The 72,089-nt window shown below is 39.3% G+C and overlaps 1 protein-coding gene across 1 annotated transcript; it reads left to right on the forward strand.

Moving 5' to 3' along the window:
• Positions 1-18,017: 18,017 nt before the first annotated feature.
• Positions 18,018-26,730, forward strand: LOC118658485 (germinal-center associated nuclear protein-like). Its single transcript, XM_036314018.1, is given in 6 exon segments — positions 18,018-18,043; positions 23,743-23,832; positions 23,834-23,873; positions 23,876-26,409; positions 26,411-26,489; positions 26,491-26,730. Coding segments are annotated over 6 exon segments (3,009 nt in total).
• The last annotated feature ends 45,359 nt before the right edge of the window (positions 26,731-72,089 follow it).

Below are 72,089 nucleotides of genomic sequence, written 5' to 3' on the forward strand. Positions count from 1 at the left end.
AGTTGTTAATATTTATTAGCACCTAAGAAAGTGAGTGTCTGGCATAGTTACTTCACAGAAAACTCTTTGGACTGGTTGTGGAAAGCTTAAAGAAATAATTAATTAAAGCCCTAAGTTCCTGTACCATAACAGCAGAATGCTGACAAGGTGTTTTATTGCAATATAAGCAAACAAAAATTTAGTAGCAAAGCACGCTCATATTTTACTACCTTCCCTATGTCTCAGTCACCTCCAATGATTTGGAACAGAAAGCCACAACTAGAGAGGAGGGAAAGCCAGGAAAGAAAAGCCAAACTTACAGATTCTTCCTCCACAGGCATACATGCATTCCCAACATTTAGGGAAGCAGAATCAAGCATGCCAGCTGTCCTTTTCCAAAGCCATTGCGAAGTTTCAGGTGGGTTTGTATCTCTCAAAGATTGGCTCCACGTAAAGGGTGTAAGAAAAATCCCAGAAGGGTCAGATAAGTAAGGAGTGAGAAGATGGAAATAAGGAAACATAAGATGACAGGAAAACGAATCCATATTCTATTTGTAAGTGGCACAATCTTGGAATTTCCGAGTAAAGTTACTTTGCAGATATCAGGACCTTAGAACGATGAGAAAATAACAGGAACGTTAACAAAGATCCATTTACAAACCTTGAATATAGGGTTTTAAAAAGTCAATCACATAAGAAGAGGAAAGAAAAGAGGTTTACAGCAGGCACCTTCGTCACCTCAGGCTACCTGACTTGAGCCACAAGTGTGATAACAAGTTCCAGGGAACTCAAACATTTTGTGTGCAGGTACAGTCAGCCCGCACTCAAGCCCAGTCAGCACGTGTGGGGAGTTAATTTCTCAGAGGTCACAGGAAAACAGAGTCCCTGCGAACTAGAGCAAGAACTCCATAGGGGTTTCCCTCCTTTCCTGTCTTTCTGCCCCAGCATCCCTGCTGCCTGAACCTCATTCCAAATAAACTACCTGTGCCCAAGTCCTGTGCCTTGCTGAGCTTCCAGAGGACTCACACTAACTACTGACCAAGTGAAAAACACCTTCAGCTATCAGTTAGGTGTTTGTAGGTCAGATTAGGACACCCACACCCTCTAAAAAAGACAAAGACCAGTTTACTCTAACATAGACACAGAAATCCGAATGAGGCAGGAAGGATAATTCCTGTCTGCAGTTTTTATGTGACAAAGAAACTGAAAAGGTGGAGAAGTTTAGGAAGAGAGACAAAGCCACCCTCAAGCTTTGTTTTTTAAATGCTGCTTTAAGATGTGTTCTACTCACAGCTGAAATGCATTTGGGCAATTTGGACAGCAAATAAACACGAAGCACTATCCTTTTTGTCCACGAATGCTTTCTTGTAATGATGATGTACTTGAGGAGCAAAACAGTGAGCAAAATATGGTTCACTTTTCAGAAATGGCAGCTCAATGTCAGTATTCTGCAATTGTTATTGTCATTTTATCAGAATTTTCAGCTGAATCCTCTCTAAACTACTTTATACTATAGGTTGATGTGTAGCCAGTTTATTTTAGTGTAACCATTAACCTATCACCAGCATAATTCTTCTCAAAAAACGTTTTTTTAAAAAATAATTTCAGATCATTGGAAACCACTGTCTTTAATACATCTAAATCAAGGAAATCTTCCAGTATTTCATTGCGATGGAAGAAAAACCTGTGGCTTCAGTCAATTTTTTTCTCGGAGTTTTTGTGTTTTTTTGTGTGTGTGTGTGGTTTTTTTATCACACCCACATTTTCTTCCTACTACTGCAGTGGTTCTCTGCAAACAGATCCTCTCAAAGAATGACGTTACAATCCAGTGTATTTAATTTTTACATTTATGTCAAGGATACCTCCAGCTGGCGGGTATCAGAAGGCACTTTTCAATGAACTCTTTCAGTTAATTCCAGGATACTTAGAATTCGGGCATTAAACAGTAACTTTAGACTCAAATTACCCGGTTCCTGCAAACTCACCTAAAGTAGTGGTTTCTGATAGAACTGATCTTGGGTCAAGGCTAAATCCTCTTCTCTTCCTTCCTTATTCCCCACAGTAAGCGCTATACAACATTATCACGTCAAGTTCCCAGAAAGCCCAAAGCCAGTCTGCATTAACTTAGCTTCCTAAAAAATATACTCAAGCGTTCCAAGTTCTGCCTATAAAAAAGCTTGGAGGTCGCCATCCCCGTCCATCAACAGGTAAGAAGCTGAACAGACGGAACAAAACAAATCTTTTTAGATCCATAAAACGGACGCACACAGGTCAGAAAGCTGCCCCGGAGACTGGAGACCAACATTGGGAGCAGTGGTTTGGCAGGTCAGAGCTGGGAGTGGGAGGCTGCGAGGGAGCCAGGGCCAGGAAGAAGCCCTGAGAAAACAAGGCCCAGTTCAAAATCTCAGCAGGATCGGTGGAGAGGGGAGGAAGGAGATAATGTAAGACTTACCTCCAGGAGCTCCCCAACATTGCCTCAGGATAATCCGCCCCTGCTTCCATCGGGGGAAGAGAAGCCATTTGGAAATCCTGTGGCGCTTTCCCTTCTCCTTAAAAAGGCCTGACTCCGGGGAAACTAATTAACCAGAACCGAATCAGCTGGGGGATTATCAGAGCAGAGCTGACCAGGGGAAGAGAAGTAATCAACTCCAGTCAGCTCTAGCCTTCCTCCTGGGAAAAGAAAAAACACTCAACTCCAGTCCTTTCTAGGCGTCCTGTCCCATTAGGGGTGGAGAATCAGGGCTGGAAACACCTGTGAAGTTTATCCAGTCCAGGGCACGGGCTCACTAAAAGACCGAGACCCAATCCTAGGACTAGAGAATGCTTCTCCTCCCCCACCTCACCACCATATTACTAAAGACCTATTTACAGCAGTTCCTTTGGTACAGTGCATGATGTCCAGCTATCAAGAAAACCTTACAAGGCATACCCAAAGGCCAACACACAATTTGAGGAGACAGAGCAAGATCAGAAACAGACATAGCAGAGAGATTGAAATGAGCCGAGTGGGACTTTGTTTGAAATATGCTAAGGGGCACTCATGGATAGAGGATACGCAAGAGCAGCTGGGCAATGTAAGAGGAGAGGTGGAAATCCTAAGAAAGAACCAAAAAGAAGGAATGCTAGAGATCACACACACACACACACACACACACACACACACAGAAAAACTGTAACATAAATGAAGAATGCCTTTAATGGGCTCATCAGAAGACTGGACACAGCTGAGAAAAGAATCTCTGGCCTAGAAAATAAAAATCAATAGAATCCTCAAAAAATAAAGAGCAAAGAGAATACAGATTGAAAAAAAAATCAGAGAATATCCAAGGTCTGAGGGACAACTACAAAAGGTATAGTATAGGCATAGCTGGAATACCAGAAGGAGAAAACGGAACAGAATTAATATTTGAAATAATAATGACTGAGAATGTTCCGAAATTAATGATAGACATCAAACCGAGATCCAGGAAGCTCAGAGTACCTCAAGCAAGAAAACTGCCAAAGAAAACTATATCTAGGCGTATCGTCTTCAAAATCAAGGACATCAAAGAGAAAGTAAGAACTCCTGAGGGAAGCCAGAGGGGAAAATACCTTACCTGTAAAGGAACAAAGACAAGAATTACTACATTGACAAGCTAAACTTCATTAATATTAATAACTCAGCTCTGCAAGAGACAATATCAAGAAATGAGAAGACAAGCCACAGACTGGGAGGAAATATTTGCAAAAGACACCTCTGATAAATGACTGTTAGCCAAAATATAGACTCTTAAAATTCAACAATAAGAAAAACAACCAATTAAAAGATGGGCCAAATACCTAATGACACCTAACCAAAGAAGATACGCAGATGGAAAATAATCATATAAAGAGATATTCCATATCATGTGTCATCAAGGAAATGCCAATTAAGAAACTGTGATACCACTACACACATACTATTAAAATTACCAGAATCCAGGTAATTGACAACATCAAATGCTACCAAGGATATGGAGGAACAGGAATTCTCATACATTGCTAGTGATAATGCAAAATTGTACAGCCACTTTGGAAGTCAGTTTGATAGTTTCTTACAAAACTAAGTATATTCTTACCGTATGACCCAATAATCATATATCTTAGTATTGCCCCAAAGGAGTTAAAACTTGTGTCAACAGAAAAAACCTGCACAAGGATTTTTATAACAGCTTTATTCATAATTGCCCAAACTTGGAAACAACCAAAATATCCTTCAGTAGGTGAATGGATAAACAAACTGCGGTACATTCCAATAATGGAATGTTATTCAGCGCTAAAAAGAAATAAGCTATCAAGCCATGAAAAGACATGGAGAAACCTTAAATGCCTATTACTAAGTAAACAAAGCCAGTCTTAAATACACTCTTTGATTTCAGCTTCATGACCTTCTGGAAAAGGCAAAACTGTGGAGACAGTAAAAAGATCAGTGGGTGTTAGGAGATGAACAGGCAGAGCACAGAAGAGTTTTAGGGCAGTGAAAACACTCTGTATGATATTTTAATGATAGACGTATTATAAATTTGTCCAAATTCCTAGAATGTACAACACCAAGAGTGAACCCTGAGGCAAACCATGGACTTTGGGTGATTATGATGTTTCAATATAGGTTCATCAATTATAATAAATTTAGCAATCTAGTGGGGGATGTTGATAAAGGGGTGACGCTATGAATGTGGGGGGGCAGGGAGTATATGCGAAATCTCTATTTTTCAATTTTTTTGAAAACTTTAAATGCTAAAAAAAATAAAGTCTTTTAAAAAAGAAAGAAAAGTGTATTCAGAAAAGTACAACTTAGTCCTCTTCTTTTGATTTAAATTAAGGATTTAGTGCCCTATGAAGATATTTTCCCAACTTCGGTGGCACAGTTGTTGTTTTTTTTAACATTGTATTTTTCAGGCTCTGTAAATACTCTTCTACAAAAAGGCACAGTCTAAATTTAGACTCTTAAAATTCAAGTAATAAATTTTAGTAATAAAAGATATATAAAAAATGAATAAAAACTCCATTAATTAGAGGCAAGATCTATCGGTGACCACAAATATCTCCCTAATGCCTTGCGCAATACTTGGCTCATAGTGTGTTATCAATAAATATCTGTTAAATATCCTTGTTAGTTCCCCCCCCCACACACACAAAGACTCTCAGTCACTAATGGTTGCTCCCATTTAAATCCCCTTTAATCTTTTCGTACCCAGCTAATCTCAATGTTAACAAAGAAATTTCAGAAGGCCCAGCTGCTGGGGATAACAGTGAAAAGCTCTCATCAGTTCTACTGAGAACCGGCACTGGCTGCCCTGTGCTCCACCACGGAGGGATGAGCTCCTTGTCATCAAGATGGACAGAAGGCAAGCAGAGATGATGATGATGATGATGATGATGATGATGATGTCATTCTATAATCTTCATTTGCTAAGTGAGATGAATCAATTGAGCATCAGCTTACAATATGCCAATAAGCAATGTATATAAAATGAAGTGTTAGAAAAATAAATTTATAAAACTGCAAATAGTGTTTAAAAAGGAAAGAGAAAATAAACTTTCTATAAGAAAAAGAATCTTAATCTTAAATAGGAGATACAGCAGACAACTCTTTAGAATTTTTTAAAAGCTAGTAACTTAAATCCTAGCTAAGTGTCAAGTTCATCTACACCTAAAGTATACAGAATATGGAAAGATAAATATAAATTAAGTACTGTAAAAATCAAAGTAAAAAGGATTATGAGAAGAATCAGATTATTAAATTGGGATAAACTCATAAAGCATAAACCATAAAATGAGTTACAACTTGTAGGATATATCTGATATAAACAAAAAAAAACAATTTAACATGGAAATGGTAAACAATACAGTGTTCTAAAGAGTAGAGAAATTGATGACAGGTTATGGTTAAAGGCAGAAGCTTTTATTCTTTTTAGCTTTCTTATCAAATTCAAGAGTAATCAATTAGCCAGAACAAGTGTTTCCACAGACAAGAGAAAAGAAAACTCAATATAAAAGAGGCCCAAAGGAATGGCACAAAATTCTTTAAGGAAGTGATGAATTCCTTCATGGAGCCCTTCTCCACAAAAGAAGATTTCGGTTACATACAGAATATGAAAGTAACTGAATTATTGGCATTAAGAAAAATATAGTGAGTAACTCTTCATTAAATAACCACCACATCAAAACCTTGATGGAAAGAAACAAAATCTCTGTCATTTTTATAGTTCATAATACTGCTGTCCAAGGAAAATAAATGACTCTCCCAAGATCATATTTTATTCCTGTCAATTTAACTTTGATAAGAAAAGATCCCTGTTTTCTGATCCATAAGAGAAAAGTTGGATTCAATTTTACTTGTGATAAATATAGACCTGGACTATCTGTGCATATGAGCAATAAAACACAAGGTCAACTGGAGAATTAGGGAATTGGAAGGGTTTGGCTCATATCCTAGTGCTCTACCCCGTCACACACAGAGCAGGGCCCGTGGGGGGCGGTTGGGGCGCCGCCCTCTATCACTCACAGAGCAGGGCTGACCAGGGGGTTGGGGCGCCGCCACTGTCACATTCAGGGCAGGGCCGATGGGGAGTTATGGCTCTACCCCATCACACACAGAGCAGGGCCTGTGGGGCGAGGGGTTGGGGCGCCGCACCTGTCACACACAGAGCAGGGCTGATCAGGGGTTGGGCACCGCAGCCTGTCACACACAGAGCCGCAGTTCAATCAGGGGGTTGGGGAGCTCCCCCCTATCAGGCACAGAGCAGGGCTGATCAGGAGGTTGGGGCGCCTTCCCCTGTCACAAACAGAGCAGGGCAGATAGGGAGGTTGTGGCCCCGCCCCCTGTCACACACAGAGCCGCAGGGCAATCAGGGGGTTTGGGTGCTGCCCCCTGTCACGCTGATCCCGGTGCCGGGAGGCCTCACGGCTCTGCTGATCCTGGTGCTGGGAGGCATATTACCCTTTTACTATATAGGACAGAGGCCTGGTGCACAGGTAGGGGCCGGCTGGTTTGACCTGAAGGGTGTCCCGGATCAGAGTGGGGGTCCCCACTGGGTTCCTGGCCAGCCTGGGTGAGGGGATAATGGCTGTTTGCAGCTGGTCACACCCCCTTCAGGGTGGGGGTCCCACTGGGGTGCCTGGCCAGTCTGTGTGAGGGGCTGAGGGCTGTTTTCAGGCTGGAGGGTGACTGAAGCTCCCAATCTCTCCTTTTTTTTTTTTTTTTTTTAATTCTAGGCCAGCTTTAGCTCTGAGTCTTGGCTCAAGCTCTTAGGCCTCCGCTGCTGAAAGCAGGTTTCTGGCCTTTGTTTACCTTCTGTATTTGAAACAATGTTGCGATCCTGCTGGCTGAGGCCCAGCTGACTAAAGCAGGTTTCTGGGGTTTTGTTTAGCTTCTATATTTGTAACATAGTTGCTTAGAGTTGCAGCTCAGAGGCCAGTAGCGGCAGGCGAGGAACGTTGGAGTCCTCCGTCACTGAAGCAAGCAAGCCTCATGTTCGCTTTAAGCTGCCTGGTGGCAGCTGGCCACCATCTTGGCTGGCAGTTAATTTGCATATCGCCCTGATTAGCCAATGGAAAGGGTAGCGGTCGTACGCTAATTACCATGTTTTCTTTTATTAGATAGGATTGTTTGTACTTAGGATGACAAGGATTAAATTAAGGTTTACAAAAAAATCATATATTTGTAACACATTATTGGTCTTTATGTATAACTAGAAACCCAGTGCATGAATTCATGCACCAGTGGGTCCCTGGGTGTAGTCTACCAGATCAGGCCAAAACCGACTCTCCAACATCTCCCGAGGGGTCCCAGAATGCGAGAGGGTGTAGGCCAGGCAGAGAGACCCCACTGGTGCATGATTGGGGCCTAGGAGGGACATGGGAGGCTGGCCAGCCCACAGGACATCTCCAGGGCATGTCCAAACTGTCTTGCTCAGTCCCGATCAGCCGAACCCTGGCAGCAAGCTTACCTACCAGTCAGAATGTCTGCCCCCTGGTGATCAGTGCACATCATAGTAACTGGTCAACAGGTCAACTGTCTGCCCCCTGGTGGTCAATGCACATTATAGTGAGCCATTGAGCGGCCTTAGCATAACATTAGCATATTATGTGTTGATTGGTTGAATGGCCGATTTGTCGACAGGATACTTAGCATATTAGGCTTTTATTATATAGGATGTCCTCCAGCAAAAAATGGAAGAATTAAGTGCTCACTGGGATTCTGTATATGATTCTATTTCGTTATTTTTTAAAAATGCATTCAAGATATCCTGCATTTACAGAGACACCATAAGAAGATGTATTCATTAACACTTCTCATTCTTGAGGACTGAATTCATATCCATATCATGCGGGGTGTCTTCTCTAACAAGACCCACAATTCCATGTTGAAACATCACTTATATTAACTATAGTTCTACTTCTCTTGCTGCATATCTGTATTTTTACCATGTTGCTTAAGTGCATGACTAGACTATTCTCTTCTTTAGGTCAGTATTTCTGCATTACGTAAAACTGAATGAAATGACATTTGTGATGCTTACTAAGTTCACAGAAAATTTTTAAAAATAAGGCATAGATTTATTTTTATATTTTGCCTCAGACTTTTACTTCAACTTTAGTCTAACTTCTAAATTTACTTTTGATTGTAAATATGATATAGTGTCTTTTTGGTTACTTCTGCTGTCAACCATAACTTATTTTATGGAACCAATATTTTGGCATTATCATAAATCAAAATTCTGTCAAATACTAACTTACCTATAGTTTTTGCTCCTTAGTTTTATTGGAATTCTTATCAAAATGTAAACTTATCAATTAACTTAATTTATCTGTCCAATAATTCCTCTTATAAATCTCTAAAAAGAGATAAAATTGACTACTCTGAACAGTTGCTGCTATGTAAGAACACAGTGGCAGGCCTAAATCATCAGATGAGGAATAGTACATGGATATATACTTTGATTTTTTGGGGATCTCTAGAAGTACAATTGCTTGGTTGTACTGTAAATGTATACTTGCTTTTATAAGAAATGTCCAGATTTTCAAAAACATTGTATTACAGGGGTGGGCAAAAGTAGGTTCATAGTTGCATTGTGACATTTTTTGAATTAATAAAGCTATCATCTACACTAATAAAAGAGAAAGATGCAAATTGGCTGTACCTTCATGACACTCACCAGCCAATCAAGAGTGAGTATGCAAATCAACCAACAAAGATGGTGGGTTAATTTGCATACACAGGCACTGAGCGGCCGGTAGCCGGGTGGGATGAGATGCTTGCATCATCACCATGGCAATGACGCAGGCATTCCACATCGCCCCAGCTGCTCTGCGCCTCTGGGCAGTGTGGGAAGGTGGAACGGCAGCTCCTGGATGAAGCGAAGGCAGTGCTGGCAGCCAGGGGACGGAAGGCCCATTCTTGCACGAATCTTCGTGCATCGGGCCTCTAGTAGTAATAATAACCTGCCTGTATTTTTCCATACAAACAACTGTAAACCTACTTTGGCCATCCATGTATTTTTAATTCTTCTCTTTTGCTCTGCATCTTTGCAAATAATTAGCATTATCAGTCTTTTTATCAGAGTGCTTCTGGTAGTATTCTGTGTTATCTTTTTATTTTTCTTTATATTTCTTTGAAGAATAAAAATGTCAACCATTTTAGAGAAAAAGAAAAAATAAATTTAAAAAATGTCAAGCATCTTAATTTGTGTTCATTGAATCATCATAGAGAATCTATCACATGTGGGAATAAATCACATATTTTCCTTTCCAATGTGTACTCCATTTTTTTTTCTTCCTTGCTTTATTATTCTAGCCAGAGCCTCTAAAAAAATCAAACTGCAGCCCTGGCTGGTTTTATTCAGTGGTTAAAACATCGGCCTGCAGACCAAAGGGTCTCAGGTTCAATTCTCAGTCAGAGGCACATGCCTCTGTTGCAGATTAGATCTCTGACTGCAGTCAGGGTGTGTGTAGGAGGCAACCAATTTATCTTCCTCTCTCTCCCTCTCCTCCCTCTCTTCTATTCTCTCTAGGATTCAATGGAAAGAATATTCTTGGGTGAGGATTGAAAAAAAAAAATCAAAATGCAGTGAAGAAAGAAGATACCACTGCTGGTTTCTAACTTTAGGAAAGACATTTTAGTCTTTCACCATTAAATGAAAGAACACTGGGTTTTTATTAAATGCCTTTTATCAGGTTGAAGAAGTAGCATTCAATTCCTTAATTGAGAGTGAGTACTGAACTTAATTGTGATTTCTACAACTATTAGGATGGTCATGTGGTTTTTGTCATTTGTTAATGTGCTGTTCAATTTTTTAATGTTGCAGCCCAACATTTCTGGAATAAAATCAAATTTTTCATAATGTATTATCTTTTAACTATATTGTTGGATTCAATTTGCCAACATTTTATTGAGCATTTCTCTTCATCTATGTTCATGAGGGCATTAGTCTGCAGTATTCTTTTCTTGTAATATATTGTGTAACTTTATATTCAGTGAAATCTAGACCTTACATGTGAATTGTGAGTTGTTCCCTTTCTTCTGTTTTTATAAATGACATTGTAGTAGTATTAGTGTTAATTTTTCTGTATATTTCTTTGAATTTTCCATTGAAGATATCTGAACCTAGATTCCTTTGTTGGGTAATTTTTAATTATAAATCTATTCTTTAACTTACATAAAACTACTCAAACTGCCTGCCAGAAAATTTTTCTCTAAAACTTTTTATGATGCAGGCCTGCTGTAGTAAAAGTTTTCAGTAATGTTTCTGACGGATATGTAATTTTAACTTCATAGTTTTTGTTGTGTCTTGTGTGTGTTTTCCCTGCCAGCATTATATACTATCAGACATTTGTCTTCTTGCTTGCATTGTTTCCATTTAGAAATGTTTGGTTATTGTTTTCTTGTTGTCCCATCATGTAATGTGTCTTTTTCTATGGCTACCTTTAAGATTTTTCTCTTTACTATGGACTTTCATCAATATAATTACAATGTGCTTTGGGGTAGTTCTCTTTTTGTTGGTCCTGCTTAGATTCTATTAAGCTTCTTCCTGCTTTGGTTTTATAGTTTTCATCAAATTAAGAAAACACACCATTCTTCCTTCAAAATTTTCCTGCAGCCCTCTCTTTTCCCTCTGTGTTTGAAACAATAATTATCTATAATAATAAAAGGGTAATATGCTAATTAGACCAGATGTCCTTCTGGACAAAGCCGGGGTCTGAGCAAAGCTAAGGTCCCGGGGTCTGAGCAAAGCTAAGGTCCCAGGTTCCTGCTGGCAGCCAGAGGGAAGCTGATGTGGAAGCCAGGGGAAGGAAGGCCTACTTTTGCATGAATTTTCATGCATGGGGCCTCTAGCGCATATATAAGATTGCTTGATATTGTTATTTATTGTTGGCTTTAATTTTTTTTTTCTCCACATGATTCAATTGGGGTAATTTCTATTTCCTTTTCAAGTTCATTTATTGATAACTAATCCATTATTAAACCAACTTAGTAAATTGCATGTCAGTAGTATATTTTCAGCTATTAAAATTTCATTTGCTCCTTTTTTTTTCCATAATGTTCATGTTTTTATTATACCTATGAATACATTTAGAGAGCTAATTCCTTGTCAGCTAATCCCATCATCTTGGTCAGTGCTGAATTTATTTCTATTGCCTAATTTTGTTATTATTTTTTAATTTATTGATTTCAGAGAGGAAGAGAAGAGGGAGAGACAGATAGAAACATCAGTGATGAGAGAGAATCATTGATCAGCTGCCTCCTGCCTTGAGCCCTCAACCTGGTCATGTGCTCTTGGCCAGAATGGAACCTGGGACCCTTTAGTCTACAGGCCAATGCTCTATCCACTGAGCCAAACCAGCTAGGGCTCTATTGCACAATTTTAATATTAACCTGATATGGTCACTTTTCTTGCTCTGATTGCCTAGAAATAATTGATTAGATATTGAACATTTGGGGTATTATAATCTTGAGCAATTTGATGTTCTGCCTACATTAGTGATGAAATTTGTTCTCACAGACAGGTTACTTGGAAATTAGCTTCCAATTTGAGTCTCCTTTTAAGATTTGTTAGAATGGATAAAGAGAAGAATCTAGTCTACTGGTATCCTAGCCCTCCTAACAAGGGAAAACCATATGAAGTCTCTATCATATGCATTCTCATTTCTCAGATCTCAAAAGTATTCCCCACATTGAGTGAATTCTATGAATTATCCAATTGACAGCCCCATATTTGGTCTTTACTCAACCTTGTGAATTTTCACTCTAAATTTGCAAAGATTAGTATCCTTTCCTGTGGAGATTTTTTGTTCTCTTTCACTGAGTAGCTTCTTTCTTCTCTGGTACAATATCTGGTTAACTCCATAGTCTCAGCTTTCTTACACTCTCATCCATGCCTTTTCAACTCAGGAAAACTACAGACAAATATCTCTGATGAATACAGATCAAAAATCCTAAACAAAATACTAGCAAATTGAATACAATGATACATTAATAAAATAATACATAACGGTTAAATGGGGTTCATTCCAGGGGCTTGAGGATGGTCCAGCATAAAAAATCGATCAATGTAATATACCACATAAATAAAAGAAATGATAAAAATAATATGATCTTATCCATAGATGCAGAAAAAGCATTTATGATTCAGATACTCAATAAAATAAGTAAAAAGAAAAATACCTTAATGTAATAAAGGCCATCTATGACAAACCCTCAGCCACCATCAGACTCAGTGGTGAAAAACTGAAAGCTTTTCCTCTATGATCAAGAACAAGACAAGTATGCCCACTCTCACACCACTCTTATTCAACATAGTTCTGGAGGTCCTAGACAGAGCAATAAGACAAGATAAAGAAATAAAAGGCATTCAAATTGGGAAGGAAGAAGTAAAAGTGTCACTTTTTGCAGATGACATTATTTTGTACATAGAAAACCCTAAAGACTCCACCAAACACTATTAGAAACAATAAACAAATACAGCCAAGTTTCAGGATACAAAATCAATGTGCAAAAATCCATTTCCTTCCCATATACTAATAAAAAAAAACTTCAGAAAAATAAATGAAAAAAAAAATATTTTTGCAATTTCAACCAAAAGAATAAAATACCTAGGAATAAACTTAACAAAGAACATGAAAGACCTATATACTGAAAATTACAAAGAATTACTAAAAGAGATTGAAAAAGACACAGCAAATTGGAAAAAATATCCTGTGTTCATGGATTGGAAGGATCAACATAGTTAAAATGGCCATATTACCCAAAGCAATATACAGATTTAATGCAATCCCCATCAAAATCCCAATGCCATTTTTTAAAAAGGAATAGAACAAGAAATCATCAGATTTGTATGGAACCACAAAAGACCTTGAGAAAAAAGAACAAAGCTGGAGGTATCCCACTACTTGGCTCCAAATTAAACTACAGAGCTATGATAATCAAAACAGCATGGTATTGGCAGAGAGACACACAGATCAATGGAACAGAATAGAGAGCCCAGCTATAAAACCAGATGTATATGGACAGGTAATTTTTGACAAAGGAGCTAGAAACACACTGTGGAGTAAAGATAGTCTCTTCAATAAATGGTGCTGGGAAAACTGGAAAGCCACATACAAATGAATGAAACTGGCTTATGGTTTTTCCCTATGTACAAAAGTTAATTCAAAATGGATCAAAGACCCAAATTATAAGACTTAAAACAATAAGAAGAAAATATAGGTGCCAAGCTTATGGACTTGTTCTTAGAGAACATTTTATGAATTAACCCCAAAGACAAGGGAAGTAAAGACAAAAATAAATGATGGGATTATATCAAACTAAAAAACTTAAAATTTTTAGCAAAAGAAACTGACAACAAAACAAGAGGCAGCCAACCAGATGAGAGATGAGATTGGTAAACAGTAGCTCCAAAAAAGGTTTAATTTCCAAAATATATAAAGAACTCATAAAACTCAATACCAAACAAGCAAAAAAACCAATCAAAATGTAGGCAGAGGAACTGAAAAAACACCTCTCCCAAGAAGGCATATAAACAGCCAATAGATATATGAAAAGATATTCAACCTCACTGGCAATTAGGGAAATTAAAACTACAATGAGATACTACCTCACATTGTTTGAGTGGCCATTGTCAACAAGACAAGCAATAACAAGTGTTGAAGAGGTTGTGAAAAAAAAAAAAAAGAAACCCTCATACACTGCTGGTGGGACTGTAGACTGGTACAGCCACTATAGAAAACCATCTGCACAGTTCCTCAGAATATTAAGAATCAAGTTATCATATGACCCAGGAATCCCTTTCCTGGGTATATACCCAAAAAAACTTGAAAACATGTATTCGCAAAGATATATGCACCCCTATGCTCATTGTAGCATTATTAATGGTGGTCAAGACATGGAGACAATCAAAAAGTGTCCTTTGATAGATGATTGGATAAAGAAAATGTGGTACATATATACAATGGGACACTATTTAGCCATAAAAAAGGATGAAATAATGCCATCTTCGACAACATAGACAGACCTTGAGAATAGTATGCTAAGTGAAATAAGCCAGTCAGAAAAAGCTAAGAACCATATGATTTCACTCATATGTGGAATATAAAACTGAAACTCATGGACAGACAGCAGTGTGGTGGTTACGAGGGAAGGGAGTGAGATAATGGGAGGGGGCGATTATGGAGAGGGCCTAATATAGAGTGATTGAAGATGGTTTGACTTTGGGTGATGAGCCCACAGTGCAATATGCAGATCCTGTATCATGGAAACCCACACCTGAAACCTATATGATCCTATTAACCAATGTCACCCAAATACCTTTAGTAAGAAAATAAACAAAAATTCTTCCTAACTAATTTTGAGTGGGTTGTTTGCTTGTTTTAACACTATAAAGATTTTTTATAGTGTTAAAAATACTAGGCATTATTTGCACAGCATAAAAAGTACTGATATTTTATATGCAATAAAATTTTATTTGTAATTTACTACAATATTTCAGGTTATATAAGAGTAAATATTATCCTATATTTGGCTGCATCTTCATTTACAATTAAAATATGATTGACTCTGCTTTTATAACAGACATTTAAAACTTTTACATTAAAAATTGGTGTTTTGCCCTAACCGGTTTGGCTCAGTGGATAGAGCGCTGGCCTGCGGACTGAAGGGTCCCAGGTTTGATTCCGGTCAAGGGCATGTACCTTGGCTGTGGGCACATCCCCCGTGGGGGGTGTGCAGGAGGCAGCTGATTGATGTTTCTCTCTCATCGATGTTTCTAAGTCTCTATCCCTCTCCCTTCCTCTCCGTAAAAAATCAGTAAAATATATTTAAAAAAATTGGTGTTTTATTAAATAAAACAAATCTTGTTTAAACAAGTAAGTTTTTTAAAAAAAATGTATTATGAAGAAACAAGCTATGAATGCACAGTTCCTTAAACAAAAGAGTAGTTTGAATACAACCAAGTGGATTTTCATTTTTTTAAACCACATGAAAGTATATTGAATTTTGGTGTGCTGAAATAAGTATCTTTTGTTTCCTCAATTAGTGACATCTTTAAATTTATTTTCAATGTTTCTAAAATAATTAGGCTACTCTAATCGGCACAGCTTTGCTGTTAGACAAGCAAAAATTTCACTAACAGTGTGACTCAAATTCTTACTTGTTTCCAAATATTTTTTTCTGTTACAGATAGTTTAAATATAGACTGCTTCACATTTGGAGGCTTAGTTCTTCCTTACAAAGATCTGTGTCACTTCTAGAAAAGCACAGTAGTGTTTCAAAAGAGATGATATTTGCCATAATTCGTTAATAATTATATAACACTAACCCAGTGGAAATAGTGTTAATTATTTTCATGGTTCAATTTAGTTTGTAGTTGATAATCAGGAATCATTGCAATTCAGTGGTAATTGGGAAAAAAAATTTTAATAAACTTTAAAACAAAAAAAATCATTGTCTTTTGAGTTTTAGGTACTTCAAACATAAACATTAGATTGGGCATTTTTGTCATGAAGTTAATTCTGTGCAACAAACAAACATCATGAAATAAAAGAAGATGTGCTTAGAGAGCACATTTTCAAAACAGAAAATGCTGATACCACACTCTGAGGTGTCATTTTTCCATGAATGTAAATTCTAATTTGTTAGAAATGACAAAAGAATTAAAGGGAACTGTTTCTGATAAATGAATAAGTTAAATGCTAAATTAATGAAAATGCTACATTGGTTAAATGTCAACATCTGTTGCTTTGTATTTCACTCTAATAGAACTGTGTTTGCTAGGATAATCTTCAGATTGGTGGAAAGCCTCAAAAATCAAATTATCCTTTAATACATTCAAACTCAAATTCCCAGAATACTGTCCTGCCAATGCAAATGTTTCAGAGCTAAGCATGAAAGTTTCTCGTATCGACTAGAAGCTCAATTCATAGATACTACTTTTTAATTTACTGAGATTTTTATTTATATAACTAAGAAATAATATATGGGAGTCAATATTTGTCTCATAGTTCCAAAGCTCGCTTACTTATATCAGTGTTACTAACAATTGGCCTAGAACCTTCTCCAGAACAGAGTGTCTTGGGAACTCACCTGGCTGGGGAGACTTCTGGAAGAGACTGCCACCACACATAAAGGCTTGGTCCCTGAGCTGTCGTCTTCCTATTTTTCCTGCTACAGAAAGCCCTGGATCTGCTCCTTAGAAAAATGGACTCAGACCTCCCACAAAACGTCCCTAAAGAGCTCACCTGTGCCATCTGCCTGAATTACTGTATAGACCCAGTCACCATGGGCTGTGGGCACAGCTGCTGTTGTTCGTGTCTCTAGGTATCCTGGGAGAAAGCAGAAAGCCCTACTTGCTATCCTGTGTGCAGGAAACCATCAGAGCAGAAAATCTTATGTAAAAGGACAATAAGGAGAGGAACCTGGCTAAGAGAAAATATTATCCTGAGAAATCTGGTGTCCATGGCCAGAAAAGCCAGTCTTCGGCAATTCCTGAGCCCTGAGGACAATGGGTGTGGGCCGCACGAGGAGACAAAGCAGATCTTCTGTGAAGACGACAGGAGCCTGCTGTTTGCACTGCCCTAGCTCTCAGACAGGACTCCGTGGAAGAGGCTGTTGAGGAACACGGGAAGTGGTGCCCTCAGAGCACTTAGAATGCTGGAGGAGAGCACAGCAAAGGGATGAGGGTTCCATCTTCTCCTTCCTGACTGTACTGATACCCACTTCAGACTCAGTAATGAAGCTGTGAGGAAATGCACTGGTTTACCTGTCTTCTTGCACATTGCAATTAAATCTGGAACTGCCATTTGACCCAGTGATCTGACTTCAAGGAATATATCCCAAGAAACCAGAAACCAGAAAATATCTATTCACCCCTATGTTCAGAGCAGCACAATTTACAATAGCTAAAATCTGGAAACAGCCCAAGTGCCCATCAGTAGATGAGTGGATAAGAAAGATGTGGTACAATTAAACCATGGAATGCTAGGCAGCATTAAAAAAAAAAAGAAGGATCTCTTACCCTTTGAGACAGCATGGAGGGTACTGGAGAATATTACACTAAGGAAAATAAGCCATTCGGGAAAGATAAGTATCACATAATCTCACTCATATATGGAATCTAATTTATCAAAATAAAGTGATGAATAGAGTGGATCCAGAGACATAGACGCATGAAAAAGTGTGTGGAATCTTGGAGGGAAGACAGAGGAGGGTCGTGAGTGGGTGATGATCATTCAAAGAACTAGTAGGCATATATGCATAACCCATTGACACAGACAACAGGGTGATGAAGGCCTGGGACAGGAGGTGGGGGCAGGCTGGAGGGGTGCAATGGGGAATAAAAAGGGGCATACTTAATACTTTCAATTATATATTGTATAAAGATTACAAAAGAAAACCATCGTGGCAGTGACAGGCACACGTATCCTGGGCTTGCCTTACCCCTTTGTGACCTCTCTCCAGGGCTTGTTGGGGTCCAGCCCCAACAGGTCCAGGGGTTCCCCATAGGTGTGGACGGAGTTGACGAAGAATGAAGGACACGGAGGTCGAGTTCAGGTGATCATGGCGAGGTCCCGCTTAGCCAGGTTCCTCTCCTTATTGTCCTTTTACATCTATATTTATACTATTTGATCTTAATCCTATCCATTCTATTCCAAAGGTTAGGGCGTTTCCTATCTCCATTCCAAGGTTACTCTATTGTTCTATTAAGCTACAAGGAAGTAACTGAACGAGATTATTTTAAGTAAAGATTGTGTAGTTTAAGCGTGATTGTTCATAGTTAAAGTGATTAACTACCCGCCTGGCACTTAGTTAAGGGGTTTTACTGATAAAAATCCTCACCTGGGGAAACAACCTTTCTCGGGGAGGTGGTCCTGTTTAAAACACATAGCGTTAAGAGGGGGAGCAAACATATTAAGAACAGTATGCCATACACGCCAGGTCCCTTGAAACATAAGCTGTGCAGATGTTTCTTCCCTGCAGCGACTGTGTCAAGCAGCAAGGGTGGATCGGCTTCCAGCAAGGGCTCTGCTTGCTGGGAGTAGGGCTTTCCTGAGCTCTCCTGTTTCTGAGGAGTGCTTTCCTCATTTGTGACTGGCATGCTCCAAGAAGAGTGCCTGGGGAGGAGAGAACTCTCCAGGCACCCGCTGTTTCCTGCTCTTCACCTCAGTCAGCCTCAGCGGCCTCCTGGGCATTTCTCCCACTCATGCCCTGGTGTCCTGGCAGCTGCAGGTTTTCTGTGATGTGGGAGCTCAGGGGGCTAACCTACTCTCAGGGCCCTGTGGGGGGGAAACTGAGCTCTGCTCAGAGGCCTCTGCAGGCACTGGTGCCTGCCTCTCTTCTGCTCTGAGCTGCTCTTTCCTGTGCACATCAGGCCATCATCACCATCAGCCTCCCAAGGCTTCCTCACCATCTTTACTGGGTTTGTCCTATCAGTGTTTCCCATTGGCTGAGGTATCTCCAGGGATGGAACAGAGAAGGATCCCTGAGCCCCTTTGCAGCCCACACCTCCACTCACTGTGCTCCCTGGTACTTCTGAGCTTTCTGCCCCGACCCCACTCACCTCATGGGAAGTGTTTGCATCCTACAGTTGCCCTTCAGGCAATAAGGCTGTGCCACCATATCTCCCTTTGCTAGGCCAGCTAGTTAATGCTCCCTCATCTACTTTGCCTTTGCAACAGTCTCCTATTAATTCTCTAAATCTCCCAGTCTCCTACTGACTCCTCTCCAGTCACACCACCCAGCGTGTTTACAGGGTTTTCCTCTGCTTTACCTTCATATGAGTAGGATTTCTGGGAGTCATGTCTAAACAGAAGTCCTCTAAGAGTAAACATTTAGAGAACTAAACAAACTGATTCTTCAAGTTGACCTGGAAGAAACGAATATGGAAGATTCATCATGAAAACTGTAGAGAAAGGACTGGATATATTACTGTAGAGCTACAGGACATAAAACACTGTATAGTTGGGAATAAAAATATTTTCTCTTAGCCTTTCCCTTTGGCATTATAATGAGTGCAGTCTCTTGAGGAGCCTCAGGAATCCTTGGCATCTCCAGTCCCTTCTACACCTGGCACTTTGTAAGCCTCTCATTTTACTCCCTCCTGGTCCCTGAGCCATGGCTGCTCCTGACACTTTCCAGGGCTAGTGGAGCCTAAGGGCTTTCCTCAGCCCCTCTTGAGAGCCAGTCCTTGGGCAATGGGAGCTGTTTCCTCTTACAAGTCCCAGGAACTAGTGTCTGAGGTGTTGCCCCTGCAAGAGCTGGGTTCTCTGTTCCTCTGGCCACACCTACAGGTAACTCCCCTGCAGGACAGCCTCAGGGAAATGGGGATTTCTCTGGTTTGCTCCAAGGACACTAGAGGGACCTGCTCCCCATCTAGGCCTTGAGCTGGATTTCTGGACCCCACTTGCTAGATGCTGGAACCAGGGACAGTACCTATCTTCTTAAGCTTGGCAGTGACCTACCCTGGACCACGGGCTCATTGCCCCTGAGCTAGATTTCAAAGACACACGTTTCCTTCCATGGCTCCTCTGGGATCCAGGGACTAACTTCACCTTGATATACTCAATATTTACCAGTAGAAGGATTTGAACATATAATAAAATATTTTTCAAAAAGGAAACCAAACACCTTAGGTGGTTTGGCTCAATGGATAGAGCATTCGATTTCAGACTGAGTTAGTCTGGGATGTGATTCAGGTCAAGGGCACTTACCTGGGATGCTAGCTCCTCCCAGGCCAGGGCCCTGGTTGGGGCCCATGCAGGAGGCAACCAATTGATGTGTTCTCTCACATAGATCTTTCTCTCTGTCTTTTTCTTTCTTTTCCATTCTCTCTAAAAATCAATGAAAAAATATCCTTGTGACTCTCTAAAAAAAATGCAAAAATATCCTCAGATGAGGATTAAAAAGAACAAAACAAAAACAGCAACTTGAATTATTATCAGTCTCATTAGATATCAAGAAAAAAAAGATAACTGTAATCCACAAGAACTAACTAATAATAGAATGACAGATTAACCTTTTTAAACTGGAATATTATTTACATACCATAAGCAAATACCACCAACAACCATCATAACTCTCCAGGCACAGATAGTCCCAGCCCCCATAACATCCTTTCAGTAACCTCCAGGTGGTCTGGCCATGCTCAAGTGGGGGTGGCAGAACACTTGGTATAGATGAGATGAGTGGCGGTTGACAATGCTGAAATTCTGGAACACAAATCAGGTTACAGCAAGGCAAGACCCTGACAGGTTGCTTCCTACCTGGCTCCTCAATTCTGCAGCAACCAGGACAAGACTATGGAATCTCAGACACAGGAGAGCTACTGCGTGTAGATGCATATGTTTCTGTGTGTGGAGGTGGGCATGCCTGGATAGACAATCTGAAATCTATTCCCCTGCCCCCCCCATCATCCCCACACTTCCTAGGTTTTTAGTTCACTTTCTAAATGTTTTAAGAAAGCAAAAAGATAACCCACAAATAGAAAGAAAAATATTTTCAATACATATATTTCTTAAAAGATTTGTATCCAAAGAACACTTACAATTCAAAATAAGACCAAAAATCCAATGATCATTGTACAATTTAGAGGACTTGAGTAGGCACTTCACTAAAGAAGATATATGGATGGCTAGCAAGAACATTGTCTTAGCCTATTTGTACTTCTATTACAAAAAGACTGTAGACTGGGTGGTTTATAAACAACATCAATGTGTTTCTTACAGTTCTGGGAGCTGAAAAGGTCAAGGTCAGTATTCTGGCTGAACCAGTTTCTGGGAAAGTCCTATTTCCTGTTTTATACACAGCTGTTTTCTCCTTCAGTTTTACCAATTAGGAGAGGTGAGGGAGCTTTCTGAAGTTTCCTTCATAAGGGCACTAATCCTATTCATAAGGGCTCCAGCCTCATAAGCTAATCACCTCCCAAAGGCCTTTTAACCTATCAATAGTTTTAGGTAGTAGGTGATGAGTAAAGAATGAAATTGTGATTTATTGAGATTGTAAATCCACTGCAGCTGTCTGGTTTATGGTATCTTACATAAACTCAAGGTCACTACTTGCAGGAAAAAAAAAAAGTTGAGATATATCTTCTTAGACCAGTGGTTCTCAACCTTCCTGATGCTGCGACCCTTTAATACAGCTCGTCATGTTGTGGTGACCCCCAACCATAAAATTATTTTCATTGCTACTTCATAACTATAATTTTGCTACTGTTATGAATCGTAATGTAAATATCTGATATGCAGGATGTATTTTCATTGTTACAAATTGAACATAATTAAAGCATAGTGATTAATCACAAAACAATATGTAATTATATATGTGTTTTCCAATGGTCTTAGACTACCCTGTGAAAGGGTCGTTCGACCCCCAAAGGGGTCTGGACCCACAGGTTGAGAACCCCTGTCTAAGACCTTTATACCCTGTGACTATGACAGTTTATCCCTTCTTTTACACAAATATTCTCCCCCACAATATGGAAGCTGTTATATGTGTGCTATGTAGATATGAAAGTAATTGAGGTGATAATGCCTACAATACTAATTCATTTTTAGTGAGGTCTGTCTCTCCTTTATTGACTAAAACACATTTTAAGAGTCCTAGTCACAGACTCACTTAAAACCAAACTTATCAATTACATACACATGTATATGCACATACATTTTTTAAGTTATTGAATCATATTTATGGCACTGGTCTGTTTAGTGACATTGGACATAGTTACTATATTATGTCTTTCAATCCATGAATACGGGATATTTCCATTTACAGGACTCATAGTTCTTTCCTTTGTTTTTTTTTCAATAGCATTTTATAGTTTATATACACAGAATTATATAACTTTTATTAGATTTATTTTTAGGAATTTCAATTTCTGATCATATAACATGCATTGTAAATTTCCTTTCCAATTTTGTTTGTTTGTTTAGAAGAAATTCACTGATCTCATTTCTTCCTAACTTCATTAATTATAGATTTCAGGAAATTTTCTAATTATGCAATTATGCTGAGCTAATAATATAAATTGTGATAGCTTTCTTTCTTCTTTCACCTGTCTAATTGCATTGACTAGGAATCCATCAGTGTTGAATATATGTGGTAACAGCAGAAATTCTGTTGTTTTTTAATAAATTTTTATTGATTTCATAGAAGAAGGGAAAGGGAGATAGAAACATCGATGATGAGAGGCAATCATTGGTTTTGTGCCACTTGCACTCTGCCCACTAGGGATGGAGCCCACAACCCAGGGTGGTGTCCTGACAGGGAATGAACCTATGACCTCATCTCCAGGGTCCATGCTAAATGAGCACCATCAGAAGACTTAGTCCAATGATTTCGAACTTGCACATGGCAGAGGAGTAGCTATTTCCTGCTTATTGCCCTGATCATTGTTAGCCATAACAGGGATTCAAGCCTCTTTAATCCTCTTTAATCATTGCTTTTCTATGTGTTGTAATCCTAATGACCTATCAGGCTATAATCTGTATAATCCATTTAAGGTGGTTATTTCCTTTTGTAGATTTTAGCCAATCTCAGCAAGTGGATGTGGCCTAAGGGAAGTCATTTAAAAGGCACATCTGTGCAGAGGACACATCACTTCTCCAGAGTAGACTGACGACTGAAGTCGGAGCTGCCAGTTGAGTGAAGAGAATTCCTACTGACCCTGATATCGACGGGACTTACCGAGGTGGGAACACTCATAGTAGACTCCGGTGAGTATGGAATTTAGAGTGTATATGTTTTTATTTTTTTGAGCAAATATCTCAAAAAATGCCTACTTTATCTTATTACAAATATTTTCAATTTACCACTGCAATTGTTGGTATCTTCTCTAAGTAGAGAAGTCTATTTCTTAGTTAATTGAGATGACATCAATATTTCAAATACCTGGAATTGGAGCACTTTAATAGAGTGATATTTGGTATAATAAGTTATTTCATTATTTTTGTATTTTAGTACCATATAGCCAGTAGGTGTTTTTTAGGTCATAAAAGAGATTTCTCTAATTATGGAAATCATAAACCACCTAAAATGTTTCACATAATGTATGCATGTAAGAATCTTCATACACATTAACCTAAAAACAAATGTGTCAATTGGTGAGAAAAAACTCAGAAAGGTCCGCTTTGCTATTCCTTTAAAACCTTCAGTTCCAGAGTTCAGCTAGGCGCGGAGGTACTGAGCGGACCCTGAGCGCTGCGAAGGCGGAAGTTGCCCCTTCCCCTCTCGCAGTTTCGTGCGCGTTGCTAACGGAGCGGGACAGCGAGGCGCCCCGGGCCCAGGGTGTGGCCTGAGCCACTCTTTACCCTTGCTTTGTCAAGTCAAAATGTGAAGGGGGAAAAAAAGCCCTAAATCACTATTTGGAAGTCTTAATAGTAGCTTCACTGTTTAAGTCTTAATAGTAGCTTCTCCACATCTTTTTCAGGATCATTGGGGGAACCCCTCCCAGTTAGCAAAACAGGTGCCAGACAAGGATATAAAGAAACTGTTTCCCAAGTGGAGCCACTTTCCAGCATCATGAAAGGACTGAAAAAGAAGAAGGATCAGGATCGCTCCCCAAGGAGATATGGCCAGGACGCAGTGGGAGACTTGGACCCTCTGTCAAGGGGTGATCATCCTCCCGATAAGCGGCCAGTCCGCCTGAATGGGCCCCTGGGAGGTGCTCTGTTTGGTCGGACTAGACCGGATGTTTTCAAAAGCAATAAAGAAGTCGGTCGTCTGGGCAACAAGGAATCTAGAAAGGAAACTGGCTGTGCCCAGTCTGGGAAAAAGGATCACATGGCCATCCCAGGAGGGAGTCGGTCTGTTCTGGCAGCTTCCTGGCTTCCAGGTGTGAAAGAGGAAGAAGGTGAGCTAAGAGGAACTCCTGGGCGTCAGAATCAAAGAAGTGAGAGCACAGACAGTCTTGGGGGCTTCTCTGCCTCTGAAGTCACAGCGATCCAGTGCAAGAACATTCCCGACTTTCTCAACAACAGGAACTTCCTGGAGAATCACTTTGGCAAAATTGCTCAAGTGCGGCGCATTGACACCAGGCGCAACAAACACCTCGCGGTGGTGTATTTCTTTGATCATGCTTCTGCAGCCCTGGCCAGGAAGAAGGGGAAAAAAGGTTTGCCTGAAGAAACGTCTATCTTTTGGCACAAGAAGGAAATAAGTCCCAACAAGAAACCTTTTTCCCTCCAGGAGAAGAAACCAGTGGAGGGGGAGGCCGGCCAGGGCACCGAGGACACATCCTTTCAGCACGCCCCTCTTGGCAAGCCCATGGGGAGGACTGCAGTCGGCAGCCTCATGAATAAAAGCTCTCCAGTGAAGAAGTCGGGCCTTCTGAAGGCCCACCTGTTTGAAGGAGACTCTTTTGATTCGGGCTCCAAGGGTTCTGAGAGTCCTGGGCTGTGTGTGTCCTCCCTCAGTGCGCTGATAGGCACTGTGGCCCACACGTCGGAGGAAAAGTACCGCCTGCTTGACCAGAGGGACAGAATCATGAGGCAAGCTCGGGTGAAAAGAACCGACCTGGACAAAGCAAGGACTGTTGTTGGGACGTGCCCTGACATGTGTCCCGAGAAGGAGCGGTACATGCGGGAGACCTGCAGACAGCTGAGTGTCTTTGAAGTGATCCCAGGAACTGACCAGGTGGACCACGCGGCAGCTGTCAAGGAGTACAGACGCTCCTCAGCCGACCAGGAGGAGCCCCTGTCACATGAGCTGCGGCCCTCAGCGGTGCTCAGCAGCACCATGGATTACCTGGTGACCCAGATGATGGACCGGAAGGAGGGCAACCTGCGGGACTGGTATGACTTCCTGTGGAACCGCACACGGGCCATACGGAAGGACATCACGCAGCAGCACCTGTGTGATCCCGTGACGGTGTCCCTGATTGAGAAGTGTGCCCGGCTTCATATCCACTGTGCTCACTTCATGTGCGAGGAGCCCATGTCCTCCTTTGATGCCAAGATCAACAATGAGAACGTGACCAAGTGCCTTCAGAGTCTGAAGGAGATGTACCAAGACCTGAGGAACAAGGGCGTCTTCTGTGTCGGTGAAGCTGAGTTCCAGGGCTACCATGTGCTGCTCAATCTCAACCAGGGGGCCATCCTGAGGGAAGTACAGCAGTTCCATCCGGCTGTGAGAAACTCCGCTGAGGTGACATTTGCTGTTCAGGCTTTTGCTGCCTTGAACAGTAATAATTTCGTGAGATTTTTCAAGCTGGTCCAGTCAGCTTCTTATTTGAACGCTTGTCTTTTACATTGCTACTTTAATCAGATCCGCAAGGATGCTCTCCGGGCACTCAACATCGCCTATACTGTGAGCAAAAAACGATCCACCCTCTCTCCCCTGGACCGTGTGGTGCGCATGCTGCTCTTCAGAGATGGCGAAGAGGCCACAGACTTCCTCAACTACCATGGTCTCCCTGTTGCCGATGGCTGTGTCGAGCTGAACCGGTCCTCGTTCTTGGAACCAGAGGGGTTCTTGAAGGCCAGGAAGTCGGTGTTTATTACCAGGAAGCTGATGGTGTCGGTTGGGGAAATTGTGAATGGGGGGCCATTGCCCCCTGTCCCTCGTCATACCCCCGTGTGCAGCTTCAACTCCCAGAACAAGTACGTCGGGGAGAGCCTGGCCGCGGAGCTGTCCCTGGGCCCTCAGAGACCTGGCTTGGAGGCAGCAGGTGGGGGGAGAGGAGAGGACTGTGTTACTGAGGCGGACGCGTCCCCGCCTACCCTCCTTCCGCAGCCTCTTCCCAGCTTGGCTCCCGCACTGCCCTATCTGCCGCACCACCCAGCAGCCACCCTGAGTGCGACACCCGGCCTCTTCCAACCCCCCATGCCACCCCCTGTGCAGCCGGAGCTCCGTCCTGCAAAGCCTGAGCCTGTGCACTCTGAGGCAGACCTGGTGCAGGTGGTGGAGCTCATCCAGAAGGTTCTTCAACTGTGAGGAGGTTGGTGCCGCTGGGGCGGCCTTCGCAGCCACAGCTCGGGGTGTTTGCAATGCTGCTGTGGAGGAGTTGTTCACTACCAGCTGCTACCACAGGCATTTTGAGGCACATGGCAGCCGAAGAAATTACTAAGGAAAGGGAGTGAAGAGAGGAGGAGAGGCGGCAGGCTGAAGAGGAGAGGTTGAAACAAGAAAGAGAACTGGTGTGAACTCAGATGAGTCAGGGCCTGGCTGCAGAGCTGGCAGAGCTGGTGGTGATGGGGTGTGTGAGGGAAACCTGCTCCCAGGAGTGGAAGAGTGCAGTGGAGACATAAATGCATAAATAAGTGAAACAAGAAATTAATGTTTCTCTCTCTCTTTCTCTCCCTCTCTCTCTAAAACCAATAAATAAATCATTTTTTTAAATGTGTGGAACAAAATATCTATAAAAGTGTTTGAGATTGTGACTATTCTTACATAATAATAGTGTTATAAAGAAAAAATACTCAAGAGTTAAAAATAACTCTTTTTCTTTTATCCAGAATAAACGTTTTCTTTTTTAGGGTATATATTTTAAAATCTTTATTGTTGAGAGTATTACAAACATCCTCCATCTTTCTTCCCCATTGCCTGCCTCCACTAGGTTCCCACCTGGCCCAAAGCTTTCACCTCCCTATGGTCTGTGTGCATGGGCTATGCATATATGCATATAAATTCTTTGGTTAATCTCTTCCCACCCTCCCCCCTTCCTTCTGAGATTTGTTTGTCTGTCCCATGTGTCCATACCTCTAGTTTTATTTCACTCATCACTTTATTTTGCTCATTAGGTTCCACATATAAGTGAAAAAAAATAATTCTTACAAAAGAAAGTTGCCGGGTTAATATTAGGTCTTGCTTTAAAGCAAAGCACGTTTTTTGTTTGTTTGTTTGTTTTTTGTTAATCCTCACCTGAGGATATTTTTCCATTGCTTTTTTTTTTTTTTTAGATAGTGTTAGAGAGGAGTAGAGACTGAGAGAGAGAAACTGATGTGAGAGAGACACATCTATTGGTTGCCTCCCTCACACGCCCCGACCTGGGGCAGAGGATTCAAGCCTGCAACTGAGGTATGCATCCTTGACTGAATCGAACCCAGGACCCTTCAGTCTGTGGGCTGATGCTCCATCCACTGAGCCAAATCTGCTAGGGCAAAGCAAAGTGTGATCTTATAGTGAGAAATTTGAGGATTTGACTATAAGAGGTGTCTCTATAGAATTGTCTATTATCTTCCCTTCCTAATTCTGTCTTCCAACATATAAGGACACAGCACAAAAATAGCCAACTGAGAACCAGGAAAGGGGCTCTCACCAGACACTGAATCTATCAGTGTCTTGATCTTATACTTTCCAGCCTCTAAAACTGTAAGAAATAAATATCAGTTGTTTAAAAGCCACCCAGTTTATGGTACATTGTTATAGCAGCCCAAATGTACGGAGACAGCAGCATTCTTGCTACAACCCGGCAATGAGGGCTTGAATACAGGCTCAAAGATGTGGCCTAATTGAAAATAGGGTTCAGAGGAGCTTGTCTAAACTGTGTTCAAGATCACTATCTACATTATTCTGACTTTCACTTAAGTAACCTAATAAACTATCAGATATACCAAGCCCGTACCTTTCCTGCAATTCCAATATCAGCAAAGGATGATTGGTGCAATGCTGCAGCCGTGGTGGGTAGTCAAAATATGATCATAAAATTGTCCAAAATCAAGACTAAGCTAGACAGAATGCACAGAGCATGTCTACTAGCCTGAGGGTTGAACTAGCCTCCTAGATGATTACCAAATTGTGTGGAGCAAAACCTCCACAGAGTGATCTACCGTCAGCCAATCTAATAGGACACACGGCAGTGCCATCCAGACATATCATATCAATTTGAAACAATTTACTCCCAGAAGTCATATATGGAGACACGTATCAAGATTTGAAATGCTGTCAGAAAATAACTAATAAACAAAAATACTATAATTTGATAATTTGATAGAAATAAAATAGATAATGAAGCTAATAAAAATTGATAAGTTTTATGAACTATTCCTTGGTATAGAAGAAGAGCACTCCATTTTGATGTGAGTCATTAAAGGTCTCAGTAGCTATGATGCCATGGACTTGGACATATTCTCTGGTCATCATGAGAAGAAAAAGTACTGGCATTCTTGAGCATCTACTTCATGCGAAGCATCAGGATGAACATGTGGAGCCCTTGAACTTATTTAATTATCTCAACAAATTTTAGAGATAAATGCTACCCCACTTACAGGTGAGGAAATTAAAAGACAGAAATTTACTATAATTTTTCAAATGCTATATACTATTGAATAGCAGAGCCCAAATTGAAGATAGGTCTGATGAACCCCAAACTGTTTCTCATTGTAGATTATATCAAAATAATTGTATTCTGTTGGGGTACAGCCCCAGCAGGTTCAGGGGTTCCCCAAGGTGTGGACGGAGTCGGCGAAGAAGGAATGACACAGAGGCAGCATTCAGGTGATCATCGTAGCCAGGTTCCTCATTTTATTGTCCTTTTACATCTGTATTTATACTATTTGATCTTAATCCTATCCATTCTATTCCAAAAGTTAGGGCGTTTCTTATCTCCATTCCGAGGTTACTCTATTGTTCTATTAAACTACAAGGAATTAACTGAAGGAGGTTATTCTAAGTAAAGATTGTGTAGTTTAAGCATGATTGTTCGTAGTTAAAGTGATTAACTACCCGCCTGGCACTTAGTTAAGGGGTTTTACTGATAAAAATCCTCACCTGGGGAAACAACCTTTCTTGGGGAGGTGGTCCTGTTTAAAACACATAGCATTAAGAGGGGGAGCAAACATATTAAGAACAGTATGCCATACACGCCAGGTCCCTTGAAACATAAGCTGTGCAGATGTTTCTTCCCTGCAGTGACTGTGTCAAGCAGCAAGGGTGGATCGGCTTCCAGCAGTATTCATTTACTCGTGTGAAATAAGACAGTTTGGGCCTTATCCTCATGGATCTAGCTCATAGTCTATATATTTTTCAAGTAAATACATAATTTATTTTTACATTGTACAAACAACCATATACTTAAAATTATGATAAGTACTTAAAAGTACAGGAATTATGAGAACATATATACCAGTGCATTAAAAAGGTCTCCTTACCCTAGGAGCTATATCAGTGAAGATATTGCTTTGGCATATGTATGAGATTTTGCTGCCTGTGAATTCCTCTAAGATTTTTATGGTTTCCTGTCTTATGTTTGAGTCCTTTATCCATTTTGAGTTTATTTTTGTGTAAGTTGGTGGTCTAGTTTCATTTTTTTGCATGTATCTGTCCATTTTCCCAACACCATTTATTGAAGAGACTGTCTTGACTCCATTGCACGTCCTTTGTCAAATATTAATTGACATAGTGGAATGGGTCAATTTCTGGGTTCTCTATTCTATTCCATTAGTCTATATGTCTGTTTTTGTGCCGGTACCAGGCAGTTTTGAGAACAGTGGCTTTGTAATACAGCTTGATATCTGGTATTGAGATCCCTCCTACTTTGTTCTTCTTCCTCAGGATTGCTGCAGCTATTCAGGATCCTTTTCATTCCAGATGAATTTTTTGAGAGTTCGTACCAGGTCTGTGAAATATGGCGTTGGTAATTTAATGGGGATTGCATTGAATCTATAGATTGCTTTGGGTAGTATGGACACTTTAATGATGGAAACTAAAGAGAAAATAAACAAATGGGACTACATCAAAATAAAAAGTTCCTGTACAACAAAAGAATCCATCAACAAAACAATAAGAAAGCCCACTGCATGGGAGAACATATTTGCCAATGTTATTACTGATAAGGTTTAATCTCCAACTTTTACAGTGAACTTATACAACTTAACAAAAGGAAGATAAACAACCCAATCAAAAAATGGGCAATGGGCCTAAACAGATACTTTTCAAAAGAGGACATACGGAAGACCAAAAGACATATGAAAACATGCTCAAAGTCCCTAATCATCTGAAAGATGCAAATCAAAACAATGCAGTACCATGTCACACCTGTCATAACGGCTATCATCAACAAATAAACAAATGACAAGTGCTGGCAAGGATGCGGAGAAAAAGGAACCCTTGTGCACTGCTGGTGGGAATGCAGACTGGTGCAGCCACTGTGGAGAACAGTATGGAGTTTCCTCAAAAAACTAAAAATGGAACTGCCATTTGACCCAGTGTTTCCACTTCTAGGAATATATCCAAAGAAACTAGAAACACCAATCAGAAAAGATATATGCTCCCCTATGTTCATAGCAGTACAATTCACCATAGCTAAGATTTGGAAACAAACTAAGTGCCCATCAGCAGATGAGTGGATTTAAAACTGTGGTACATTTACACAATGGAATACTACGCTGCTGTAAAAAAGAAGGAATTCTTATCATTTGCAACAGCATGGATGGAACTGGAGAGCATTATGCTAAGCAAAATAAGCCAGTCAGAGAAAGATAAATATCATATGATCTCACTCACTTGTGGAAGATAATGAACAACATAAACTGATGAATAAAAATAGATCCAGAGACAGAAAAGCATCGATCAGACCATCAAACCTCAGAGTGAAGATAGGGGAGGGTGGGGTTAGGGGGGAGAGATCAACCAAAGGACTTGTATGTATTCATACAAGCCTAACTAATGGACACAGACACCAGGGGGGTGAGGGCATAAGTGGGGAATGGGGGGAAATGAGGGAATAAGGACACATATGTAATACCTTAATTAATAAAAAATTTTAAAAAGGTCTCTTTAGTTTGATATGGGAAAGATAAATTAGAACTAACAAGATGAAGTTAAATGGTTAGGAAGGCTATTGGGAGAGCATTTCTGATAAAGGGAAAACAGATGCAATTGTCCAGAAATATAAAAAAGAGTTTGATATGTTCTTTAAGTATAGAATTGGCCATACTAAATGAAAGACTAGCAAACATATCTTCTTTTATCTTTTACTAGAGGCCTGGTGAACAGATTCATGCACTGGTGGGGTCCCTTGGCCTGGCTTGTGGGGATTGGGCTGAAACCCGATCTCTGACATCCCCCGAGGCCTCCCGGATTGGGACAGGGCAGTTCTCGGGTGAGACACCATGGAATCGGGCTCTCTCCTCTCTGGTTCCAGGTGTATCACCCGAGAACTGCAGCTGCCAAGTCACTGCAGCTCAGCAGCACCTTCATTGAGCGTCTTTCCCGTGATGGTCAGTGCACATCATAGCTACCATTCGGACAGTCGAATGGTTGCTTAGGCTTTTATACACATAGATTGTCTTGATCATTAGTGATAAGAGAATGATAAAATCTATGTTGCTTTTTAAAGAACATAGTGACATGGAAGTGAGAATTATCACTTACAATCATATTTCATAGTCCAAAGAAAGCCACGTGACCATATCTGACTTCATGGGGACAAGGAAGTATGACTCTAAATGTGAGCTCAGAAGGAAAAAAAAAACAACATAGTTGATAAACAGAATTAATGACTATGATAGAGGGAAAGAAGAACATGAGGTGAAGCTGGCTGGAGTATTGTTCAGGGAACAGACTACGCTATCCTGTATAGGCATTGTTTTAGGGACATCATCTTAACAGACTTTCACTTTAGAAGATGAATTTGGTTGCTGTGTTTTGAATAGACCAGAGGGGACTAAGAATAGAATCAGAAAGATCAGTAAGAAAGGTACAGTGATGATAATTTGGAAGGATGACCTTGAATAACAGTGGAAATGAGAAAGTGAGAAGATTAGGAATCCCTTTAAAGATTGTGACTTATTGAGTGTGCATGGGGAATGAGAAAGAAACATCAATACTCATCTAAGACTCTATCATCAACTATGGATTGAATGGTCATGATATTTGCTTCAATGGACACTGTAAATGTAGATGAAAGGAAATACAATTTTACAATCAGACACTGTAATGTGTTTTTCCTAGGGGATGTTCAAGTTGAGTTATCCCATAGGCAGGCATATCTAGGTGTCTAAAATAGAAGTTGGAAGAGAAATTTAGAATGAATATACATACAGATTTGGGAGATGCTTACATATAGATGGTATTTCAAATCATAAATATCTATTTAGACTATATATGTACACACATATATATACACACATACCACATATACATACATATATACATTTATATGTATATTTATGTATATATGTATGTATATATACATAACTATATACACATATATGTGTGTACATGTATGTGTCAATATATATATATATGAGGGAAAATGTCAAAATGACACCTTTGGCCCAGCCAATTTGGCTTGGTGGTTGAGCTTCAAGCCATGAATCAAGAGGTCACTAGTTCCAGGTCAGGACACATGCCTGGGTTTTAGGCTCAGTCCCCAATGGGGGCATGCAGGAGGCAGTGGATCAATGTTCTCTCTCTCCCTCTCACTCCTCTCTCTTTACAAATCAATAATAACAAAAAATTTAAAAAAAGAAAACCCCAAACACCTTCAGAAAGCCAACAGAGAAAACTCAGTTTGAGAAGTGTGAGCCAGCCCAGAGTACTAAGAAGCCACAGTCAGAGGAGTTGAACATGAAGAAAATTGTTCCTGGCCCCTCCACCTGGTCATCAGACTTTAGAAGTGTCCTGTTAACCCATAAGTTGAAATCTGCACATCCTTTTAGAGAAGGAGAGAATTCAACCATCGTTATATTCTACTTTATGCTGATTTAAAAAATAGACATGCTACTGTGCAGCAGGTGGAAACATGCTACACAGAACAGAAGATGAGAACGTTAGATGTTTTTTTCTTTCCCACTTCTTTACCCTATTCATGCACTCACACACACATACACACTTATATTATTATTTTTGTTAATCTTTTGAATGCAGTAACTGAAGTGGAAGAGTTAAACATGTTCAACACACTGTGTGATGCTCTCAGGGCTTAGATAGGGCACTACTTACAAAACTTAATTGAAGAGGAGAAAGGTATGAACATGCTCTAGTAGTTCTCGTCCCAAAGGTTTGATGATGTGGTTGGCAAGATAACAAAAGGAGAATGGTAGTTAAAATCTGTACTTGAAAATCTATAAAAATGTGCATGGTGTGGTATTAAAAACTGCTTGAGTTATCATTGGATTTATGCTGATGCCTAGAAGAGGGGTTGATGTTATTTATAATTCTCTTTCCAAGACTTAGAATGAGGGGAGCTAAAATTTAATTTACTGTCACGGGTAGAGAACTGACAATGGATCGATATCTGGCGATAGCTTTGCGTTCCTCATACTTTACAGGCTTTATTATTTCTTCCATAAAAAACATAGCAATACACTGTGTGTTCCAAAGGAGTGAGAGCAATACAATTAGAGTTATAATGGGCAACGGACCCCATAACCCAGAACAGGGATGCAGGGGAGAGTATGCTTTAATGCAATCAGTTACTGTGTATCCCAGATTAATTCCCAGCAGTGAGGTTATGAGTACTAGATATTTTTATTCTCCTATAAATCTACGCTTTGGTTTAGGGCCCAGTTTAGTTACTTGGAAATAGTTTGATCTTTTTGTGTCTTACTTTTAAGATTTGTTAGACAAGATCAGAGCCATGTTTAGTCTAGGACTAATTTCCCCCACTATTGAGACAAGATGGTTCTGGATACGTTACCCGGTGCTCCAGGAATTATGAGATTTTTCCTGGCTGAGAGAACAGGCAATATTTCTAGTCCTGTATTAGCATCAAGCACTGCTACCCTTAATCCTTTTTAATATATCTGTCTCTATACTTAGGTAGTTTCCTTTTATGTATATGTTGACAAGTACTCAGTGACTCAGATCTTTGCGTCCTTCTCTATGCAGTTCTCTCTTGTCTGATACGCTATCTTGCCCACTTGCCACCTGGGTTTCCCTGAAATCTCAGCAACATCTTCTCCACTCAGGGAGTCACCAGGCCCCACCTGAGGAGCCTCTTTATGTATCAGTGCCTGGAAAGTCACACAATAATAAACTAAGTTTTTTGTTTTTTCTCGCAGGGATGACTGTACTATGTGAACTGTTATACAGAGACATGAAAACCTTTGTTTCAACTATTTGTTCTTTCTTTTTTCTTTTGTATTTCTTTCCTTTCTTCTTTCCTTTTCCTTTGGTTGTTTCAGGAGAGGGGATAAATCTCATTATTCTGTCTCGGCTGGAAGTCAAACAAGTATTTCTGATACCAGAAAATGAAACTATTGACAATCTTATTTTCATTTTACTCATAGGGAAGAATACTCTATTATTGTGCCTAGAATTAACAAATGGACCTTTACCTCCAATACGATAGGTAAAAATGAGTAATTTTTAATGGATAAAGTAGAAAATTACTTCCAGTTAATAATATTAGGAATTTCTAAAAATTTATCTTCAACAAAGTTATACTAAAAATCAGAAAATATTTGGGCAATTCTAACTCCTAACTGGAAAGAGGTATTAAAAAGAGTAATAATTCCAACTTAATTATTCAATATAAATGTATTTTATTTTTTAAATATATATATATTTTATTTCAGAGAGAAAAGGATGGGGATATATAAACATCAATCATGAGAGAGAATCATTGGTAGGCTGCCTCCTGGATGTCCCCTCTCTACTGGGAATCCAGCCCACAACCGGGGCATGTGCCCTGACTGAGAAGGAACCGTGACCTCTTGGTTCATACGTTGATGCTCAACCACTGAGGCACACGGGCCAGGCCAACATAAATGTATTTTTAAAAATAGTATTTCATTATTATTTTTATGAAATAAGTAATTAGTGAATTTTAATAGTAAATATATGTGAGAAAATAAAATACTGTGCTGTTACTAAGAAAGTAAATGTGTGTGTTACACATATCAGGTTTTGTTCCGTCAATAGAAAATTCCTATCATACCTGGAAATTGTACATAAAATTTTTTAGCTTTTTTGGTTTGTGCTCCTCAAATACTTTTTCCTTCTTAAAGTGAAAAAGAGATCCAGTTTCTTTTATTGGCATCTCTAAATCTGCTTTTATGTTTCTGATCAACTCTATTTTCCCTGAACTTGCAACATTTTTGTATCTCAATGTAAGAATAAATATAATTTTAAACATTTATTTCCTGCTTGTCATGATTTCAAACTCACAGACTCACATCTTGCAAGGGATAATATATATGACAGAATAAAACAAACCAAATGAGAAAGAAAGATTATGAGATTAAAAACAAGGCATTGGAAGCCTAATAAATTATTAAAACTAACAACTGTATATTTAAAGATTTTAGAAAAATTGAAAGATTTATTTTGTTTACAAGTATGGGTAAATAATTATTATAAACCTGTGGGGTCAACCCAGTGCAAGATTTTGCTTTTAAGCACCATAGTCAGCCAGGTGTCTGGAGGCTCTGAACTCATTCTGAGTCAGATTGGGATTGAGTTACTTAAACAGAAACAAGGGTTTTATTAATCACTCAGTGTCCATATTTATGTTTCTATTTTCAAACCCAGACAGCAAGATAAGATATTACAAAATGCAATAATTCTCAAGCCCATAGCATCTTTCTGCTGAAAGCACTGGGATACCAAGTTTTTAAACAGTCCTTAGATTTCTGAAACTTAGAGTCTAGCTAAAATTTCTTATGATTTCTGGGGTTATTAACTTTTTATCACCTACATTCCTTACCTTAATTAAGTTATATCTGTATATTGTAACAGGTAAACTCTGATATTTCAGTGGTTCAATACTGTTGTTTGCTTCTCATTTCCATAAAGCATTATGCATAGCAGGGGAAGGACTGTGATCTGTGCAGTCCTCCAGACAGCCAGGCTAACAGGGGCCTGCCAGAGGCAATATGTGATATCAAATGCCAGAAAATAGAGATAAGAGAAAAACTATGATTATTTTAACATCCTATATAATAAAAGGATAATATGCAAATTGACCCTAACAGCAGAACAACAGGGAATGACTGGTCACTATGACACACACTGACCACCAGGAGGTAGACGCTCAGTGCAGGAGTTGCCCTCTGGTGGTCAGTGCACTCCCACAGGGGGAGCTCTGCTCAGCCACAAGCCAGGCTGACGATTGCCAGTACAGCGGTGGTGGTGGGAGCCTCTCCTGGCTCCTCAGCAGCACTAAAGATATTTGACTACAGCCTAGGTCTGCTCCCCGCTGGCAAGTGGACATCCCCCGAGGGGTCCCAGGCATTGAGAGGGCACAGGCCGGGCTGAGAGACCCCGAGTGCACAAATTATTGTGTACTGGTCCTCCAGTCTACACTAATAAAAGAGAAACATGCAAATTGGTGTCACTCCGCTACCCTTCCCATTGGCTAATCAGGGTGATATGCAAATTAACCGCCAGCCAAGATGGCGGCCGGCAGCCAGGCAGCTTGAAGCGAACATGAGGCTTGCTTGCTTCAGTGACAGAGGAAGCCAAGGTTCCCCACCTGCCGCTGCTGGCCTCTGAGCTTGCAGTTTGAAACATTGTTATAAATATAGAAGCTAAACAAAACCCCAGAAACCTGCTTTCAGCCAGCTGGAATCTCAGAGCTGGAGTTGAAACACTGTTTCGATTATAGAACCCAAACAAACCAGATACCTGCTTTCAGCAGCCAAGGCCTAAGAGCTGGAGCCAAGCCTCAGAGCTAAAGCTGCCCCAGAATAAAAAAGAAAAAAAAAGAAAAAAAGGAGTGGTTGGGAGCTTCAGTCACCCACCAGCCTGAAAACAGCCATCATCCCCTCATCCAGGCTGGCCAGGCACCCCAGTGGGGACTCCCACCCTGATCCAGGACACCCTTCAGGGCAAACCAGCCGGCCCCCACCCGTGCACCAGGCCTCTATCCTATATAGTAAAAGGGTAATATGCCTCCCAGCGCCGGGATCAGTGGAGCCGCAAGGGCTCCCAGCACCAGGATCAGTGTGACAGGGGGCAGCGCCCAAACCCCCTGATCGCCCTGCGGCTCTGTGTGTGACAGGGGGCGGGGCCACAACCTCCCTATCCGCCCTGCTCTGTTTGTGACAGGGGAAGGCGCCCCAACCCCCTGATCAGCCCTGCTCTGTGCCTGATAGGGGGTCGCTCCCCAACTCCCTGATCGCCCTGCGGCTCTGTGTGTGACAGGGTGCGGCACCCCAACCCCCTGATCGGCCCTGCTCTGTGTGTGACGGGGTAGAGCCATAACCTCCCCATCGGCCCAGCCCTGAGTGTGACAGTGGTGGTGCCCCTATTAGGGCAAACCTAATAGAGATATCACTACCACCTACATTCCGTTAGCCAGAACTCAATCATAGCATTATACTACATGTTCACTAGCATGTCCTTAGAAGGGCAGGGGAGACTTTAATGAATAGCTAGTATTGTTGGCTACTACATTTATATGAGATGTGGAGTCATAATACCCAATACTTAAATACCCCTAATGGACAAAGCACCATCCAAATGCTTTATTGTAGAGATGGGAAGATGGAACTTGAACTTTAACATCAAAGGCACCCAGATATAAATGCCAGTGGTGTTTTGTTTTTCATTTCACTTGCTAAAAGAGATTTTGAGGAAATACAGTGTTCTGTGATTCAATTTTCTCATTTGTAAAATTATACTATGTGTTATGGGCTGAATTATGCCTTCCCAAATTTATATGTTGAAATCTTTACCCCCAATACTTCAACATGCAACTGCCCTTACAGATAAGGTATTTAAAGAGGTAATTAAAGTGCAAGGAGGTCATATGAGTGAACTCTAATCCAAAATGACTGGTATCCTTATGAGAGGAGATAGGACACAGATACACAACGACAAAGAACATGTGATGACACTGAGAGCAGTGGTCATCTACAAGCCAAGGAGAGAGTCTACAGAAAATAATAATCCTGACAACAGCTTGATCTTGAACTTCTGACTTCCAGAACTATGAGAAAATAAAGCACTAGTAACGTAATAATGTCACTCTCTATAGGACACTCTGAATATCATCAGATATTATAGATATAGATATATTAGAGAATTTGGGAGATATGAAGAATATACATATGCCTCTGTCACTTAAATACTAATACCTATGTATCCCAAATTCTAAGAAAAAATGTGAAATTCCTGGATTCAAGTACTTTAGAAAGTTTCTTTCATGTGTTGGTCCATAGTTCACCCCATTTATCCTGAGTCTTTTAGGCTGGTAAACAAAAACATAAGCTACCACTTATTTGCTGGATTGCATTCTAACACTTCATCCAGATAGTTGTTGTTTTTTATAAGCAAAAAATCCATTAGGAAAGTGGGCTGGACAAAGAAAAAAAGTAAGAGAAAAATTGCTGCATAAATACAGTCATTAGAAGCAGCATGTTTTCAATACCTTCATTCTGTTCTCTGTATATAAAAAAGATGCTTTCCTCTTACACGATGGAAGAATCAGCTCATGCACTTAGTAAACTGGGAATGTGTGTGAGAGGTGCATGCGTATATTTTCTCAGTGCTTTCTCATAAGCTGGGATCGCTGTGGTTGTCCCCATTCTCAAGATAACGTGTTGTAAACAGCAGTCTCCCTTTAATGTCTTTATGAGCATGCTGTATGATTTATGTCCCCTGATCCACTGACAAAAACAGGAAGAGTTGCAGGGCAGCAGCACAATTCTGAACCTTTCAAATAAGATTAAATAGGAAAAAAAAAACATTGAAAGCTAGCAAAAGCCTTTGCCCTAGCCAGGACTCTCCAGGTATGCTCTTAAATACTTTTTATCACTTAAAAATTATCAGCTTATACAAAAAGTTTTCTGCAATTTAAAGTCTCAATCAAGTTGAATCCCACTTCATATAATTTTTAAAGAGTGTTATTATAACACTTTCCCATGCAGCTGAGTGATAAAAAAAATCCTATGGAATAGTCTTAATAGGAATTTTAATTCTGTCCTTCTGATTCATTAAGTCTCTACCTTTCATCCGCCACTGGTTTTCTCCATCTTGTTCTCATACTCTTAAAAGCAGATTTAATTTCTGTTAGCGACTTTCATTTCCATCAGAGTCATTGGTTTAGTGGCATTCAGCTGCAGCTTATCCCAGCACATTTTTTACATTATTATTCACTATCCCGATGATTAACTGACATTAACAATATTCTTCATTCTGTTTAAGCATACATGTTGAGCAAAGCACTTTTTTTTTTATATCTCTTTTAACCTAATAAGTTTGTTGGCATTAAATGTTTCATAGTTCTCATTTTCCTATAGACTACTTATCTCCTAGTTGTTTCCCCAAACAAAAAATGTTTGTATTTTCTTAAAATGATGTAAATTTTCCTGTGTGTCCCTAGATTTTGTAACAGGATAATCAATAATAATAAAAGCGTAATATGCAAATCGACCAAATGACTGAACAGCAGAAGGACCCTCTGGATGACCTTCCAGATGACCATGCTATGACACGCACTGGCGCCAGGCCATCCAAGGCAGGTGCGATGCGATTGGTCAGGGGGCCCTGACATCGCCCCACAATTGCCCAGCAGAGGGAGGACCAGGCCAACCTCTGTGGGGCAATTGATGGGGGGCTCCGCAATCGATCTCCCCAAAGAGGGAGGCCCAGGCTACCCATCCGATGGCACTGCAGTGGGTGGGCAGGGCCTCCCTCTGTGTGGTGATTGATCTGGAGGACCTGAGATAGAAACATCAATGAGAGAGAATCACTGATAGGCTGCCCGCTGCATCTCCCCTACTAGGGACCGAGCCTACAACCCAGGCATTTACCCTGACCCAGAATTCAACCATGACCTCCTGGTTCATAGGTCAATGCTCAACCACTGAACCACACTGGTCAGGCATATCTGAGCATCTTAATGTACTCCATTTTCCCCTTCAGGTAAAGCAAGAAAGGACTTTGGAGCCCTGGCTCTGCCTTGTGACTATGTGATTGTGGGCAAAATTCCTCTTGTGAAAACTGATCATTTAATTCTTTACTTATCACTTCCTCTGCCAGAGCTGTGTGTCTTTTCTGACCTCTAATTTTGTCATTAATAAGAATTACTCACAGTAACTTCTCAGAATATGTGGCTTGTCTAGTATATTGCATGTATTTTATATTGTTACTAATTTAGTCCACTTAAGTCTAATCATTAGTATTATTTTTTTCTTATTATTAGTCAGCACCGAAACCTGCACATAGAAGATGTTCAGGCAAGGTTAAATTATAATGTTGGCATATTCCATTAGCAAACTCATTAAAATTCCATTATTTGTGCAATATAAAATGTTCACTCACAATTGAAGTTACCTTGCTTTCAGCAATAGGAATTAGGGTTTTATATTTTTTATTGCCTGAATTTCAGGTTGCTAAAGAATTCAATATGGATATTTCAAGCCCACTACAAAAAGAGTTTTAATATTTTTAAGATAAAAATGTGCATTCTACATTTATTTTTTAGTTTATATATTTATTCAAATGAATTTAAATCTTGCTGTAACCTAGCTAATGCTTTTTCTGTTGGATGATTCATTTTTTAAAAATATATATGTGATGTCACATACATGAGGAAATAAGTACAAAACTAACACAGTATCAGGAAGTATGGGCATCTAATTTTAACACATATGCTTGTTTAATGAAATAATCAATGTATAAATAGTGCCAAATCCACTGTGGTGGAAGAGTACTTGGAAGTGTTAATAAATATTCTTCTGTCCCCAACTTTTTTACTGAATCACTGTTATAGAGTAAGATACACTATTAAGTAATGATAAATTTATTGATGAACAATTGGATCATTTTGATGGTAAAATAATTAAACAGCCTAAAATGTAAGGTCCTATATAGATAATTCCTGTAATTTTTGCAGGTCTCATAAAGTCATTCCTTTGCTATGTTAATAAAGGTGCAAAGACTGATAAATAATAAATGAAGTACATCAGGAGAAAGGAAGTCACCATGTTAACAAATTAAATGTTGAACTAAAATAAACCACTTACATTAAGATTCTCTAAGACCTGCATACTTTTTTTTTTTTTTTTTTTTTACACCAAGCAACCTACATGGTTGCTTTTTGCAAGACCTGAGTACTTTAAAGTAATGGTAAAGCAGGATTGATTGTGTAGCTCCTTATTTTGAGTGGATCTTGCACAATACTGTTCTTGATTCTCTGTTCCAGAAGAACAAAAGAAAGCTACCTACAAAGGATATGCTAATTGTGCATGAGCTCTATGATTCTAATCCACATAATGCTTTGTTTCCTTTCTTTTCCTTAATGAAGGCAGTAACCACCATTGTTAAAGGCAAGGAGCCCTGTGTACTTCAGTTTAGATCCATGTTGACTCATACTATTAACACCATTCAAATGATCTAAAAATGGTGCTTTGTAAAAAATTTTCTTTTTTTTTTTAATTTAGTGGAAAAATAGAAGAAAAGAGTTGAAGATTTCAATAAGCTTTCATCAATATGCTGATTGGACGGGTACTTAGCTATGAATATGGTTACCTAACTGAGTAATCTCATTAGTTGGGTTTCATAGTACATTTTTATGATTCACATATTCCAAAATGATGCTCACATTAAAAATAAACATCTGGTACCTATCATTTATGAAACAGGCAAATGAAGCTCATGCTGCCATAGGGTAAAATATATTGACCTATAAACTACGACACTGAATAACACATTGACCATAAAGTAAAACCTCGAGCATCCCTTCAACACTAAAACTCCCACTTCCAGGCCTCGTCCTGGCCGGTGTGAACCATCACTGGATTCCCAGCCCCTGTGGCATAATAACGATTATGAATAAATCCTGCGTGAGATGATACAGTCCAGTTTAGAGCTTACACAACCCTTTTGGGAAGAAGCCTTGTGCTTACATATGCTATTTTACCCTATGTGTTGAACAGCCTATTTCCTAGAGTCACAGGTGAATATTTTCCAATCTTCGCTTTGAGAAAAAAAATATCAATGGAGGAGAACTCACTGGCAGTCGAACAGTTAATACTCTTTGTATATAATGGAGCCCCTGCTAGACTTTATACTGGTATATACAAGTCACTTGGTTTAAAAGATAGACAATTCAAAGACATCAGATACCTCTGGTTTCATTGTATTTTGAAAATTTAAATGATTATAATGATTTGTTAAAATACAGGTAAGTAAAAAAGAAGACGATAAAAATCTTGTGTACAAGTACCAGCGATTGTAAAAATCTTATGCTATGTTGGTGCACGATCAGCTAGATAACTACATAGATATAATATGGAGGCATCATAAAGTATTATATCACCTAAAATGTTTTCACTCTCCTGTATCCCATGATTCTTTCCAATTTGACCTGTACATGGTCCATCATTGACCCCAGGAGGGGTGTCATTACTGGGGCAGATGACTAGGACAGAGATCAAATATTTGTTTGGAGAATGAGGCCTTGCATTTAAGCCTGTCCAATTCTTTTACCACCAGGAATGTTTCACTGTTTAGTCATAATTGTTCAAATACCTTTAAGAGATTTTGTGTTTTTAAATCAATAATATTTATATGCTAACTAGAGGCCCAATGCACAAAATTCGTGCAAGAGTAGGCCTTCCTTCCCCCAGCTGCCGGCACTGGCTTCCCTCTGGCACCCAGGACCTGACTTCCCTCACAGCCCCAGCTTCATCCGGAAGATCATCTGGAAGGACTTCTGGTCTAATTAGCATATTATGCTTTTATTATTATAGATAGACATGTTTGAACTTATGTCTGTCATATTATTTTTATTTTATAATTTCCCATGACTTCTAGATAGCTTTTAGTAGCTCAAATTGTGTATTACTCAGCATTCTCCAGCAAAACCAAATCAATAGAAATTATTTAGTTTTTCACTTATCTATTTATCTATTTATTCATTTATTTATTTAATATAAAGAAATGGCTCATGCAATTATGGTGATTGATAAGACCCCAAGATCTTCAGTTGGTAACCTGAACACCAGGAGAGCCAATGGTATAGAATCAGCTGTGGGCAAACTATGGCCCACGGACCGGATCCGGCCCATTTGAAATGAATAAAACTAAAAAAAAAAAAAGACCGTACCCTTTTACGTAATTATGTTTACTTTGAATTTATATTAGTTCACACAAGCACTCCATCCATGCTTTTGTTCCGGCCCTCCGGTCCAGTTTAAGAACCCATTGTGGCCCTCGAGTCAAAAAGTTTGCCCACCCCTGGTTTAGATCTAGTCCCAAAGCTGGCAGGCTTGGACCCTGGAAGAAGGGATATTTCCATTGAGCCTGGATGCAGGGAAAAGCCTATGTCCCAGCTCAGAGGCCTCAGGCACGGGGAGGAGATCTCCCACTTATTTGGGGGAGGGCCCGCCATTTTTGGTATTCAGACCTTCAGGTGCGATGAGGCCCACCCACATTATGGAGAACAATCAGCTTTACTCAGTCTATCAATGTGATATTAAACTCATCCCAAACACCCAGAATTGTATTTGTCCAAATATTTGGCCACCCCAGTTAATTTGAAAAAATTAACCACCATGACTAGCACTTGTTGACACATTTTTGTTAAGTTTTTCCCCCTTTAATGGATTGGAAATTATCCGTCCTATGTCTTTGTTTCTATTCTGTTTCTGGGACTTCCTTCATTTCCTTCATCTTGAATTTTGTTTGTTTGTTCTTAACTATCATGTCTTTTTTTTGTTATTCCTCCAAATAATCATTATAATAATATTATAGAACTCAAGTATTCTAAGAAGTCTTATTTTATTCTCTCCATCAAAGCCAAGTTAAAGGCCTCTCTTATGCTTCCTATGCAGTCTTTACAAAAAAGTAAAAACATACACAAAACAAACAAAAAAACCTGAATGTCAAGGCGGGGGTGGGGGGGGGGGGAGGAGACATATGTAATACTCTTTGTAATACTTTAAGCAAAAAAAAAAAATTAAAAAGAAAAAACTAAAAAAAACCAAAACACCCTCAAATTACTATTGCTCACAAAATAACAAAATTGCTAAAAGATGTATCTGTATGACTACACTTTGGACCCAGGCATTGTGCCTCTTATTGCATGTTAGTGTCTGGCATAACACAGTGTCTAGCAAACAGCAGTCAAATATGTTGCATGAAGGAAGGCATGGATGGATATTAGCTACATGTATATTCTGGAAATCATGAATATCTGCTCTATAAAATAAATATTTGAGCCCAGCAATTTATGCCATGTTCCTTCAGTTCTCTTCATCTGCAATTGTTCTGAGACCATGTTAGGCTCATTTTTCGTATTGTTGTTGAGAGTGGTAACATCTGAATTTGACATTTTCACACAAGTCTTTTTTTTTTTTTCTGAAATTCTATGCCTCCTAATTTACTTAGTTGTCATGAATATAGGCACAACCTGAAATAAGGTTAAGATCATCAGAAGATAATTAGTTCTTAGAGATTTCAGCTCAGTTTTATGAGCTCTTAATTATATGCTTTTTTTTTAATTATAGGAAATATTTAGAGTTTCGTCTGCCTGCTCAAAAGAACTACTTTAAAAGTTGACTCTGTACTGCATCTAACTGATTCACTGAAAATATAAAGTAGTAGGATAATTTACTTCACTTTTTAGGCTACAATTTCATAAGTGGTGTCTGTTATCACTCAATGACTGAGTATTAAAACTGTTGCATTCTTAAACTCTTCTGGCTTCACAAGTTATTTAAAGCAAGGATGGTTCCCATAAAGCCCTGTGGATTTTCTAATAAATTATGCTTTTTTTTTTTTTTTAAATGAGTAACCACAAGTCACATTGTTGTTTCTTTTGGGACTTCATCAACAAAGCCATGGCCAGCACATGCAATGTAGAGCAATATGAATCTCTCCTAAATGAGATGTAACTCCCATTTCCACAAAAAGCAGAAGGATAACTCTTTCTACTATCCAAACCCACTTATGCTCCAGATTCACTCTGATATGTGATCACAAGAGAGAGATGTGCATTGTCACTAAACTCAGCATGTTCTCATCTGAAGACCTGATTAGAGGTGGAAGCAGCGAAAAGTGGTCAAAATGGAAGTCAGAGGACTGTCCTGGAAGGAACAAAATGTAAGTGCAAGAGAAGAGCTACTCGTGAATAGCAGAGACAATCGGAGTGCAGGTACCAAGGAAATCATGTAGAACCAGAACCCCACTTTTGGGTATCTAGTTCACTCTTAAAAATCACAGAAATGTACATGCCACAGCCTATTGAACGGAATAATTTTAGGAAAGTTACAAAAAAGGCAATTTTATCTTTTTTCTTCTAATACAGCGGTTCTCAACCTGTGGGTCGCCCACCTGTGGGTCGCGAGCCCTTTGGGGGTCGAACGACCCTTCCACAGGGGTCTCCTAAGACCATCGGAAAACACATATATAATTACATATTGTTTTTGTGATTAATCACTATGCTTTAATTATGTTCAATTTGTAACAGTGAAAATACATCCTGCATATCAGATACTTACATTACGATTCATAACAGTAGCAAAATTACAGTTATGAAGTAGCAACGAAAATAATTTTATGGTTGGGGGTCACCACAACATGAGGAACTGTACTAAAGGGTCGCGGCATGAGGAAGGTTGAGAACCACTGTTCTAATATATCAAGATCTGCCCTCCTCAGATAGACTTCCTCTCCCCCCTCCTTTTCCTCTGTTTCAAGTTTCTCTTCCTACTTGTCCTGCTTATTGCTAACAATTTATCCTCTATGAGTCTCAAACTGAAGGAAGTTTCTACTAATAAACTCTCACCCTGAAGAGATTGAAACTAAAATGAAACAAAATGTGGTATATTAGCAGAGGGTTATTTCTAGGTGGCAATTGATAGATAACTACGTACTTAACGTTTCTAGTATTTTAAAATTATTGACATCTACCAAAACAATTCAATCATTGAATTCCACTGTTTGAAATAAAATGTATCTATAATACAGCTGTTACATTTTACTTCAAACAGTGGAATTCTATAATACAGCTGTTTTTACAGAATGTATAAAAATCTAATATGATCATAGACATCTAAAATTGCAGTGTCCTTGCAATACTAGGTAAAGAGGTGGAAAGGTTGAAGAGAATTACTCAGTATAACAAAGTGATGAAGTCGCAGAATTTTATTTATTTTTATTTTATTTTTATTTTTTTTAAACATATTTCTTTTTTTTTTAAACATATTTTTTATTGATTTTTTACAGAGAGGAAGGGAGAGAGATAGAGAGTTAGAAACATCGATGAGAGAGAAACATCGATCAGCTGCCTCCTGCACATCTCCTACTGGGGATGTGCCCGCAACCCAGGTACATGCCCTTGACCGGAATCGAACCTGGGACCTTTCAGTCCGCAGGCTGACGCTCTATCCACTGAGCCAAACCGGTTTCGGCAGAAGTCGCAGAATTTTAATTTGGGTCAACATTAAACCTAGAGAATACCTTGGGCTACAAAGTTATAAGGAGTCAGGAATAAGATCAGCTATGCTATTTAGGTTTATCATACAAAAAAAGCATCTTTTGAAATTGTTAAAAATGATTATTAGTTACCTTCAATTGGCATGACTACCTTCCAGAAAAGGTGAGATTTGGAGGGCACGGAGGTTGTGTTTCCAAGATAAGAGGGAGCAAACAGAAAACCATTGAGAATGGAGAATTCTAACACTCCAGTTAGAGGTAGTTTGAAATGTGGATGAAAAGGAGCCACATGCTAACCTGACAAGCTCAGGGAAGGCCCGCATGGTGGCCTGGCTGACTCAGAGACCTAAAATAACCACAAAGAATGGTCTGAATTTAAAACTTTTTAAACTAAAAGCAGTTTATGGTGGGTAGTCCTGTCCTAGGCCAGTATCTTCCATGACAAAGGTCCATCTTTACCTTAACTGAGCCTGTCTATTGTCTTTTTTGCATCTATGACAATATATTGTTGGAATGTCAAAGTAATTTTCTTTTTTCCAAACTCCTCAAAGTACAGGCACCACCCTGTGGAGACCACAAATCCCTCATTGTTACTGAGTTCATTGTTGACTGTTAACTATCCTGCACCCACATAAGTAAAAGAGGTATGTGTCTATCATTTTACTTTTTTATCCAATCCCAGAGGTTTCTCACTTTGCTCTCTCCTGCCTCCCTGATCTATCACCAAGGAGTTTCGTGTAACCCACTTATGTCCCGCCTTTTGATTGTAATGTGTAAGATCAGGTGAAAAACTGCCATTCTCTGGGGCATTATCTCAATCCCTGGAGGTTTTGCTTCCCAGCAGTTCTCGACATTTTGGCTCAAATAAACTAAAAAAAAATAAAAAAATTCTTCCGAGGTTTTAATGTTTCTTGCGTTAACAGAAAGAAAGGGATTGCAAATGTTAGCGGCAAGACAGGAGGATCTAATATTGGTGGAGCTGACCGCCTGACTGTGTTCCCAGAAATAGTGTAGTATTTCATAAAGATGGCAGAGAGGAGGTTCATTAATAAATGAGCTTTCTGGGAAAGAATAGGGGTGGGGGACAGAATCAGAGGACTGTCCTGGACCCATTATCGCATATTAGCATAACTAGATCCCACAGCAAACCTTTGCATCTATTCATTATAGTTTATAGCACCACATTCATTGAATGTCATACACATACATTTCCTGTTAAAACTGTTTTGGTTTGGACTTCCAGTTTCAGCTTGAAGATAGAGATAGCTGAAAAGAGTATCACTCACACACTTAGGAAAAAATAAATAAATGCTGAACAATTAACTATTTTTTCAGCCCGTTCAAGAAATAAGTTTGCTTAGCAAGCAAGCAACATATAATTTGAAGAGGAACAGACACTTGCAGAGAGAAACAGTACCTGACCCCTTGCTAATTGGAGTAGAAGTCACCAAACGTCATGTGAGCTAGTTATAAGATTTAGCTAAGTATTAACAACAAGTTCTAAAGTCACTGTGTGGGATGGTGTGAATGCCCGAAGGCCACAGAAAGAGGGCATTTTTCACTCTCCTGTGGGCATTTCCTTGAGGAAGCTCACTAAGACCTTACAGGGAATCTAGGGAGAACCCAGGGAATCTAGGGAGAATCTGGGGGTAGTTCCTGCACGTCCTAGTGGAGCTGACTGGGGGAGGAAAGCAGCCACTCCTCAAATCCTGCTGGATTCTACCGGGTTTCCCCTTCAATGCCCTAGACCTTGGAATATTCTCTGTCAAACTCAAAGGCTGACATGGGCCAAATAAACAAGGTTTAAGTTTATGTGGGCCCCCCAAAAACAAAAGCTTCAATTTTCATAGAAACATAGGTTTATTTCAATAGAGACACGCTGAATACAAAGGGCTGAAATAAATGAGTAACTGTTAACATAAAATAATAGAACATTTAAATAAAAATTAATATTTTTTCTTGAACATTAACTTACCAGACACTGAATAACTGCACAAATTAATAAGAGTAATGCAAATAACCTATTTTTCTTGTTCTCCGAAAGCGAAATATTTCCTGTTGTGCACACCAAACAAGTCAGTCCAAGACTAATGACGTGGCAATCAGTTGTCAAAATATTTGCTGCTAGTATTAGTGGAGAGAAATGTGTGCCTGCGCATAAGGCGCGTGAGGGAAATGAATGCAACACAATTATAGTAATCAGTCATTAGGGAATGCTGTAGTTCGTTATTAATAATTATGTATAACAGGATATTGTAAAAATTAAGTTACAAAAATTTTATTAAAACGTTTCTTACATACCATTATATTGGCTGGACTGCAAAAATATCCCTTGTTGGCTGCGAGTTTGACATACTTGCTCTGGGCATTAAACTTCGGTAGTCATAGAGCTCACCTCATTTGTTTCATGTCTCTCAAGGGCCAGTATTATTTAATGGCTGATGCCCAATACTGAAAACCATTGTTTCACATATTTGGGGCTATTTCTTAGTGTTTTCAAGAAGAAGCCTAAAGCCAGCCTTTGTTACTCCATCATGGGCAAAAGTAGAAATTTTACTTATGGATATTGATTCAAAGATAACAAAGAAAAGATTTGAAAGCAGAATCCAAACCTATCTTACTAAATGATAAATCATGGCCTCATGGGGTTTATTCCAGAAATACAAGACTAATTCAATGTTAGGAAATCCTTTAATATCATACACCATATTAATAGATAAAAAAATGATTCCTAAATATGAAAAAGTCTTGCCTGGCTGGTGTTTCTCAGTGGTTAAGCATCAATCTATCAACCAGGAGGTCATGGTTCAATTCAATTTAATTTCCTAGTTTTGATAATTGAGCTATGGTTATTTAAAATCTTACCATTCAGAGAAACTGAAAGGTAAATAAGAACTATTTCTGGTATTTTGGGAACTTTTTTCTGCATCTGAAATTATTCCACATAATTAGTTATAATAATGTTTTAAAAAAATAATAGAAGAGCCCTGGCCGGTGTGGCTCAGTTGGTTGAGCATCCTCCTGTGCACCGACAGATTGCCAGTTCAATTCTGGTCAGGGCACATACCCAGGTTGTGGGTTTGATACAAGGTCAGGGTGCATATGGGAGGCAACCACCAATGTTTCTCTCACACATGGATGTTTCTTTCTCTCCCCCCCTTTCCCTTCCTCTCTCTCTAAAAAATCAATAAAGCCCAGCCGGCATGGCTCAGTGGTTGAGCATAGACCTATAAACCAGGAGATCATGGTTCAATTCCCGGTCTGGGCACATGCCTGAGTGTGGGCTCAATCCCAGTAGGGAATGGGCAGGAGGCAGCCAATCAATGATTCTCTCTCATCATTGATGGTTCTCTCTGTCTCTACCTTTCTCTCTGAAATCAACTTTAAAAAGTCAATAAAAACACATAAAAATAATAGAAGATATACCCTCCAGATTGAAAGGAAAACTAATCTCAAAATTTATATACACTAGAGGCCTGGTGCACGAAATTTGTGCACAGGTAGGGTCTCTAGGCGTGGCTGGCAACCAGGGCCGATCTGTGGGGTGACCAGCGGGGCAATCAGGGGGCCCCCGATGGCACCCGCCTTGGCTGGCCTGGTGCCGCCCACTTGCTGGCCCCACCCCCAGCCACCAGGTCTCCTCCCTCTGATGGGGCTATCGGGAAGGCCCCCCGCTGGCACCTGCCTTGGCTGGCCTGGGGCCTGTGGGCTGGGGGTAGTTCCTGCATTGAGCATCTTCCCCCTGGTGGTCAGTGCACATCATAGCAGCCAGTCATTCCACCAGTTGATTTGCATATTAGGCTTTTATTATATAGGATTAATTCAATGGCTATTTTTACATAGGATTAAAAAAAAAGATATTAATGGTATATCAGAAAGTTAAACATGTATTTCATTTACTTTCTACTACATAAACAAAGCAGAATCTTAAATAATTCTGGAAGAGCCAGTCAGTTCAGTTATGCAGACATCAAAGAAATCATGCAGAGGTCTGTATCTTTCTTCTCTCTCTCTTTTTTATGCAAGTATTTCAATAAGTCCACTAATTTTTAATAAATACATTTGGACTTGTGCTTTATTTCATCATCAACTCTAAACATCCAAGCTTATGTTTAGGATGTGAGTGATAGACATATATCTCTTTCCCAGTGGATAACAAATAGTTAACTGAATGATTTAACATTTAGAACAGTACCCAACAGTTAGCTATTGTTATTGTCATGGATGCTATTATCATTAATGCCATTGCCCTTTCTGATCTCAAAAATAACTCAGCACATAAGTATTAGTTTTCCTTTAAGCTATTCAATCCTGAACTACTTAAATTTTCAGGCATTTAATTCAAGCAAGTAGAAACAGCACCCTTGAATTATTCAAAAATTACATTTTATAGCACTCAAGCATCAAAATAGACCAGCTCAAACGGGCAGCTCTCACTCTTTCAGCTCTTTTGCTGGATGACCTTTGAAAAGGCAATGATCTTTAAGTCATCTTGTTCTGCTTCATGTTCTGCTTGGTGTTTGGAACATAAAATCATCTAAAATTATCACCACCCATGAATGTCAAAGGCACTGTGCTGTGCTCTTATATACTTGGTTTATGTCACGTAAGACAAAAAAAATGTGCAAAGAAAGAGTTTGGACATTTTACTAAAATGCGAGAGACATTCATATTTAGAACAGATTAATGCGAGCCCCAAATAAACTCAAGCATATATGATCAATATTTGACAAGGAAGCCAAGAATACTCAATGGAGGAAATTTCAGTAAATGGGGCTGGGATAATTAAATATTCACCACATCAAAGAATAAAACGAACTCATAATATATCACAAAAAATTAACTCAAAATGAATGAAAGACTTAAATGTAAGACCTGAAACCATGAAACTCCCAGATGAAAATGTAGGAATTAAGCTCCTTGACATGAGTCTCAGAAATGATTCTTTTGGATATGACACTTAAGCAAAAGCAAAAAAAATTAAAAATAAACAAGGGACTACATCACACTAAAAAGCTTATACATAGCAAAAGAAATCATTAACAAAGTGAAAAAAGCAACATACAGAATGGGAAAAAAATATTTGCAAGCCACATTTTTGATAAGGGGTTAATATCCAAAATATATCAAGAACTTATACCACTCAGCAGAAAAACCAAATAACCTAATTTAAAAATTAGGCAAAGGAATTGAATAAATATTTCTCCAAAAAAGATGTAAAAAAAGGACAACAGGTATATAAAGGTATATAAAAAGGTGCTCAATGTCACTAGTCATCAGAGAAATGCAAATTAAAACCCCAATGAGATATCACCGCATGCCTGTTAAAATGACAATCATCAAAAAGACAAGCAATAAATGGTGGAGTAGATGTGGAACAATAAGAACCCTGTTCACTATTGGTTGGACTGTAAATTGGTACAGTCACTATGGAAAACAGCATGGAGGACCCTCAAAAATTTTAAAGTGGAACTACTGTACAACCCAGCAATTCTACTTCTTGGAATATCTCCAAAAAACACTAACTCAAAAAGAGATCTTCCTTCCTGTGTTCACTGCGGCATTAGTTGTGAGAGCCATAGCCAGAACATGGAACAACCTAAGTCTATTGATGGATGAAAGAATAATAAAGTTGTAATATATTATATTACATATATATATATATGCATATATATATATATATATATATATGCAATGAAATACTATTCAGCCATTAAAAACAAGAAAATCCTACCATTTGCATCAACATGAATAACCTTGAAGGCATTATGCTAAGTGAAATAAGTCAGACAGTGAAAGACAAATACTGATGATCTTACTTACATGTGGAATCCAAAAACAAAAATATAAGCAAATGTATAGAAAAAGAGATCAGACTTCTGGTTACCAGAGGCAAGGAGTGTGTGGAAGGGGAGTTAAAGGAAGGTAGTCACAAGTTATAAACTTCCAGTTATAAATAAGTATTAGGGATGTAATGTATAACATGATTACCATAGCTAGCACTAGTGTGTGATAAACTGATTAGAAAGTTGTTAAGAGAGCAAATCCTAAACGTTTTCATTACAAGGAAATTTATTTTTCTTTCTTTTCTTTTTAGTGTATCTATATGAGAAGGCAGATGCTAGCTGAGCCTATTGTAGCAATCACTTCACTATATATGTAATTTAAACCATCATGCTGCGTGCCTTAAAGTTACATAATGATGCATGTCAATTATCTACACTAATAAAAGAGAAACATGGTAATTGGCGTACGACCGCTACCCTTTTCATTGGCTAATCAGCAAGCTATCCAAATTAACTGTCAGCCAAGATGGCGGCCGGAAGCCAGGCAGCTTGAAACTAACATGAGGCTTGGTTGTCTCAGTGACGGAGGAAACCAACGTTCCCTGCCTGCCGCTGCAGGCCTCTGAGCGGGCAGTTTAAGAAACATTGTAACAAATACCGCTGGACTTCAGCCAGCAGATTCGCAACATTGTAAGCAAAGGCCAGAAACCTACTTTCAGGCGGAGGCCTAAGAGCTGGAGCCAAGCCTCAAAGCTAAAGCTGGCCCAGAATTAAAAAAAAGAAAAGAAAAAAAGGAGCTGTTGGGAGCTTCAGTCACCTGCCAGCCTGAAAACAGCCCTCAGCCCCTCACCCAGACTGCCCAGGCACCCCAGTGGGGACCCCCACCCTGAAGGGTGTGTGACCAGCTGCAAACAGCCATCATCCCCTCACCCAGGCTGGCCAGGCACCCCAGTGGGGACCCCCACCCTGATCCAGGACACCCTTCAGGGCAAACCAGCCGGCCCCACCCATGCACCAGGCCTCTACCCCATATAGTAAAAGGGTAATATGCCTCCCAGCACCGGGATCAGCATGACGGGGGCAGCGCCCCAACCCCCTGATGGGCCCTACTCTGTGGGTGATAGAGGGCAGCGTCCCAACCCCCTGATGGGCCCTGCTCTGTGTGTGACGGGGGCAGTGCCCCAACCCCCTGATGGGCCCTGCTCTGTGTATGACGGGGGCAGCTCCCCAACCCCCTGATTGGCCCTGCTCTGTGCGTGACAGGGGGTGGCGCCGCAACCTCCCCATTGACCCTGCCTTGAGTGTGATGGGGAGGTGCCCCAACCCCCCAATTGGCCCTACCCTGAGCGTGACTGAGGGTGGCATCACAACCTCCCAATCTGCCCTGCTCTGTGCATGACGGGGTGGCACCCCAACTCCCCAATCGGCCCTGCTCTGAGCACGACCAGGGGCTGCACCTAGGGATTGGGCCGGCCCTCTGCCACCGGGAGCAGGCCTAAGCCAGCAGGTCGTTATCTCCCGAGGGGTCCCAGACTGCGAGAGGGCACAGGCCGGGCTGAGGGACCCCCCCCTCCCCACCAAGTGCACAAATTTTTGTGCACTGGGCCTCTAGTTTCTCCATAAAACTGGAAAAAAAGTTTTTTATAAAAACAGACTAAGCTTGTCTCCAACTTGTCTCTAGAAAGAAAATATTGGGATAAACTATAGAGCAGGCATTGTGAAATGCTTTGGGGACACTGTTGAAAAAAAACTTATATTGGCATGTTTATAGAAGAGAATATTTTTTCCAGACATGATGAATAACTTCTCCTTTTTGCAACCCTTGCAATCCTTCTATATAGAAATGCTTCAAAGGTGGGAGGGAGGGAGGAGTCAGTTATGAAAATACTCTTTGAAAGATTCCTTCAGACACTAGTCTCAAGAAGACCGTAATTCTTTAACAAAATATGCAATAGTGCACATACGATACAGGGCCACTCTGCAAGGCAGTTTATTTGAATATGTGTATTTTTAAATCTCCATATTTTAGGGTTACCTTTCAAATACCTACATTTATTGTCAATGATAAGGTTTTGAAACTATTTTGTGTTGTCTTTTATATTAAAAGATATATTCTTTTATATTAAAAATTCTTTTATATTAGAAAAATGTAAGGGAAAAACTCATTTATGGAAGTACGTTAAAGAAGAGCTTGGGAACAACGAAATAAATGTAAAACCTATTTTACTATTCTGATCTTCTTTCTCTCCTACTGAGTCCTCAGAGAAAGTAGTGTTCTCAGTTTGAACTGAACAGGATCTCTCGGGATATCTGATCACATGCCTTTGCTTTGGTGAGCAGAAAGAATAGACACTAAACAGCGTGTTTCGCTCACTAATAAGGACAGGGAAATGGTACTTTACTTCACCTGCCAATTAAGCAAGCATTTATTGTTATCCTGCTCTGTAAAAGTCCTGTGGAAAATAGAAAAGGAAAATGGGATAAAAATCTGTCTTCACCAAGTTCACCATATGATGAAGTTTAGTTCAGTTCATTCAAGTCATCTAATACACATACAGTGGGGCCTCGACTTACGAGTTTAATTCGTTCCGAGACCGAGCTCATTAAGGAGCTCGTTAAGGAGCTCGTTAACTCAAATTACTGTATCAACTCAATGCAAAAAATCGGCCAAGAGACAGCTGGTATCTCAAAAAACTCCTTAGTCGGGACACTCGTAAGTCCAGGCCCCACTGTAAATGCAACTATTAAGTAGCACAATTACCATTAGCTTAATGGTCTTAAAACATCACACATTTGTTACCTTGCTGTTCTGGAGGTTCCCTGTGGGTCTCACTGGCCTAAAAGCAAGGTGCTGTCAGGGTTGCATTTCTTCTGGAGGCTAGCAGGCAGAATCCATAGAGCTCTTGCCTTTTCCAGCTTCTCCAAGCTGCTTGCATACTTTGGCACATGACCCTTCCCTCCACTTTCCTCCAGCCTATTTGGCTAAGTACTTCTCATGTTGCATCTCTCCAGTTCTCCCTCTCCTGCCCTCCTCCTCAAGTTGTAAGGATCCTTGTGATCACTGGGCCCACTGAGACAACCAAGGGTAATCTTCCCATCTCAAAGTCTGCTGATTAGCGGATTTAACTCTACCAGCAAGCTTCATTTCTTCTGGCCATATAACCTGACATAGTCCCAGGTTTTGGAGATTAGATTGTGGACATCTTGGAAAGGGAGCATTCATTATTCTGTGGTCCACATCAATGACATTTTTGTGTGGTCTGTAATAGCTTAAGCTATCTTCCTAATTAGGCAGCATATTTTATGTTGGTTTTCTAAACCAGCCCTTTTAAAATTGAGTGAAAAATTTAGTAATAGGTAGTGACATTTTATGATTCTGTGGCTCATCTCCTGACCTGCACTAAAGTAAAAACATAATGTTGTTATTTTTTTCATTTTTATAAAAAAGACATTTTCTGGGCAGTTTTAAGTTCACACTTTTTCTCCATCTTCTCTACTTCTTCCTCTTAGCTGTTAATGTCTCTGCGTTTCTTTGCAGAGCTTCTTCCAAGCACACTTTAATAATTGTCTTTCTCTTATTTTTCACTTCTACTCTTGTTGCCCACACTTATTTATCTGTTTTACTGTATTCAACCTGTGGATAGTAAGTGAAACTTTGTTTCTTTTGTGTGTTTTTTTTTGTTTTTTGTTTTTTTTTAATTTGGAAGTCTCCCTAAAAGGGGAAAATCTTAAAGAGAAATATATGAACTAAAGCAAAAATATCTACCCTCAAAGTTATCTTTGGGAAAGCCACATTATTGCTTCAAATATTTAATATATGTTTAAATTAAAAAATGAAATAAAAAAGCAAAATACTTATAAACAATGATAAAGAACAATTCATACCATATATGTAGATCCCAGGTAGAAGACATTCACAAATATCATTTTGTCTTTAACAGCAACAATCTTGGGAAGTTATGTACATAGTCCTATGTTTCATTATTCAAAGTTTGTAAGGAAATTAAAAAAAAAAATCTGTCTGTGCCCGGCTGGCATGGCTCAGTGGTTGAGCATCAATCTATGAACCAGGAGGTCACAGCTCCATTCCTGATTGGGGCATATGTCCAGGATGTGGGCTAGATCCTTGGTGTGGGGTGTGCAGGAGGCAGCTGATCAATGATTCTCTTTCGTCACTGATGTTTCTATCTGTCTCTCCCTCTCCCTTCCTCTCTGAAATCAATAATAAAAATATATTAAAAATTCTGTCTATAAGAATTCAATGTTTTGCTTTTCTCAAAATATCATCAGCTTTTATTATTTTTTAGTCAGGTTTTTCACAGGGATGGATCAAAAATTATGGAGATCTGACATTTTAATAATTTTTGGAGACTGTTTTAAGAAAAAGAATGCATACAATATAAATACTAGGCATATATTTGTTTGAACATTTTTAAGAGATGAAAAACATCATAAATGTAACAATATTCTGAGAAAATAATTAAATGTATTTAAAAATTGACACCTCAGTAAACCTTATCTTTGCAGTTGCATTCAACATGAAAACTCTAAAAAATTTGTAATTTCATTCCTTTCATACTTTTGACATTAACAATAATTCAAAGCAGAGGAGTTAAATGTCAAATATAAAGGTTCCTGGATGGCAAGGAAAAATAGTATCCCTCAAACACTTGACTTTCCACACAAACATATACTGTCCTTGGGTTCTTAAATCAGAAACTAATGGCTGACTTTAGTGAGCTCATTTTTGTGTGTGTATCCAACAAAAATGGCTGTCTACTCAAGATTTAAAATATATATATAATTTCAGAGAGGAAGGGAGAGGAAGAAACATCAATGATGAGAGAGAATCACTGATTGGCTGCCTCCTGCATGCCCCCACTGGGGATTGAGCCCGCAACCCCAGCATATGCCCTGACTGGAAATTGAACCATGACCTCTTGGTTCATTGGTCTACGCTCCACCTCTGAGCCACTCCAGTTGGACTGTCTTCTCAAATTTTCAATGCCACTTAATAGCATAGGTCAGCAATCTGCAAATTTTGTCTTTAAACCAAGCAATAAATATTTTTGGATTTGTGAGCTATATGTTGCAATCACTTAACTATGCCATCATAGGATGAGAGCAATTATAGGAAATATGTAAGGAATATGCATGGGTGTATTTTACTGAAACTTTATTTACAAAAGCACATGGCAAGCTGCATTGGTGCTTCCTGCAGTAGCTTGTCAATGCTGGGATAGACTCTTTATTGGGAAAAGGCTGTCTAGACAGAGACTAGACTTCCCAGAGCTGAGGAGAAGTTCATATTAAGCTAACTTGATGGCCCCTTTCCAGAGGCAAGACTCCTATATGTGTGTGTACTCACACAGAGAGAATTAAATGCAGTGATTAAAATTGCTGTATCTTTCAACTATGTGTTGATTTTAGGTAGCGTGATATCTCCAACTTCTTTCTTCTTTCTCAACATGGCTGAGGCTATTCAGGGTCTTTTGTGGTTGATGGCACTAAAGAAATGGTGGTCAATCATTAGAGAAATGCAAATTAAAATCACAATAAGACATCACCTCACATCTCTCAGTATGGCTATCATCAATACATCAACAAACAACAAGTGTTGGAGAGAATGTGGAGAAACGGAACCCTCATGCACTGTTGGTGGTATGAATGCATATTAGTGCAACTATTGTAGTTTCCCCCAAAGTTAAAAATAAAACTGTCTTATGACCCAGCAATTCCACTTCTGGGAATATACCCAAAGAAACTCAAAACACTAATCTGAATAAAAATATATGCATCCCTATGTTCATATGTTCATTGCAACGTTATTTACAACTGCCAAGATTTGGAAGTAGCCCAAGTGCCCATCCATAGGTGAGTTGATAAAAAAATGGAATGGAATACTACTCAGCTGTAAAAAAAAAAAAAAAAAAAAAAAAAAAGAAAGAAAGAAAGGAAATCTTACCTTTTGCAACACTGGGATGGATCTGGAGATTATTATAAGTGAAATAAGCCAGTCAGAGGAAGACAAATACCGTATGATTTAACTTATATGTGGAATCTAATGAACAAAATTAACAAACAGAATAGAAAGATACTCATAGATACAGAGAACAAACTGAAAGCTGTCAGAAGGGAGGGGTGTTGTGGGGCTGGTAAAAAAACAGACACAGATAACAGTATGGTGATTTCTACAGGGAGGGAAAGATGGGGTTGGGAAGGTGGAAAGATACTTGACTTCGGGTGGTGAGCAGGATGCAGTGTGCAGATGATGTGTTGCAGAGCTGTACACTTGAAACCTGACTGGTTTTATTAACCAGTTATCCCAATAAATTCAATTAAAAAGAAATCTATTATCAAAGATCAAAGGCTAGGATTAGGAAGGCATATTGGAAGCATGTTGGAGAAGAGGAGTTGAAATTTAAGATGAGACTGGAGAAACAGATTAACCAGGCACTTACAAGATTTTAGTCCACAATCTCTCTTCTTGAAAGTGTCTATATCACAGACAATATCAAGGAAGATTTATATAAGAATGAAAACATAATATAAAGGGAGCTTATTGAATAAAGTTTGGCAGAATATCTTCCCTTCAAAGACTAGCTAGGCAATAATAATTCCAAAAATAAACAAGAATCCTAGTAAAATGGAAATGAATGCACGAGCTGGAATAAAATTTGAACTTACTTTGTTTCAAGACTAGTTTGAGAGAAATGAATCTCAGATGCTAGCTACTCTCCTAAGTAATAGAATAAACACATAAAACCTTGAAGTGAAAAAGACATGTAGACATTCTCAAATGATAAAAATTAAAATAGAGAATGCTAATTATTTGGCATTATTTTTTCTGTTCTTATTATGTTTTGGAGAAATGTTTAAACATATATTCAAATATGTATAATTAGTTTGGATAAATCCTTTCTTTATCCATTCATGCAAATATAATCAGATTTAAAATAAAGTTTCCTTAAGAAAACAGATGTACTTAATTTAATAGTAAAATGCTTTAACTGTGGAGTCCAACTACAGAAGCAGCTTTTTTTCATGCTCTGTCATTTTATCCATGTCCTGACTTACATACTGAAAGTGTTTGCCATAAAACACTATTCAACACATCAAGAAAGAGAAGTTGCCTAAGCTGATGTGTATTTGAAATACGATAGAATAACAAAAGCATACTTTGAATAAAAAATTAAATCACTTACAGCATGGCAAAGCACTGCATTTTGTATGAATAACCTTTCTGTTGAGTTTGTAGTTAGATGTAAAACAGATGGTGAAAGTTTGTTTTACATGATTTGTCCATTAAAGTCACTTTCTCCAGGAAGTTATATTACTCTGCACTACACAGAGCTTTTGTTCATTATAGATATGTTTCACTACCGATATATAAGTAACCATGATAACACTGGTATCTAGGAATTACCATCAATCTCACAACAAGACATATTGGGAATCAATATTTTCATATGTGCATTTATTATAACCCCTATTTGTTCTGCCCTATGGTGCCAATCTATTGATGATAGGCTCCAAGAGTGGCATTTTCTTGGTGTGGTTCTCTAAAGCCAGGAAATGGCTTTACTCAATAGATTAAGAAACTGATTTTGTTAGTTTAGGCTCAGAGAAGTCACCATAATGAGAGATAGAAAAATAAAAAAAATGCTAATTAATTAATTATAAAATGAAGCGCCATCATCTTTTGAAGGGAAAACTCAAGTTTCTGTTTGGTGACCTCTCTTTCCCCCAAAACAAGAGAATCACAAAACAGTTACTTAGCATGTGAGTTGAGCAAATGGATATTGCTCCCAGATGCTTCCTCACAATAAGATATATTCGTTTAGGGTACCTTATCTCACTATCATTTAGACAGTGCTAAGCATTTGCCAGTTCTAAATGATTTCTCTTTTCATGTTTGTCTTCATTTAGACCACTACTCTTCTGCTAAGATATACTGTCTTCATATGGCTTCAAAGGAGAGACTATTTTTCATCATTATTTAGTTCCATTACAAATCTTAGGCCTTTACATTCCAAATCTCTATCAGCAACATAAAGGTAGAGCAAAAATAGGTTTACAGTTGTTCATATGGAAAGTAATACAATGATTATTCAATAATAATACAAGAATAAACTCTGTGTTTCACTTACTCACAACTGTAAACCTACTTTTGCCCTACCCTGTATTTAAGCACAATGACTTAGAATAGATTCTTATAATAAATGGTTTCTCTTACTCACTGGGCTTTAGTTTATACTCTTTTACCTCAAAGAGGGTAAACTCAGTATCTGTCCCAAAAGAGGAGAAGGGGGAGGAACAGCAGAAGGGGGAAGAAAGATGGGAAGGAAAAGAAGGAAGGAGAAAATCACCTGGGGTTTTGGGAAAATTTCATTGTGGAGAAATGGGAAAATGTCATCCAAAGTGCTTAGTTACAGGCCTTTAACCAACGAATTCTAAAACCCAACAAAAATTCAAAAGAAGTAGTTTTTCTCTCTAAGAGTCCCATGTCAACACAGTCAGGGAACAACTTGATTTAGAAAGTTAGAGAGCATTTTTATAAAAGTGTTATATAGATTTTCTATTTAATTTACTTTTAATAATCTCACTTGTTTGTTTGTTCAGTTATTCAATGAATGTGCTTCAGGGATACTCTGTGCAATGCTGTTGTAGGCACGGATACTACAGGTTTGGACAAGAAAGTACTCTTCTGAAATTTGCTTCCTAGATAGGAGAAATAAGGGAAAGAGCAAATGCAGGTCATTTGACCTTTCTTTTCTCTTTCTTTCTTTTCTTTTTCTTTTTATTATTTTTTGCACATTCTTTCAATTAAAGTAACAATAACGTTGCAGAATGCTGGTATCAGTGGTTAATTGTTTTTATATTTTCCTTTACTAATAGTTAGGAGCAGGTGACACTGTAGAGAAATAAGTCCCCACTTTCAAGATAACAGTTAGTAGAACTGTTAACAGTGAGTAAATTAGTGGAAACTTGCATTTTTATTACATATTTAAGGAACTTCATAATTTCTATAAGGTTGTTAGAAAATTAACAACAACAAAATCTACCTAAAATTTTCCACCTGCTGCAATATGTTACATACATCTTTCCACATTGCTTTTGAAACTCTTTTCACCCTGCCCTCAAGCACAGAGCTCAGCAAACTTTCTCAGTAAAGGCCCAGACACTAAGTGTTTTTGGTTTTGCAGACCAAGAGACACAATTTAGGGTAGATACTACATAGGTACTTATATTGCTAAAGAAAAGATACTGCTCCACAAATTTTTACTGATGAAATTAAAAATATAATACAGTTCTATGAGAATAATGGCATTTCCGAGGGGAAGGTGTTTCACCTAAATGGGGTTAAGTGACAGCCTTGACTTTCATCAAATTTCCTGCAGTTGCTCATCTGCTCATGCTAATCTGTAATGATATTTTACATATGTCATCATTGAAGAAAATGTCTCCTCACACAGATCCTGTCGAATACTATCAGTCCACAACCAAATGCTTTTATTGAGCATATTTGTCTCCTGATTATAGATTCTATTAGATTCTCTTCTTGATATTTGCCTTCAAGCATAGCATTGCGTGGCAGATTATCACTTCCAATTGAAAACTGGGTAGAAGCTCCTCAATTACATCATTGGGTGAATTTTAAAAAATACAAAAATTTCCTTTGCACTTACCTTGAGCTTTGAAATACATGGCTGGAGGTATTTTGTGAGCGTGGGAAATCTATCTGGTGCAAATTTATGAAGGAATAAGGAACCTACTTCTTGTTTTAACTTATGACAGAACAAGAAGTATATAAAGTAGCTTGACGTTACTTGTGATGGAAACAATGTTAGTTGTCAAAATTGCTTCACCCAAGTGTAGGTTTCCCATTTCAGTACTATTTTGCATTTTAACTTTAGGCTGACCCCATTATGAAACACTATCAATTCCAGCAAAAGCTAATGCAGTGCTATTGACGTGGTTGGGGACAGTTCTTCACTTCCAGAAAAATTTCAGTATAGACTTTGAGCTCAAAATAGCATAACAAAACTTGACCACTGCTAGATCATTGAACGACTATGTGGTCTGGCAACCTGGAATATCCAGCTTCGATTTCAGACAACAGTTCACAGAACCGAAGATGACTGGGTCCATGAGAGGGAATGAAGTTCACTGTTGACACTACCGATTCAATAAAACATAATAGAGTCAAGGGTTTACCTCAAAGTACCCACTGAAGAATAATAAAATGAAAAACCAGAGGCTTTAAACCCCTCACATTTCACAAGTTTTGTTAATTTGACTAAATAAGCCTTTTCCTGTATATGTATAAAACTATAAATATATAGTTTTTTACCACTCCCAATTATGCACATTAGATTCCACTTCAGGTTTTACTTAATTACTGGTTTCTCAACCTAAAGAAAAATTCCTTATGTCTCATTGTTCCTGCACACCATTTTTAGAGATTAATTTTTCAGTCACTTGGTATTTGCTTAGCATAACATTCTCTAGGTCCGTGCATGCTGTCACAAAGGCTAAAATTTTCTTCCTTTTTACGGCTGATAAGCCAGTCAGAGAAAGACAATTACCATATGGTTTCACTCCTATGTGGAATTTAATGAACACACTGAACTAACAAGCAAAATAGAGACGGACTCATAGAGAGCAGGCAGACAGCTCTGTTGGGAGGGTTATGGGGGAAAAGGGATTGAGCAAAAAAGAGAGAACTCATGGGCAGGGTCAACAAACAGTGTGGTGACTGGGGGGAGGTAGAAGAGGATATGGGGGATAAATGGTGATGGAAAAACATAAAACACAGGGGGAAAACTTGGTATTGACTCATTACATAAACAACTGAGGGGTGTGAGCAACATCTATCAACTCAACAAGAGCAAAGAAAAACACAGCCCAGGAGAGTGAAGTTCTGGCTGCTGATGTTAATCAAGGGCATTAAAAAGAATCAAATCCAGTATTTAATTCTAACCTCTTTGCTTCATTCTCTGTGTTCTGCTAGTCTGTGTTCCTGTGGCACTATCTTCACCATTACCTCCACTCTTCTAGTAAAACTTTCCAAAGCATACAACTGATTCACAATGGTTATTGATTTCTATAAATTAAATACAAAAATTCTGTCTAGTCTTGTGTTGGTACGGGGCAGAGAGAAGAGATTAATCACAAATGCAGAAAACCAGTGATGGGAAAAAAAAAACACCAAAAACAAGGAGTGGAAGAAATTAGAACAAGAGAGAATTAGTAGAACTATAAGCCCTGGAAGGTGTTCACATGTGGGATGAGAGGAAATGACTCTACAAAGTTAAAAGTTTGGGGGCCATACAGACAGATGACTGCTGGTGACATTAATATTAACATAATATTATACTTGCATATTATCTATAAAAGCCTAAGCTACCGGCTGACCAGCCGACCAGGCGACTGGCCGGTAGCTATGATGCACACTGACCACCAGGGGGCAGAAGCTCAACGCAGGAGCTGCCAAGCGACAGCAACTTTACAGAGTGCCCTCTTGCACTACGGGACCCTGCAGGGGATGTTGGACTGCTGGTTTCACCCAATCCCCACAGGCCAGGCCAAGGGTCCCCACCGGTGCACAGTACTAATATAATATTACACTTACATATATGATTGTTCTATTGCTGTTTTTGGCTCCTGTTGACATAAGAAATATCCAAACCTGTAGAGAATTTTTGTGTTTATTTGAGCCAAATTGATGACATTTACCAGAAAGTAAAATCTCAATGGATTCAGAAAATGTTCCAGAAAATGATCATTTTGCATGTTATTTAAAGATTACAATGAAAGGAGGAGGTATAAAAGGAAGCATTGTTAAACTCACAGCCTGTGGGCCACATGCAGCCCACAACGAATATTTTTGCAGCCCAGCAATATAACAATATGTAAGGAACATTTTAATAAAAATTTTGTAACTTAATTTTTATAATATCCTGTTATACATAATCCCATATAATAAAAGGGTAGCATGCAAATTAACCAAACTGCAGAATGACCAGTTGCTATGACACACACTGGCCACCAGGAGGAAGACACTCAACACAGGAGCTGTCCCCAGCCCGCAGGCCCTGATTGCCCGATGGGGAATAGGAAACCAGGGGTGGGGGTGGCAGATGTAGGCGGCGCCAGGCCAAGGCCCCTGCCCCACTGGTGCCCCACACACAGAGGGCGACCCGTGGTGGGGGGTGAGGCCAGTGAGTGGGTAGGCCAACCTCTCGGTCCCTCGTCCAGGCCAGCAGCCCTGATTGCCCAATAGTGAATGGGAAACCGGGGGTTGGAGGCAGTAGGGGGCGGGGCCTGCTACTGGCAGCCAGGGAAGATGGCCCTGATCGCCGGCCAGGCCTAGGGACCTTACTCATGCATGAATTTTGTGTGCCAGGTCTCTAGTTATTAATAACGAACTACAACATTCACTAATGACTGATTACTATAATCATGTTTCATTTATTTCCCTTACACACCTTAAGCATAGGCACACCATTTCTCTCCACTAATACTTGCAGCAAATATTTTAGCAGCCTATTGCCACATCATTAGTCTTGGGCTGACTTGTTTGGTGTGAGCAATAGGAAATATTTCGCTTTCAGAGAACCAAAGAAATAGGTTATTTGCATCACTCTTAATAATTTGTGCAGTTATTCAGTGTCTGGTAAGTTAATGTTCAAGAAAAAATATTAATTTTTATTTAAATGTTCTATTATTTTATGTTAACAATTATTTATTTCAGCCCTTTGTATTCAGCATGTCTCTATCGAAATAAACCTACATTTCTATGAAAATTGAAGCTTTTGTTTTTTTGCAGCCCACATAAACTTAAACCATGTTGATTATAATGGCCCGTGTTAGCCTTTGAGTTTGACATGCTTGCATAAAGGGGTTACATGAAATTCACAGGTGATAGATTAGGGAGGCAGCAGAAAGCAAAGCGGGGAAATCTCTGGGGTTGGATAAAAAGTAAAACTAATATACACATATTTGTTTTACATTGGTGAGTATAACTAGTTAACAGTTACAATTAACATAATAACAATGAGGATCCATGAACTAGTGCAGTGATTGTGTTCTGGGGGTTTTGGAAAAAGGAAACTACTTGACATTCCAAGAGCATGTTATTGTAGATGCAAAAAGTTAATAGACAGGCTCAGTTAAGTAATGACCTTTGTAAGGAAGATACTGGCCTAGGACATAACTACCTGCCATGACCCGCTTTTAGTTAGGAAGTTTAATTTCAGACCATCCTATATGGTTACTTTAGGTCTCAGTCTGTAAGGCCCACCATGCAGACCTTCCCTGAGCTTGTCAGGTTTTGTATGTGGCCCCTTTTTCACCTACACTCTATTCTCTAATTTTACATTATTAAATTCTTTAAAAAATTGTTGTAAGCATAATTATATTTTAGTGTTTTCTACTTTCTTCATGTAAACTCTAATTTGCTTTATTAGTCCTATCTAAAAAAGTCATTTGGTATTTTTGGAATAACCCTAAATGCTTTACTAAACTGAGCATACTTATGCATGTAAAATAAATGGAGTAAGCTGGAATTAGTTTGATGTTTTCCTTATAGTATCGTAAAATACCTTTTTGTCATTATGTCCTGCAAATAATTTGCTGGTATTTGTGGCATAATAGCAGTAAGGCAAGAGAGTAAGAAGCTAGGAAAATTTCTTGGCAAGTGTAATGGGGAAATTGAGGCAGATGGCTGATTCAAACTGGCCCTCCTTCTTCTTTGTCCCTTGCAATGACCATTCCCTTAAGAATTAAGCCCTAATGACAATGAGTTTCTGATCAACATCAAATCAACTTGGGAGCACAGCCTCAAGTCTGTTGACCACAGAGATGGTTTTGGTCAAACCACAACATCTAGGCCTCAGTTGGGTTTCATCTCCAGGCCCAGAAAAACAGTGGAACCAGACAATGATACCATGACTGACATCAGGACCAGATGCAATGATCAATGACCCCCTATGGCAGGGCTGACCAATCTGTACAGACCACCACGACCCTGACCCTATATGCTCATTTTGATGAATTAGTATATGAAAGGACACACCTGGAAAGCTGATATACATCTCTTGAGATCCTCCCCTGAAAGCTCCCCTAGAGAACAGGAAAAAACCCTTAAGGCAAATGACTGGGCAGGAGGTATCTCCCTACAGTGGTTGGCAAACTCATTAGTCAACAGAGCCAAATATCAACAGTACAAAAAGTACAATTTCTTTTGAGAGCCAAATTTTTTAAACTTAAACATTTTTATTAACTTAATTAGGGTACTCCTAAGGCTTAGGAAGAGCCACGCTCAAGGGGCCAAAGAGCCGCATGTGCTCACGAGCCGCAGTTTGCTGACCACAGCCTAGAACATGCCTGCACCTTCTTTCTTCATACATATATATTCACTTAGTTTATTCTAAGCCCTGTTAACATAAAAACATTCAAACCTGCAAAAAATTTTTGTGAATTTATTTGAGCCAAACTGTCAACAATTGCTGGGAAGTAGAACCTCAACGGATTGGGATAATGCTCCAGAGAATGGCAGTTTTTCATCTATTTTTATACATTACAATCAAAGGAGGGGATGTAGATGGATTATATGAAATCCACTGGTGATAGATTAGAAAGATGGGAGAAAGCAAAGTGGGGAAACCTCTGGGATTGGATAAAGAGTAATATGGACACGTAACAGTCAACAATTAACATAATAACAATAACTATGAAGGAATATGTGGTATCTGTCATGGAGCCCAGGCACATTAGGTTGTGCCACAAGGGGTCTGGAAAAAGGGAAGGTACAAGTTACCCTGACATTTCAAGGATATGTTATCACAGATGCAAAAAGACAGATAGGCTCAGTAAAGGTAAAGGTTGACGTTGTCAGTGAAGATATTGGCCTAGGAGGTGACTACCCACCATAACTGCTTCTAGTTAAAGTTTAATTTCACACCATCCTTTATGGTTATTTTAGGTCTTTGAGTTTCCAAGACTGCCATGCATGCCTTCCCCAAGCTTGTCAGATTAGCATGTGGTCCTTTCGTCCACAGCCCTAAGGGTCCCCATGAGACTGGCAACCAGGGAAGCAGCGTGCAGCAGCAGCTCAGCCTGGGATAACAGCATGAACCTTTCTCTAAGGGACCTTCTCTTACCTATATCCACACAGTCCAGCTGGCTCACTTCTGCCTCTGTGACTTCTTTCTAAAAGGCCAAGGCAGCTCTCTAAAAAGCCCACTCCATTCTTCTCTTTGAGTGTACTTTTACATGCTTAATAAACTTCACCTTGTGCTAGAGCAGTGGTTCTCAACCTTCTGGTCCTTTAAATACAGTTCCTCATGTTGTGACCAACCATAAAATTATTTTCGTTGTTACTTCATAACTGTAATGTTGCTACTGTTATGAATTGTAATGTAAATATCTGATATGCAGGATGGTCTTAGGCGACCCCTGTGAAAGGGTCATTCGACCGCCAAAGGGGTCGCGACCCACAGGTTGAGAACCGCTGTGCTAGAGTCTTGGCTCTAAATTCTTTCTTTGCTGAACTCAAGGACCAAAAGCCAACATGGCCAGTAACAGCAGGAGTTACTCTAAGAATATGCACGTGGTTCAGAAATCATAATCATTGATATCTAATTGTGCTCTTCCATTTAGACAGTATTCATCTACCTGTCAGTGGTAGAGCTTTGTGGATAAACTATAATTCCAACAAGATGGCTTTTATAGTCAGTAAAATCTAGTAATCTCCACACTTTCAATGGAGATGTACAGAGAAACAGATTTGCCTGGTGATTGTTCACAGATGTGATCGCCGGCATGAAACTGCAGACTCTCTTTTTCGTAGAAGAAAAATAAACCTGAATATTATCTATATTGAAAGGATGTGACTTTATATTACTGCCATTATAGAACAGAGGGCATTTTAAGCAAAGCAAAAGCTAAAGTAAAAGATTCCAACATATCACTTTCATGCAGGCTCTCTGTTCAATAAAATCCTGGTTTACTCTGATTCTGAAGAGAGACTTGTCAGGTGGAATAATGTTAAAATGTGTGCCATTTTAGTTTAGATGTTCCCATTTGGATTCACAGCATGCTATAGCTAAGTATTTGATTGCCAATGCAATGTAGGAAATTGGTTTGAAAAAGTCATCCTAGATTTTCAAGCTAAGACCAAATGAGGACATTAGCATTTGGATTATTTCAAAAGGACTGAATATATCACCTTTTCTTTCCCCCCTCTGGGGTTTCTTTAGTCATTTTCTGTCCCCTCCCCCCATCCTATTTCTCCACCTCACACACACACACTCACTGTGAGAAGTAGCAATAGAGAATTGAGATGAGGAGAATAGACACGTGAGATTTATTTGAGGCAGCTGAACTGTTGCTCTTTAGCCTGTGGAAATCACCTCTTACACTGAAGTATGGTACCTATTTGCTTTGTTTTACAATGGACAGGTTACTTTGATTTTCTAAATTGTATAAGTCATCCCATTCGATTGAATTCCTTATTGATTGTAACTTGACTATTCCATTGATTGTGATCTTACTGGTTATCGAAGCATATTCTTCTGTACCTGGGAAACAGGACAGCACAATTATAACAAGATCCAAGGGTTCCAGATAATGTGTTCCAGTTGACTCAGTGGTTCCAAGACCAGGACAATTACTCTAAATTACCTCAATGGCTCTAGAACAGCCGTGGGCAAACTACGGCCCGCGGGCCGAATCTGGCAGTTTGAAATGAATAAAACTAAAAAAAAAAAAGAGACCGTACCCTTTTATGTAATGATGTTTACTTTGAATTTATATTAGTTCACACAAACACTCCATCTATGCTTTTGTTCTGGCCCTTCGGTCCAGTTTAAGAACCCATTGTGGCCCTCGAGTCAAAAAGTTTGCCCACCCCTGCTCTAGAATGAGTTCCTTGCAACCCCGTCATCTCAAGACCTGGGCGCTCTAGATAAGGTGTTTCTGTCAATTCAGTGACCCCGAGACCCCAAACTGTAATTAACATGCTTAATTCTGCTTCTGTAAACTGCTTTTTGTGAGCCAGGTTCCTCATTCCAAACCCTGGGATGTAATCAATACCTTGTGATTTTTGCCTATATAACTTTGGAGCTGTGACCACCTTGTTGCTATGAGATTTGGGGAATGGCCCCTCATAGTCCCGGATTGCAATAAATGTGACTCTTTAATTCGACTTCTTGAGGCATCCTTCTGTGATTTGTGGGGTATATTACAACAACACCAGTTTCCTTAAGTCTAGAACAGAACAACAAAGCATCTTATCTACTTTGTTTTTATATTTGCAATCAATGCTTTTTGACTGAGTAATCTGTTACAGGCACTAGAAATATCTGGGAAAGTACATAGAATGAAGGTCATGGTTGTGTGTACCAATGCAAATGCTTTGGACTATAATTTAAAGCAACCAGGAACAAATGATCCATCCCCTCATCAGATTTGTCTTTCCCTCTCTCCTCAGATAGGTAAAACCATTCTTTTCATGGGTTCTTAAGAAATATTGTGCACAAAAGAAATTTGCAAGTTCTGTAACACAAACACAAGAAGCAAAAAACTGCACATAAATCATCAGAGTTTCAGTGCCTATGATAACGAAACAGGAATTTTAGGGGAACATAGGCAGGTTTAGGGAATTTTTAGAATTGGGGTCCATGGAAGAAAACATAGGGCTACAGATGGGGAGAAGGTACATTTCCATAACACAAGGAAGCCAGGTGCAGTTACATTTCCATAAGACAAGGAAGAAGCAACTGGTATATTTCCATAGGACAAGGGAACTGGAAGTAGACATAAAAGGTCTATTTTACAAAAGAAGGAAGAAAGCCCAGAAGGAACAGGAGGACAATGAGGGAGGAGGGCCTCAGGAGTCACTATAATAACCAATTCGAAAAGGAATATTGACCAATCAGAGGGGATATCAGGACACAGGAACTATAGCCTTTATAAACCATGGAAACAGGAAGTGAGTGGGACTTTTCCCCCTCCCCACATAGGAGTCCATTCTGTGGGACTTTTCCCTCTCCCCATGTGGGAGTCTGTACTTGTTCTTCAATAAATCTCCACGTTTGCAATACTACCCTCTGTCTGTGGATTCATTCTTTGACTCCAGTGGACAAAGAATCCAGGTTCCAGTCCAAAAATGCTGTATCAATAACGTGTACCAAAGAAAAAAGACTAAAGCTATGAGTTTTCATTCAGAAATTATCTAACAATTGGCCTTTCAAAAAACAAGTGCTATGACAGAATTTAGTTTAGTTGACAGCATCTTTGCAAAATTCAAAGCAGGGTACATGGTTAGGGAGTGAACTTGGATTGTTATTTCAATTAGGTTAGTCATAACAACCTTTCTAAGCAGATGACTTTTGGATAGAAAACTAAATTGAATGTCAGATAGAGGAATTTGTGGCATGATTGTCCTAGGTCAAAAGAGAAGCAAGTGAATGGCCTTAAGATAATATATTTTTTAAATCAAGTATTCTAGGAACACCATGCCAATCTCTATGAAGTGAAGAGTGGTAACAGATGAGACTGAGAAAGGATGCAAGTCTCAAACTATGTAGGGCATGGTAGGCCATGTAGAAGATTTGGCTATCATAGGAAATTTATGATGATAAACTCTCATTGGAGAGTTTTGAGCAAAAAAAGAGCAATAATCTGATTTATCTTTTAATCTGTTTATCACTGCTTCTCTGTAGAGAATGGACTGTAGAAGACAAGATAGACCCAGGTGGCATTTTCGGTTGCTCAGATGAAAGATGTCTTGAACTGAGGTGTTAGTTGTGGGGAAGCATGGGACTTGGTTGGAAAGTCTGTAAGGAGGATTCCCCAAAAGGTCTGGGGCCTCTAGGGAGACCTTGCTGAAGGCAGCAGCCCCTGCCTTGACTTTTCCAAACAAGTCTGAGCCCTTGGGTGTTTTACTGGAATCTCTATGTTTAGTCTTTAGATCTGACCTTGGAGAAGCATGTGCTTTCTCAAGGATACTTACCCTACTGATTATATCTAGAGGTTAATTTTAGTTCAAGCTGTTGTAACAATAAAAGCCTAAGGAGGCAGGCAAACAGGGCTATTTGGTCCCTATAGCCAAGCAGCCCTTTAGCCCTCTTTCACAGAAATGTGTGTCACTCAGGGTTTGCTGGTCAGTCCCAGAAGTTAGAAACAGAAATAATAAGTATAGGACATGAAATATAATTTTAAAATAAATACAAATTTACTGATACAGGTGTGAGAATGAGAAAAAAAAGACCTTCCCCCATTTGACTGACAAGTTTTAGGTTAGTGCAACTGTGGTAATAATGGGACCATATTATGACATAAAAAAGAAAGATATGGATGAAGGGTGAAATTAAAACATTTCCTCTAATTTGTAAAAGCTATTGAGACATTCAAGACAAGAAGCTCAGTGGGTAATCTGAACATAGACAACTAGAGTCCAAAGGTAAAATATGAAGATAAAAATTTGCAATCATTACCCTATAGTATTTAAAGGCATGGGAGGAGAAGAGATTACCAAG

Source organism: Myotis myotis, unplaced genomic scaffold (genome assembly GCF_014108235.1).
Source record: "Myotis myotis isolate mMyoMyo1 unplaced genomic scaffold, mMyoMyo1.p scaffold_m19_p_6, whole genome shotgun sequence".
NCBI lineage: Eukaryota > Metazoa > Chordata > Mammalia > Chiroptera > Vespertilionidae > Myotis > Myotis myotis.